Source organism: Primulina eburnea, chromosome 8 (genome assembly GCF_022965805.1).
Source record: "Primulina eburnea isolate SZY01 chromosome 8, ASM2296580v1, whole genome shotgun sequence".
Lineage (NCBI taxonomy): Eukaryota > Viridiplantae > Streptophyta > Magnoliopsida > Lamiales > Gesneriaceae > Primulina > Primulina eburnea.
Window position 1 is genome coordinate 242,446 of NC_133108.1, and position 72,089 is coordinate 314,534.

General features: G+C 36.6%; 3 protein-coding genes and 1 long non-coding RNA gene across 4 annotated transcripts in view; 3 read left to right on the plus strand and 1 right to left on the minus strand.

Annotated features, from left to right (window-relative positions):
• Positions 1-29,019: 29,019 nt before the first annotated feature.
• LOC140837861 (uncharacterized) lies at positions 29,020-31,994 on the minus strand. The gene is made up of 3 exons (XM_073203951.1): positions 31,941-31,994; positions 29,940-30,633; positions 29,020-29,849 (listed from the first exon to the last, which is right to left on the minus strand). Exons 1-3 carry the CDS (start codon positions 31,992-31,994, stop codon positions 29,020-29,022), a joined length of 1,578 nt encoding a protein of 525 aa, XP_073060052.1.
• A 25,161-nt stretch (positions 31,995-57,155) lies between these two features.
• Positions 57,156-60,125, plus strand: LOC140838126 (uncharacterized). Its single transcript, XM_073204206.1, has 7 exons — positions 57,156-57,346; positions 57,422-57,462; positions 57,941-57,998; positions 58,224-58,317; positions 58,779-58,863; positions 58,933-58,998; positions 59,814-60,125. Exons 1-7 carry the CDS (start codon positions 57,262-57,264, stop codon positions 59,925-59,927), a joined length of 543 nt encoding a protein of 180 aa, XP_073060307.1. The 5' UTR covers positions 57,156-57,261; the 3' UTR covers positions 59,928-60,125.
• A 5,491-nt stretch (positions 60,126-65,616) lies between these two features.
• The window catches only part of LOC140838128 (protein TPLATE), a 16,734-nt gene continuing 10,261 nt past the window's right edge, over positions 65,617-72,089 (plus strand). The window contains exons 1-5 of the mRNA XM_073204207.1: positions 65,617-66,907; positions 67,340-67,936; positions 68,334-68,695; positions 69,310-69,613; positions 70,030-70,152. Of these exons, the coding sequence (XP_073060308.1) occupies positions 65,777-66,907; positions 67,340-67,936; positions 68,334-68,695; positions 69,310-69,613; positions 70,030-70,152 (2,517 nt within the window). The 5' untranslated portion in view covers positions 65,617-65,776. The remainder of the gene's footprint in view (positions 66,908-67,339; positions 67,937-68,333; positions 68,696-69,309; positions 69,614-70,029; positions 70,153-72,089) is intronic.
• The window catches only part of LOC140838129 (uncharacterized), a 4,155-nt gene continuing 2,421 nt past the window's right edge, over positions 70,356-72,089 (plus strand). Inside the window, exon 1 of the long non-coding RNA XR_012119540.1 lies at positions 70,356-72,089. This exon is cut by the window's right edge and continues 375 nt beyond it. This is a non-coding gene — a long non-coding RNA (uncharacterized lncRNA).

The following is a 72,089-nucleotide window of genomic DNA, read 5'->3' on the forward strand; positions in this document are numbered from 1 at the left end:
ATCATGGGGCGATGCTACTAGACGCTCTTACCATGATCCGATGGGTGCAATCAGAAATGAGTTCTGACATTCTTGATCAAGGTGTTGATGAAAAGAATGAGGCTAACTAGGGTAAGCCCGAATAAAGGATTATGTCCTGAATCACAAAGAGTTGTGAACCCACGGCTAGCTGTATCCCTGAACCATTGAGGGTCACACAAGTACTGGATTGTTTGTTCCCGTTGAGAGAATAAATTCAAGGAGTTGAATTTATATTATAATATAGTAAATTCAAGGAGTTGAATTTATGATAATTACATTTTGAGAAAATAAATTCAAGGAGTTGAATTTATTGATATAGTAAATTCAAGAAGTTGAATTATGAAATTTTGAGAGAATAAATTCAAGGAGTTGAATTTATAAAATTGATAATTTAATTTATTAAACTCAAAAGTTGGGTTTATTAAATATTAAATTTTGGAGGTGATAAATTCAAGGAGTTGAATTTATAATTTAAATATTAAATTCAAATGTTGAATTTATAATTGATTTAATTTATTAAAGCTCAAATGTTGAGTTTATTAAATATTAAATTAAATATAGTGGAAAGTATGTTTAATGGGCTTGTAGGAGTACAAGTCCAACATACTAAATAATTAAAGTTCTTAATGGATTTTGATTAATTAATTAAATTAGTTGGACTAGCCCAATTAATTAATCAAGCCCATTAATGTTAATTATGGTAATTAGGTTATTGAGTTTTCTTTGACCTAAAATGAGAGCCTCCACAAATTTGGATTGTGAGATTTTGAGAATCACAACCATAATCCTCCAAATATTTAGTTTACTTAATTAATTTAATTAATTAAGTAAATGATGATTAAAAAAAAGAAATAATGGGATTTCTTTATTATAATGGGATATGATTTTCGAGACTTGGAATTCCCAAGATTTGAAAAAGACTCTCGGCTCTTCCCATGGACCTCTCGAAAATCTCTTCACAAAACAAGAAAAATTTGGCTTAGGAGATTGAGTCGAATTTTTCGTGTTCTATCTCAACGCAAAATCTCTTTCAATTTTCTAGTGCAAATTGGAAGAGGAACAAATCATCCAGTCGTGGACCTGATTAGAAGAAAGGAGTCTTTGAAGAAAGTTCGTAGGGATTCATCAAGAGCCAGATCTGTTATACCGGATCGGTTGGTGTCCAGTGATTCATTCACAAAGGTATAATTTCTGACGCCCTATGAATGTTTTGTTAAAATCATACGAGCGCCCAAAGAAAATTATTTTGTTTTCAAAATAAATAAAATTTTTAAACTTCCGCTACTTTTGGGCGCGTAGAAAACCGAGATCCAACAGTGGTATTAGAGCCAGGTTTTCTCTAAATCGTATGGTTTTGATATATTGAATAATTTATTTCTAACCACACAAGAAAATTTTTCAGAAAATTTAGCACCACGAAAATTTATTTTTTCCAGATTTTCGAAATAAAAAAAAAATAAAAAATAAATAAAAAATAAATCTGCCCGGAACTGTTCCGGGCAGTCCGTGCGCGCCGGGCCGCGCACGGCAGCGCGCAGCGTGCGCGCAGGCGTGGGACGCCTGCGCGCACCGCGCGCGCGCAGGCGCCGGACGCCTGCGCGCCCGTGCTAGCGCAGGCGCCGGACGCCTGCGCGCACAGCGCTAGCGCAGGCGTGCGACGCCTGCGCGCACCGCGCTAGCGCAGGCGTGCGACGCCTGCGCGCGGCGTCGGCGCGCCTGTGCGCGTTCTGCACGCACAGGGCCGCTGCCGCTGCCCGGAGCGTTCGGGCAGCGGGCGGGCAGTGGGCGAACGCTGCCCGGGAGCGTCTCGGGAAGCGCGCTGAATAATGGGCTTGAATTGTTTGGGCCCGGGGTGCGATTTTCTGATTTTTCAAATTTTTGGGCAAAATTGATATTTTTGAAAATTGGTTCAATTTTTATTTTAGAAAATTGATATTTGAAAAATTAAAAATTTTCTTGTAAAATAAATAATTAGAATATGATTTTAATTATTTATGGTAAAAATGAGTTTTTACAAGAAATCAATTATTATTGATTTAATTGGAAATTAAATAAAGGAGTTTATTTAATTTATTAAATCTTTTAATAATTGTGGTGGTTAGTGATAAAATTATTAGATATATTATTTATCAATTAATTAAATTGTTTAATTAAATTGATGTTAATATTTGATATTAAATGCATGAAAGATGATCGAAAGCCTTGACCAATGTGTTAGGTGTATGTTAGGATATTTTACTGTTTTATTCGTTTTTGATATTTGATTTTATTAAAGTGGGCCTGGTTTATGGCCCGTTCCCACCCCATGAGATGTATCCCTTATGTGTCATGGCTATTTAAATGTAATTATTAGAAATAGTGGGAGATCAAGACTGGAAGATGGTGGGCCCGATGAACGATATGAAGACATGTAAAATATTGGAAGCTCATGTAATAGTTGCATTTGCATCCCTGCATTCACCTAGGTTTGGACCTGGATCCATGTATGGCTCACATGGATCTAATAGTGTTGGCAATCGATCATCTTTAGTTATTGTTGAATGTCATATTATGATATATGCGATATATAGTAGTATGCATGTATGTATATTATTAGATAATATAGTTGCATGAATCCGGCAAACATACAACTCGTGGCACACGATTTTTAAATTAAAATGATGAGACAATTTTAAAATTAAAATCCCTCATTTTGAATAAGATTCAAAATTTATATCAAACCGAAGAAGTAAAAATTAAAAGAGTTTAATTTTTCCTTGCCTTCCATCAACCGTGGTTGCATGTTGATCGCTACCCGCGGACAGTGTCTGGCTCATATTATTGGGGAGGCCTGTACGCCGGAAAGCTGTGACTTCCAACGGACATATGATGTGAATTGAGTGGAACTCCCATGACTTCGGCTCATATTATTGGGGGAACTCATGGCGACCGTCTACTACAATTCAATATTGATGGGTTGGTTTGACACGTGAAAATAAACGGCGTCATATTATTGGGCCCTTATTAAACGTGAGGCAAAACACGCGGAGGTTGCATAGGGATGCAATTGAACTCTACCTTTTGGAAATTATAATTGGCTGATATTATTCGGGATTATAATTGGCTAATTGGACTCTACGTGCCCACTAAGGAAATACGATTTCCCTTTTTCATCAGAGGGTGGTGGAAATGTCAAAATAGTGGGAGGGAGATTTATAAAATAAAATCCATATTTTATATCTTAAAATTATTTTAAAATAATCAGCAACCATTATTCTGTTTCCGTATCAGTATATTTTCGATTTCGTCACGTAATACATTTCTGTTATTAACTAGCTAACCGAATCTAATTTTCAAGACTGGTTGGGAAATTGTTCTGAATTCAGAGAAAATGACACACACACTAATGTCAGTCTTGTTGAACTGACAAAGCATGCAAGATGGTAGGACCATAGTGTGCAAGCTAAAGTGTGATGTGCTCGCTTCTATATCAAATGAACTGTAGGGACAGTTTGAGGAAATGTTGAATGCTGCTGACATTCGAATGCATATGCAAGAGTTGCATGGTGCATGAAACTCGTACGATGATGCACACCACTTTCAAGGAGCTCATGACTACACGTATGCAAGATGGGGCTTTGGCCCATGAGCGTAGTGTACGTATGACTGGGCTTATTGAGAAGGTGGTGGGCCTGGAATATGTGATTCCTAACGAGTTACTAGATAACATCAATTTGTTGTCTTTCTCTTCCTCATTTGACGGGGTTATGGTGAATTGAATAAGATAGATGATAGCCTTGAAGAGCTAGTCAATACGCTTATAACTTATTAGATCACCATAAAACAGGGAATTGTTGTTTTTCTAATGGACCTCTCGTCAGACGAAAAATAGCCCATAAGGTAAGGGAAAGAAATGTTCTGCCCCTCACAAGAAAAACAATCCCAATAAGAGGCAAACTCTGAAGGACACTTAAAGGGCCTACAAAGCTCGATAAGTCGGAACATATTTATTACACTGCAAGAAGTCTGGACATAAGAAATTGTATGCGCCAGAAATGTTCTGGAAATGATAAGTGAATGTCCAAGTAAACATGATTTCAACAGCTAAAGAATGTTAGATGATCCAAATCCCACACAAATATGGCACGCTAGACTAGGTCATATTTCCCAATGAAGGATGCACAAACTAGTGGGAGAAGACATGTTTGACTCGTCAGACATAAATTCTCTACCTGCTTGTAAGTCCTGTCTAAAAGGAAAAATGACTAAGAATCCATTCGATGGAAACGTGGAACGTGCGCATGGTCTATTGGATTTGATCCACACAGACATTTGTGGCCCGCTAAGTGTTAGCACCAAATATGGGCAATCCTACTTCATTACCCTTACTGATGACAATTCGAGGTATGGATATGTTTATGAAACACAAATCTGAAGCATTTGAAAGGTTCAAAGAATTCAGATCTGAAGTAGAAAACCAGCTAGAAAAAGGTATTAAGGCATTTCGATCTGATCGAAGTGGAGAATACTTGAGTGCTGAATTTTTGGGTTATCTAAAAGAGAATGTGATTCTCACAGTGGACTCCACCAGCAACACCACAATTGAACGGTGTTTCTGAACATTGTAAGCGAACCTTGTTGGACATGGTTCGATCAATGATGAGATTCACTAAATTGCCTACATCGTTTTGGGGCTTTGCGCTTGAAACTGCGGCAATGTTGTTGAATAATGTCTATACTAAAGCAGTGGATAAAACACCATATGAGATATGGATGGGAAAAACTCCCAAATATTCTTACATGAGAATATGAGGATGTCCTGCTTACGTGAAGCAGACAGTGGGAGACAAATTGGATAGTAGATCCACTTTGTACTACTTTGTAGGATATCCAAAGAATTCTATTGGATACTATTGCTATCATCCCAATGAAGCAAAAGTGTTTGTTTCAAGAAATGCCACCTTTATGGAAAGGGAATTTCTATTAGACAGAAAAGGCAAGATGATAGAACTTGAAGAAATTCAAGATACTCCCTCAACTATAGTAGTTGAACCTAATCTCCAACAACCAGTAGTTGAAGTACAAGCTCCTAGAAGGTCTGATAGGGTTATTAGACCACCTGCTAGATATACACTTCTTCATGAACAAGACCATGATGAGTCTTGTGTTGGATGTGATCCAATGAACTTTAAGGAAGCAATATCTGATACTGATTCAACCAAATGGCTTGAAGCCATGCAGTCAGAGATGAACTCTATGTATTCAAACCAAGTCTGGAGATTAGTGGATCCACCTGAGGGAATCGTTCCCATAGGATGCAAATGGATCTACAAAAGAAAGCTTGGGGCGGATGGGAAGGTATTTTCAGTAGGAAGTGAGCATAAGGTATGCAAACTTCAGAGATTAATATATGGTCTCAAGCAGGCGTCAAGGAGTTGGAACCTCATATTTGATAGCACTAACAAAGAGTTTGGTTTTGCTAAGAATCCTGAGGAACCGTTAATGTACAAGAAAGTTAGTGGGAGTGCAGTGACATTCCTAGTACTTTATGTTGATGATATCCTGCTCATTGGGAATGATGTAGGATTACTGCAATCAACTAAAGTATGGTTAGCCAGCAAATTCTCCATGAAAGACATGGGTGAAGCATCCTACGTATTGGGAATACAAATCTATAGAGATAAATCAAAGAGGATGCTAGGACTCACCCAAGTCACTTATATCGATACCATTTAGAAACAATTCTCTATGGAAGAGTCCAAGAGAGGATACTTACCAATGTGTCATGGTGTTACTCTATCTAAAGCTATGTGTCCTAAAACTGATGAAGAGATAGAGATGATGACACGTATTTCATATGCGTCAGCTATTGGTAGTATCATGTATGGTATGATATCGACACGTCCTGATGTTGCTTGCGCTCTGAGTGTTACAAGCAGATATCAGGCAAACCCTGGTCCAATGTATTGGAAGGCCGTGAAAGATATTCTTAAGTACTTGAGAAGAACTAAGAACTTGTTCATGGTCTATGGGGTGGAGAATTAAAATTGGAAGGCTACACTGATTCTAGCTTCCAATGTGACGTAGATGATTCAAAATCGACCTCTGGCTTTGTATTCATGCTATATGGTGCGGCTGTCATTTGGAAAGGTTCCAAGCAAGACACCGTTGCGGATTCCACCACTGAAGCTGAATACATTGTTGCATCTGATGGAGCAAAAAAGGTAGTTTGGATGAGGAATTTTGTCCAAGAGTTGGGCGTTATTCCTAATGGAGTTGATCCAGTCCCGTTGTACTGGGACAACACCGGTGCCATTGCGCAAGCAAAGGAACCAAGGTCTCATCAGCGATCCAAACATGTACTGATGAAGTTCCACATCATACGGGAGATAGTGGGAAGAGGAGACATATCAGTTGAAAGAGTCCCCTCTGCAGATAATGTAGCTGATCCACTTACAAAGCCCTTGCCAGGACCATTGTTTGAAAAAAGCATCGCGAAGCAATGGAGTTAAGGGTAGTTGGCTCTAGGGCAAGTGGGAGATTGTTAGAGTAGATGCCCTGCAAGCCAACGGTTGGCTAGAGAATTTATTGACTCAAGTGAAATAGACAGTCTTTATTTTAATATAATTTAACTTTTAATGGTTTCGTAATACTTTATCTGTATACCCATGCAAGCAGCATAGATAAAGTCCTTGATTATGCTTTAATACAAATGAATCGTAATTCGATGTTGAAACTCATTTGTAAACACTGCATATTCTAAATTCGTTCCTAGTCGATTCAGCCGCCTAAAACATGGATAAAGGTCGCTTGATCTCGAGACTAGCATCTGTGATGTTGTGTACTGCGTTTCTTGGTAAGGGCATAGAGATGTCCAAACATACAGATGGGTAGTCATATGATGATTATACCGAACAACCCTCCCTCGGAATTTTCAAGTGGTTATCATTCATCGAGAGGATAAGTCCGTGGTTATGATTGTACAACATTAGTCCTTACGACCCGGGACAACACTGAGGCTCTATATGCTAGGGCTGTGCTTTGACTCGTTTACCGGCTCCAGGAGAGTCATCAGGTGGCGAGGTTGGGTACAATTGCGACACATATAGGAGCCAGTGCATTGTAGTCGGGGATTCACCGCTCACCTACGGGTGTGGATATCCTATGTGATCTAATGAAATAATAGTGCATGGAATCTCTGGCCAGAGTACGAGATGTACGTTAGAGAAGGAGTTCTCAAATAGTACACGCGATGCCACTATTATAGTTATCACATAGTTATCGAATTATTATGCAACCCTCGATGAACCAATGGTTGCAGATTCGATCGGGATATATGAGATGAAAGGACCGTACTGTACGCTAATCATAATCGACTGGTTCTTGCAGGCACTATCAGTGATACCTAGGGGATCATGGGGCGATGCTACTAGACGCTCTTACCATGATCCGATGGGTGCAATCAGAAATGAGTTCTGACATTCTTGATCAAGGTGTTGATGAAAAGAATGGGGCTAACTAGGGTAAGCCCGAATAAAGGATTATGTCCTGAATCACAAAGAGTTGTGAACCCACGGCTAGCTGTATCCCTGAACCATTGAGGGTCACACAAGTACTGGATTGTTTGTTCCCGTTGAGAGAATAAATTCAAGGAGTTGAATTTATATTATAATATAGTAAATTCAAGGAGTTGAATTTATGATAATTACATTTTGAGAAAATAAATTCAAGGAGTTGAATTTATTGATATAGTAAATTCAAGAAGTTGAATTATGAAATTTTGAGAGAATAAATTCAAGGAGTTGAATTTATAAAATTGATAATTTAATTTATTAAACTCAAAAGTTGGGTTTATTAAATATTAAATTTTGGAGGTGATAAATTCAAGGAGTTGAATTTATAATTTAAATATTAAATTCAAATGTTGAATTTATAATTGATTTAATTTATTAAAGCTCAAATGTTGAGTTTATTAAATATTAAATTAAATATAGTGGAAAGTATGTTTAATGGGCTTGTAGGAGTACAAGTCCAACATACTAAATAATTAAAGTTCTTAATGGATTTTGATTAATTAATTAAATTAGTTGGACTAGCCCAATTAATTAATCAAGCCCATTAATGTTAATTATGGTAATTAGGTTATTGAGTTTTCTTTGACCTAAAATGAGAGCCTCCACAAATTTGGATTGTGAGATTTTGAGAATCACAACCATAATCCTCCAAATATTTAGTTTACTTAATTAATTTAATTAATTAAGTAAATGATGATTAAAAAAAAGAAATAATGGGATTTCTTTATTATAATGGGATATGATTTTCGAGACTTGGAATTCCCAAGATTTGAAAAAGACTCTCGGCTCTTCCCATGGACCTCTCGAAAATCTCTTCACAAAACAAGAAAAATTTGGCTTAGGAGATTGAGTCGAATTTTTCGTGTTCTATCTCAACGCAAAATCTCTTTCAATTTTCTAGTGCAAATTGGAAGAGGAACAAATCATCCAGTCGTGGACCTGATTAGAAGAAAGGAGTCTTTGAAGAAAGTTCGTAGGGATTCATCAAGAGCCAGATCTGTTATACCGGATCGGTTGGTGTCCAGTGATTCATTCACAAAGGTATAATTTCTGACGCCCTATGAATGTTTTGTTAAAATCATACGAGCGCCCAAAGAAAATTATTTTGTTTTCAAAATAAATAAAATTTTTAAACTTCCGCTGCTTTTGGGCGCGTAGAAAATCGAGATCCAACAAAAACCCCATATGTTTAACAGAAGGGTTGGTGAAGCTCTCGCAGTTAACTCTGTCAATTGGCTTCAACGAGTCCCAGGAAATTGTCTTGGAAACCTTATAACTATGATTAGAGATCAAGCAGCAAACATAGTGACAATAGTTGAACAAGAAGCAAGCCACAATGGACCTTATTTCCTGGGCCGATTTCTGGAGGCGTTGTTGGGACATCGTATTCTCGCACCCAAGACGCAGCGGAAGTTTAAAAATTTTGTTCTTGGGCGTCGTGTGTTTAAAATAATTCATAGGGTGTTCTAAGAATTATACCTTCACGTATTAAACGTTGGACACCAAACTATTCCGATTTTTAAACGGAGATAGCCCTTCTTCTAGATCCATACAAACGGCTCTCTTCTTTGATCGTCTAATCAGGTCCACGATCAGAAGCTTTGTTCCTCGCTTGGATTGCACTAGAAATCACAAACGATTTTGCGTTGAGACTGTATCCTCCGAATTTCCAAAATCCGGAGACGAAACGGCGCGATGGTGGAAGGCACCAAAAGTGGCCGAAATTTTCCTTTTTTTTTTCACAAAGTGACCGTGACATTCTAAGGAGAAAATTGGAGAGGATTTTGAATAAATCTTATTTATTCTTAATCCATAATTAGCCCTAATAATTATTGATTCTTAATCAATAATTTAAGCAAACTAATTTGCTTGTTTTGGGCAAAATTTTCTTCCCAAATTTTGGTATGTTGGCCGTGGGTGTCTAGGAGGATGGAGAGAAATTTTTGATTTGTTTTGTGTGCAATTTTCCATCACCTATTAATAAGCCCTAATTGTGTATTTATAGAATGAGATTTCTAATCTAATTAGGAGTCCATCTTCCACAAGGACTCTAACAATTTCATTATATTTAAACTTCCATATAATTAATATATAATGTATTTATTAACTTTTAATAATACATTATATAATAATATTATATACACATATTTTATATCACCATATAAAATATATACATGTATATGTATATTAAATTAAATAACAATTATTTAATTTATAAATTAATTCCTTAGTTAATTTAATTCTAGACTCCTCTAGAATATTTATGGGAATTTATGCATGTTAGTAGTCACAACTACTAGCACAATCATTTAATTAGTAAATTCCAAATTCACCAAAAAAAATGATTCCGAACTCATTATAATCCCGATCGACGATCCGAGAGCGCCGATGTATCAAGGATACAAATCTTGTTCATATAATGAAAATTGAAAATTTCGAAGATCAAAATTTTCATTTGCCATATTGGGCAGCTGCCAGTTTTAGTGAACTCCTTCACAGAACAGGCAGTTCCACTCTTCTTCCTTATTTAGCAATCTTGCTAACTTCCACTTCTTCCATCCTATGGAATCAGCTCATAAACTCCTTTATAAGCTTCTTGTTTGATCTCCATCAAACTATAGTCGCCAAATTCCAACTCCTTGAAATTTGACTATCTCAACGGGAACACAGAATCCGATACTTGTGTGACCCTCAATGGTTCAGGGATACAGCTAGCCGTGGGTTCACATCTCCATGTGATTCAGAATAACATTTATTCTTATTCGGGCTTACCCTAGTTAGCCTCATTCTTTTCATCAACACCTTGATCAAGAATGTCAGAAATCATTTCTGATTGCACCCATCGGATCATGGTAAGAGCGTCTAGTAGCATCGCCCCATGATCCCCTAGGTATCACTGATAATGCCTACAAGAACCTTTAGTCATGTTTAGCGTACAATACGGTCCCTTCAACACATATATCCCGATCGAATCTGCAACCATTGGTATATCGAGAGTTGCATATGAGTTCGATAACAATGCGATTTATCTTTGAGTACAAATAGTGGCATGGTATGTGCAACTAGGAAAACACTTTTTCCCTAAAGTACATTTCTTGCTCTGGCCAGAGACTCCTTGCACTATTAACTCATCAGATCACATAGGATATCTTGACCCGTAGGTGAACGGTGAATCCCCGACTACAATGCATTTGCTCCTACGTATTTCGAAACTACACCCAACCTCGCCACCTGATGACCCTCAATGGAGTCGGTAAACGGATCAAAGTGCATGCTAGTACGTATAGCCCCTACATTGTCCCGGGTTAAAGGACTAATGGTGTACAACCATAACTGCGGACTATTCCACTCGATAATTGAGAACCACTTGGATAGTCCGAGGGATGGTTGTTCAGTGCATCATCATATGATCACCCATCTGTGTGAATGGACATCTGCATGCCCTTGATCATGAAACATGGCGTTTACATCACATATGCTAGTCTCGAGCTCGAGCGACCTTTATCCTTGTTTTAGGCGGTTGATTCGACTAGGAACCTGTTTAAAATATACGGTACACTTCCTAATGAGTTTCATGATCTTACGTGGAGTCGCAGACCTCATGGTACCTATTGTATATTCAAGGACTTTATCTATGCAGCTTGCATGGGTATACAGATAAAGTATAATGTCATAATCGAATGAAATCGTAAAATATTATTAAAATAAAGATTGTTTTACATTAGAGTCAATAAAATCCCTAGTCACATGTTGGCTTGCCGAGCACCTACTCTAACAGGCGTTGCACTATTATTAAGCAATTTTCGACTCATTGGATGCAACATTTCCACCGGATTCTGCACAGAGAGCAAAGGTGGAGCAACACATTTTTGCGCCAGAGATTAGGAACATCGTGGAACATGAGGGGCCAGAGAGAGTTACGAGGCACGAAAGATTGGAGAAGTGGAGGAAAATTATGGAAGGGAAAGGATTCCAAGGGGTTCCCTTGAGTGCGAATGCAGTGACTCAATCGAAAATATTGCTTGGATTGTACTCTTGTGATGGGTATAGGTTGATAGAAGACAGTGGTTGCTTGCTCCTGGGGTGGCAGGATAGAGCCATTCTAGCTGCCTCTGCTTGGAGATGTTAGTCAGGCCAATGTAGTATTTCGCGATTACATTAACTAAAACATACTATTTTAAAAAAGCATAATAGTTCTAAATTAGTCCTATAATACTCCTATAAATTGGCCTAATTTTTATTTTTGATAATCTAATAAGTTCAATTTTAGCACATTGAACATGCAATTCATTGTCGCCTACATGTTGATGTGACAACAATTATACCACAGGAGCTAATCATCGCTGACATGATGCCAAAAATTATTGAAGTTGCATAGTATCGGTACTCAATGGTGAAAAAAAGACTAATTTTATAGGAGGAAAAATTGTTGTTTCAGCATATAACTTGTCAAAATTTGATTTTCATTAAGCTGAATTTTTTTTGTTCTTTTTTTTTTTGTTGAAGTCATTAAATCTATATAATTTTGTTTATTTCGTACTATGCTCTCCTACATAGATAACGTGGTGAAAATAAAGTCTATATTACATACATTAAAATCTATGTAAGCAAAAATCAAGGAAACGACAAGATTTTCTTCCATTTTAAATATTGAGAGTTGTTTTGCTTTATTATTATTCTTTGCTTAATATATTTTAATATATGTAACATATGTTTTAATTTTGACGCAAGATCTAAGTAAGAGAGCATCAAAGCGAAAAGAGAAATATTAAAAAATACCAAAAAAAAAAATTATAAGTTAGTAAATGAAGTCAAATTTTAAACAAATTACAAGATTGAAATCCAAAACATATTAACTTAAATTAAAATTGCAATTTTCTATTTATAGGAGAAACAAAATGATTGTACCAACACCTAAATTTGACCTAGTTTCTGTCGGCAGAGGAATGTAGCAGACAAACAGACAAAGATATTAATAAGGCAGATGTATTCATTTGACAAATGAAATTTGAAAAGGAAGACGTGTTTTTTTTTACGCGGTTTCACACCTCGAAATTCGACTATAAATAGGTGTCTCATTCCTTCATTTCAAAGTATCATTTCTTCGAGTTTTCTCTCATCTTATAGAATTTGACTGCTTAGTTCTATAATATTTTTGAGGTGTTTTGTTATCCTGCATTAAGAGAGCGTGTGTTCTCTTTGGAAACACAGTGAGTGAGTTGTACACCATAGAATATTATAGTGGAATTCTTTTCATCTTATCCAAGGTTTTTACCCTAATAATTTTTAAAGATTTTCCATGTAAATCTCTGTGTCCAGTTTTATACTTTAATTTCATATTATTATATCAAGTTTCCGAACGTGAAACCAACAAGTGTATCAGAGCCTTGGTTTAAAATTTCTTAAGATTCTGAGTTTGTTTTGTGGTTGCAGCCTAGACTAATCTTCCACATCAGAAATTTTTTTTAAGATTTTTTATTAAGGTGGGATTATTTTTTCCAGTCTATTAAAATTGTTGTAGACATAATGACGGGCAGGTACGAGATAACAAAGTTCAATAGAAGCAATTTTATGCTGTGGAAAATAAAGATACAACCAATTTTAAGAAATAAGAATTGTTTGGCGGCTATTGGAGATAGACCGGTGGAAATTACGGACGATGGAAAGTGAAATTAGATGAATGATAATGTTGTTGCCAATCTGCACTTGGCAATAGCAGACAAAGTATTTTCAAGTATCTCTGAGATAAAATAGCAAAAGTTATCTGGGATACTCTGACAAAGATGTACGAGGTTAAGTCGCTACACAACATGATTTTCCTAAAGAGAAGGCTTTATACTCTTCAGATGGCAGAATCCTCATCGATGACTGACCATATCAACACACTAAATATTTTATTTGCCCAACTCACTTCCATGGAGAATAAAATAGAGGAAAATGAACGTGCAAAACTTCTACTTCAAAATCTACCAGATTCATGTGACCAACTTATCATCAACATAACCAACAATATTCTTATAGGTTTTCTAAATGTAATGCCCGAAGTAAATATCACAATTTGTTGATTTAGTAATGTGAGATTACTAAATAATTAATGATTTTTAAAGAATGAAATATGACATATTTTTGTCATATGAAGTCCAAATGATTTGAAATTTGGATATAACGTAAAAAACTGAAACATATAGATGTTTCATGCTTTGAGTTTTGGAAAATTTGATCGTTTGACTGGTGCAAAAGGATATACCGGTGTTAAAAATGTTAAATATTATATTATATATTATATTATTTTATTAATATAATATTAAAAAAAAGAAGAAAGATAAATTTGAAAGTGACGTACATGAATTCTATAGAATTCAATTGACAGAGAGGAACGAGAGATGTGGGAGAAAATAGAGTTTTCGATTTTTTTTTCGATCTTGCGACTTATCGGTTTATCCAATCGACGAATCGACTTCAGTTCTGGAATTGTTGACACGAGGTCTTCGATTTGAGATATAAATTTTCTATTTTTGGTGATGTTTGAAATTCGTCGATTTCTGGAATAAATTCGATAAATTGTTAAATCATACAGAAATTGAATATTGTTGAGTAGTGTATGATTTTAACGAAGTAGAGAAGATTATAGTGATGTTGTTTTGAATTATTCGTAATTTTTTATAAGTAGGGATTTTAATCGTCGAATTGAAACTGGAGAGTTGTTTGTCAGTTGTCATTAATTCTGATTATATATTCAGAGTCTATGAATTATAGGCTACATGTTGATATAAATTTTCCGTAGTTTAACGGATGTTGTAAAATAGCTTATTATTTGAAGTTAATTGATTATGGTGTATTTGATGGTAGTATTGTGAATTAAATACACTGTAATATTGAATTGCTGAACGATTAGAATTTATAATCGAGTTTTATATTTTGTTGAATTAACTGTTGTTGAGCTATTTGATGTTACATATTGAGGCTGTTATGATTGTGTTGATACGATGACATTGATCTGATAATTGTTATTGAATTATTTAGATACGTCACAATCCTCGATATCAAAGAAATAGCCAGATTTTATATATATACTCGATTATCAGGTACGTGTTGACGTACGAGCATATGTTGTCATTGTTTATTATCGATAAATATTATTGTGTTGAACGATGGTAAATCACCGGAATTGAGTGATTTGATATTGTATTTGTTGTTGTTTATTATTGTTGATGTTGTTGGCCGTCGTTGTTGGGAGACGTATCGTTGCGGTTGTTCGATCGATGATATTGTTGTTGCCGGAGTAGAGGTGCGACGTATCGTTGATGTTGCTGGATCGAAGATATTGTTGTCGTCGGAGTAGGGGTGTGATGTATCGTTGATGTTGCTCGATCGACGATATTGTTGTCGCCAGAGTAGGGGTGCGACGATCGTTGATGTTGTTGTTGTTGTAGTATAGGAGTGATGTCGTTGATAACGTTGGTGGTTTGATTGTCCAGAAATAGCAAAGTGAGTATTTCTGTTATGATTTCAGTTATATTTTATGTTGTTGTTGTTAATATAACAGTTATGTATTACGATGATGATTGTTGTGTATGCTCACCCTTCGGGGGCTGTTTCTATTGGACAGGTTACAGGACTATTCCGTGAGATATGATAGAGGTGAAAGACTAAGTGTGTCTAGTAAAACAGTCTTGTAGTTGATAATGTATAGTGACAATATAGCTTATTGTCTTATTTGAGTTATGCGTATATTTATTATGCTGTTTTTGCTACATTAATGTAGATAGTGCAATGATTGCACTATTTGTCGTATATGTATTATATTATTACGTTGTTGAAACGAAAATTTTTATGCATATGATGTCACACGTTGTATGATTACGTGGCGAAGTTTGGGGTGCCACACTAAAATTCGACGATGTCTTAACTGCGGTTCTCGGAGAACCATTAGCCTATGAAGAGTGAGACGGAGATGTTCTTTGTGGTCTTCTTCACTTGGTGAGTAAATGAGGATCTTTTCGATGAATACCGCTAAAAAGTTTGTCAATGAGTGACTTGAACACCATGTTCATTAGATCCATGAGGGCTGATGGTGCGTTCGTAAAAAAAAAAGGCATTAGGTGAACTCATAATGCATTTACCTTTTTCGGAAGGCTGTTTTGAGAATATCTTCAGCCCTGACCTTCAATTGGTTGTAGCATCTTCTCAGATCGAGCTTGGAAAATATTGTAGCTTTTTTAATTTGATCGAAAAGATCGTCTATCATTGGAAGAAGATATTGATTCTCGATTTTGATCTTATTCAGTTCTCTATAATATATACACAATCTCATGCTTCCATCTTTCTTATTTACTAATAGGACCAGAGCTCTGCTGTTTGTCTATCAACTCTTGGAGTTATTCTTTTAGCATCTAGAGTTCAGCTGGCGTTATTCGGCATGATGCTTTGTAATTGGTGCAGCACTGAGAACTAGATAGATTTCGAACTCAACCTCGTGATCCGAGACTATACCAGGTAATTCTTCCGGAAAACGTCCGTTCCCGAACTATTGGGGTATCGTCCAACTTGAGCTCAATTTCTTCCTGCACTTTGTTCACCATTGCTAGGTAAATTCTTTCCCGATTTTATGGATTTCCAAGTCTGGGAAGCAGAAAGAATGTATTTCTATCTCTTGGCATTGACATGGTACATGATTTCTTCTTGATTTGCGGTTTGGAGTTTGAAATTCTGACTCCAGCAATCTGTTATTGCACTGCTCTTAGCTAACCAATTCATCCATAGGATGGAGTCGAAATCTACCAAAGTGAGTTGAATCAAGTCGGCATTGAATATATGCGAACTGATACTGATTTTATTCTATCTTGAAATTATCAAGATTACTATCTTAAAACTTAAAACTCATATAAAATCTTGGAATTTAACTCAATATCAATCTATAGCCTATTGATTTAAATCCCAAAATTATAACTCAATCGTCATAAAATAAAATCTTTTTCAATCTTATACGAATGAAATTAATCCTCAATTAATTCTTGTGATAAATCTTACTTGCACTAAATATTACTTTCCTTAAGACCGTGAGCTTAGAGAGCTCTAACACATACTATTTTCATTGAATATCTTTCTCCTTGAATCATTCTTAGTACTGTAACAAAAGTCAAAACTTATTATGTTATATTTTCCTCAATATCCAGCAATATCTCATAACTTATTTTATTCACATAAGGTCGTATCTAATAGTTATCCCAAAATAATGTAAATTTCTAAACCTAAAGATATTGTTTCCCAAACTCATTTAAACAAGATAACCCAAAATCATACATATTTAAAATTAACGCTTAGAATTCTTAAGAATCCAAATTAGTGTTCAAACATTTAACTATTACCCAAAATCAACTTCAATATTGGAATATTCAAGACTTATTATAACTCTTATATCATATTTTCACATACTATTTTTTTTCCATAAATAATTTATTGTCCCCAAATCAAATATTTCATCTTAAGTCAGAAGCTTAAGTCAACTTATCTCAGATAGGTACAATCCCAACAATATAGGTCAATACTAATTGTTTCTTTAATAAAATTCATAAAAATCCAACAAGCACTGTAAGAAACATGTTGAACGAGATTTTTCGAGAAATTTTGCAAAAATATAAAGATTAGATAAAAACATATAGATTTAAAGCATATGTCGAGAGGAGTTTAGAACAACTGACGGAATCGAATTTGGAATTTCCTACATAAAGTTATAGGATATACGAAACTTTCCTAAAACGGCAAAACGCGATTTCGAAGGCCTAAATGAAAGAATTTTGTGTTATCGGACCATCTATCTCAACTTAGTTATGGATATTACTCGTTGGGTCCGGAGGAGACCGCATCGGCTCTTTGCATAATCTTGTCGATTTTTTTTTCCTTTTTGGTAAAATCTTCCCAACTGGATTATGAACTTGGCGGCTCTAATACCACTTAAATATCACGTCCCGAGACCAGGATTAGTCGACATTGGCGTTATTCAACAATCATATAATTGTTAAACAACAAGGCTCGTAGTACAGTATAAACCAAAACTAGTTTATATCATAAATACAATAAAAATGGAATCGTCTTTACAATAGTAACTCTGAAAATGATAAAAATCTGCGGAAGCGTTTATAACTTGAATTAAAAACTCACAAGAACATATTCTTAATTAAAATTTTTCATGCGTCCACTATTAGCCCCAAAACTAGTGTCTGATTCTTTTTTCTCTATTTCTTCATCTGATTTATCTTGGGGGTAGAGTAACGGGTGAGTATTTTGAGAAATACTCAGCAATTGGGGGCCGTTCGAGCACAACAAACAACATGCAAGAAAAATTCGAAATACACACCTTTCATAACATGACTTAAACCACATGTATACTGTCGACCAGACACTGAGATTCCTCTACTTTTAATGATTTACTGATATCAGTCCCTAATTTTTACTCCTCTAAGAGGACGAGGTCATATGGAGGTTACATCCCCACCGCATAAGGGTCATATTATGATTGGGATTCCCTCCCATATCAAGTTGATTCCTTACAGTGCCAACATATAACTCATGCAACAATCATAACCAGAAAGGATAGAAGAAGAATTTGCACTCGACCGAATTTTAAAACACACGAAATGCATAACGAAATTTACACATTTAAAACAAGATCACTTACCTTAGACCTGGAAGAAAACATGAAGAATTCAAAAACCATAAAAGAATCATGTAATTGACACTTCAAAAACGCAGCAGCACATCGTCGGGAAAATTAACCGTCTTGAAAAATTCATTGTGCCTTATTGAACCGTTGGATTGGGCACAAAATTTTACAGTACTTTCAAAAATATGTCAAATAAATTATTAACGGTGGAGATCGGATTTGGAAGCCGTTTTAACCTGATTATGGATGAAAAACCGTAGGTATGTTGTTCCAGCCTAAAATATGAGCAGTTTTCTTGCGAAAGCTATAAACAAAAAATAACCGTTGGATTTGACTGAAATGTGAATATGGTATTTGAAACATATGGACGCACATTCTGAACGGTGAAGATCGGATTCCGACTACCTGAGCGAGAGAAACAAATTTCTGAACATGGACAGAATTTTGATAACTCGTGCAGAATTTTTGGAGAGAAATTTCAAAATTTTGGAGAGAAATTTCAAAAATTTCAAAGAACGGGTTGAACTTGATTCTGAAAGAAAATCAAGTGTTTGAGGACTGAAAAATGAAGGAGAATATATCAGTGACGATTTTGATGCATTTTGTCAACATGAGGGCATCAAAAGACAATTTACGAGAGCTTATACACCTCAATAAAATGGAGCGGCGGAACGGATTAACAGAAACTTGTTGGACATAACAATAGTTATGTTGAGTACTGAGGGTCTAAACAAGTCATTTTGGGAGGAAGCAGTCAAAACCGCTTGTTATATTATCAATCGTTCTCCATTAGTGGTGATTGATCTGAAGACTCCGATGTAGATGTGGATCAGGAAGTCGACAGATTATTCTCATTTGCATACATTTGGAAGTCTTGTGAATATGTATGTTCTATACAATGAGCAAGAAAGATCAAAGTTGTATTCAAAATCCAGAAAATGTATTTTCTTGGGTTATGTTGATGGAGTAAAGGGGTTTCGCTTGTGGGATTCGATCTACTGTCTGCAAACTTGTCATCAGCAGGGATGTTATCTTCGAGGAAGATAAAGTAAAGGGAGACAAAGACACATTGAATTCAGAAACAACTATATTTTAGGTGGAAAATAAGTCAGACGAATGTCAAATTTCTTGTGAAGTAGTACCAGAGCACGAATAACAAGAACATGTTAAGTCTGAGGTCTCCAATGTGAGACAGTCAACCCGAGATAGAAGACCACCAGGTTGACTTTTGGATTATGCCACTGAAAGCAATATTACATATTGTCTATTATCAGAAGATAGTGAGTCATCGAGTTTCAATGATGCTACTCAAAGCGCGGATGTATCCTTGTGGATTATAGCGATACAAGAAGAGTTGGAGGAATTAGACAAAAATAACACTTGGGATCTTGTTACACTACCACCAGAGAGGAAAGCCATTGGAAACAGATGAGTCTATAAGATCAGGCGTGATGGCAATAACCAAGTGGAGTGGTATCGTGCTAGATTGGTGGTAAAAGGGTATGCTCAGAAAGAAGGCATTGACTTCAATGAGATATTTTCTCCAGTGGTTCGACTTACAACAGTTAGAGTATGTTGCATTGTGTGTTGTGTTTGACCTACATCTAGAACAGCTAGATGTGAAAACGGCATTTTTTCATGGAAATCTTGAAGAAGAAATTTATATGATTCGGCCAGAAGGTTTTGCAGAAAAAGACAAAGAGAACTTGGTTTGCAGGTTGAACAAATCTCTGTACGGTCTTAAACAGGCGTCGAGGTGTTGGTACAAGAGATTTGATTCTTATATTATGAGCCTTGGGTACAACAGACTGAGTGCAGATCATTGTACGTATTTCAAGAGGTATGGTGATGATTATATCATTTTTCTGTTGTATGTGGACGACATGTTCGTAGCAGGCCCCAACAAAAATCAGGTCCAAGAATTGAAGGCATAGTTGACTAAGGAATTTCATATGAAAGACTTGGGACCATCAAACAAGATTCTATGGATGCAAGTTCACTGAGACAGAAGTAACAGAAAGATTTGACTTTCTCATAAAAATTATTTGAAGAAAGTCTTGCAACGCTTCAACATGCAAGATAAAAAGCCAATATCGACCTCTTTTCTTGTTAACTTCAAGTTATCCTCCGAGATGTGTCCTAGAAATGAAGCAGAGAGGATGGAGATGTCTCGAGTACCATATGCATCAGCAATGGGAAGTTTGATGTTCGCCATGATCTGTACAAGACCGAACATTGCTCAAATCTCGGTGTCCAGTTTTATACTTTATTTTCATATTATTATCTCAAATTACCGAACGTGATACCAACAGTTTCAACTAAAATAAAAAGATTAAGCTAAGTTACCACACCAATTGTGAGAATTTTAGAAATGAAGGTAAGGTTTTGCACTATCGAGAGGGGAAATAGACTCCCTATCATCAAAATAAATGACCAAAGGGGATAGTGATGGTGAATTCGATATATCAATATCCTTTCTACTGTCAGTACAGTAGCCTTTATTCTGTTACCATGGTAAAAATGTTTGCCTAGAACAAATTTGTTGTGATACATACATTCCTGTTTCATTTACTGGGCAACAAGTAATTTTTTCGAGAGGAAACATTTGTTTGTAAAAATGGAAACATGTACGTATCACAACCAATATCCTTCAGTTGAGCATCTGCCCGAGCACGGACTAGCCATGAATCTGTGGTAGTATGTTTGAGCATGTAATTAGTCATAACAGATCCATTTATTATTTGTGGCATGTCCACATGTAGGACAATAGCTTCTAGAGTCCACGTAGACCCGTGTATAGAGTTATTTATTGAATTTAACTATAGACGGGCTTGTGCACAGACCTAACACGGATCCATGGTCGAATCAAACGATAAAATTTTGCAAACGGCCTTGATAATGCTTCAGATATATATAATATATATTCTATATATATGTATACAGACACACTCATACGAGTGGTTATCTTGTTCTCCAGCCATATTAAATTAGTAGACCAAAATTAGAACAGAAGCATCTCATTCTTCATATTTCTCTGTAAAGCGAAGCCTCAAAACCTCCATCAGTCCACAAGAACCTACTGCAAAACAGTGTTTTAATTCACGTCAAGAACTTCTTACTGATGTATGTCTCCCTCGGTTACTTGATTGTTCAAGTTGAAATTTGGCATATATATCCCAAAGCTCTTAAATTAAGTATTACAACCTTTAAAATTATGTATGGTATAATTTTGATAATGGTATTAGAGTTATTTGGTAAAACGTGACTTAGAAATCCCTTGTTTTGATTCTTTTATTTTTTTAAGATACCAGATTTCAGTGTTTCATAAAGCATATTTTTTATTTTGATTTCTCTGGAGGATAGTGACCGTGTAGAGCGATTGATCACATTTTGACAGTTTCACATCACTCGACCATTGTATGAAAGATTAAAGTATGTTATAACTAGGCAACATACAACAGATATTTCGTATTAGATTTATATGTTTATGTGCTCTAGCATCCTTACGTGGATCACCATGGCATCAGATTTGTCGACGGTGCATTGAATAAATTGTAGTTTGTTAGCGCACATGTAAGGACCTCGTATCGTATTATCGTAAATCATATTGTGATTATCGATAATTCATGAAATTTTCATGTCATTAAGTGTATGAAGTATGTCATTGGCAATGAAAATGAGAAACTAGGTGGTGATAATGAAACATTGTATTAGAACTTGATTTGTGTTTGAAAAGTATGCTGAACCGCAATAGAAAAGTGACACATGTTACGATTTTCAGCATAATTATCTGAGTATTAATCCAAATGAAATGAAACCAAATTCATTAGAAAGCTAATACATAGTACTAAAACTTTCATGTTTTGAGTTTTGTCCAAATCCATTTGGAAATAGGGACAAAATCATCCCGAATTGTATCGTATGCGTTGCAGTTCTTGCACAGACACATTTTGGGAGAATGAGCATAACTCTCGCTTCCGATATCCAAATTGAGTGAGGTTGGTGGCAAATGAAATCCAAGAATAGATTTACATCTTTCATGTTGACCACTTTTTCTAATTCGGAACCTAAAATAGTGTTTTGGACAGAAAAAAGCGTGCACCTGTGCAGGATCACACGCGCCTGCGTGCATTGGATGGAGATTTGCCGACGCTATCATACGAGTATCTCTTATACTTGATTGAGGTCGGTGTGCCAGCTCGAGCATTGATTTGACAGCGATTCGATTGATTTCGATATATGCTCAGTTGATGGGCATTTGACCTGATATCTCCATGACATACATGCATTGCATATCATATATCATTGTGTAGATATCTATTGTATATATGATGGTTGTTCCATACGGAGCTTTGCTCACCCCCAAGGGGGGGCTATTGTTGTCTTTGTGTGTCGACAATGGCAGGTACTCCAGGATATCAGGAGACCGGAGAGGGTACTTCTGGAGGGAGTCACATTTGAGTTGAAGTTTAGTAGTTTATCCCAGTATATATATGTATCTATATACTGGACATGTCTCGAGGATATGAGTTGTTGTATGTATTTGATTTGGATTATGTGTGGGCGTATTTTACGATGAGACATGATATATTATTTTGAGTATTATAATTATAGATGACATGTTTTTGGGCTCATTGTAAAAAAAAAAATTAACTCGTTTTTCACTATAATTAATTAACTATAATCCAATTATATTGTAATAACGATTAGGAGTTAAGGGCCCCACAACACATCTTATTATTGTTATACTAATACATGACTACATTGCTCATGTTGGGCCATGTTCCTTATTAGTCGTGTCATAAATATGTTGGATCGATTTTATTTATATGGGCTTATGTAATGCCTGGAGTAAATATCACAAGTTGTTGATTTAGTAATGTGAGATTACTAAATAATTAACGATTTTTAAAGAATGAAATATGACATATTTTGGTCATATGAAGTCTAAATGATTTGAAATTTGGGTATAACGTAGAAAACTCAAAGATATAGAAGTTTCATGTTTTGAGTTTTGATAAATTTGATCGTTTGTCTAGTCCAAAGAGATATACTAGTGTTAAAATGTTAAATATTATATATTATATTATATTATATTATATTAATATAATATAATATTTTAAAAAAAAGTGGATAAATTTGAAACTCACGTGAGTTTCATTCATTTTCGGCATAAGACATTTGAACAGAGAGAACGAGAGAGGGAAAATAATATTTCAATTTTCTTTTCGATTGTGCGATTTATCGGTTTATCAAATCGACGAACCGACTCCAGTTCTGGGATCGTTAACACGAGGTCTTCGATTTGATGTATAAATTTTATAGTTTTGGTGATATTTGAAATTCGTCGATTTCTGGAATAAATCCGATAAATTGTTAAATTATACAGAAATTGAAGATTGTTGAGTCGTGTATGATTTTAACGAAGAAGAGAATATTATAGTAGTGTTATTTTGAATTATTCTTAATTTATTATAATTAGGGATTTTAATTGTTGGATTGAGATTGGGGAGTTGTTTGTCGGTTGTTATTAATTCTGATTATGTATTCGGAGTCTACGGAGTATAGGCTACATGTTGATATAAAGTTTTCGTAGTTTCACGAATGTTGTAAAATAGCCTATTATTTGAAGTTAATTTTATTAGGGTGTATTTGATGTTAGTATTGTGAATTAAATACACCGGAATATTAAATTGTTGAACGATAAGAATTTATAATCGAGTTTTATATTTTTTTGAATTAATTGTTGTTGAGATATTTGATGTTATATATTGAGGCTGTTATGACTGTGCTGATACATTGATAATGATCTGATATTGTTGTTGAATTATTTAGATACGTCACAAGCCTCGGGATCAAAGAAATAGCCAGATTTTATATATACTCGATTATCAGGTACGTGTTGACGTACGATCATATGTTGTTATTGTTTAGTATTGATGAATACTATTGTGTTGAACGATGATAAATCGCCGGAAATGGGTAATTTGATATTATATTTGTTGTTGATTATTATTGTTGATGTTGTTGGCTATCGTTGTTGGGAGACGTTTCGTTGATGTGGTCTCGGTTTTGTTGTTGTTCGTTCAACGATATTGTTGTCGCCGGATTAGGGGTGCGACGTATCGTTGATGTTGTTGTTCGTTCAACGATATTGTTGTCACCGGTGTTGGGGTGCGACGTATCGTTGATGTTATTGTTCGTTCGACGATATTGCTGTCGCCGGTGTTGGGGTGCGACGTATCGTCGATGTTGTTGTTGCGTATTTTCACTACCGCAAGTGTACGGTATCAAGTTTTAGTACTGGTTTGAGTACAGATATCGATCCCACGAGGAGTAAATATTTAAAACTGTATATTAAGTACCGTAATTGACATAGTTCAACTTTATTTAGACAAATCAATGAAGTGGTTTAAAATCAATTCAAATAAAATAGAAATAAAATAAATCTTATGCACGCAGCCGAAATTTCAATGAGTAAATAAATCTAGAGATATGATTTCCTCGAGTCTCCCCTATGCCAAATTAAATTTGACTAACAAATTATTAATCGCACCATGTTTATTAACCAAGAACTCGCAAATGTTCTACTCCCTTTTTCAAGTGATAAATAAAACTGTATTATCTATTACTGATTTTAATATTTCTATTCAAAATCATGTAACACATAATAAATGCAAACAAGGTTCTTTTCATGGATTCGCAAGAGTTATACGTCTTTTGCACGTTATAAACAACTAACGATGTAATTTCCCCTGTCCTAATTTCGATCACCTCTCTCGAGTGTTAGATCTCAATTATTTTATCATTCGAATTATGGCCAGTAATCCAAAAGCATTAAATACAGGAAATCACAAATAAACACGATTAATTAATTCAATGAAAATTCAAAACATCAATAGCATAGGTTCGACTTCGACTACATCAATCTCTAGAAAATAAAATTAGTTCATACTCAAATGAAGATCACAACAAAACCTGTTTGTAATCATTAAAAACGTAAAAGCAAAGAACCGAATAAGAAACGTGTCAAGGAGAGTTGGAATTGTGTCTCCGTGTCCGAATTCAGCGTCTTCGATCTCCGTTCTTCGCGTCTCGTTCTTCGTTTTCTCTGACTTTTTCGTCCTCTCTTTTGCTTGTGACGGCTCCGTTTGAAAAATTCTCAACCCCTTCTAAAAGCCCACGTCGAAACCTTTTTAATTCGGGAAAAATGTGTCGCGCGCATATGCGCGCCTTGAACGGTGCATGTGCGCGAATGTCTCTGTTGGTGCATCCGAATTTCCTTCGCACGCGCATATGCGCGGCCTTGCTCCGCGCATATGCGCGGAGTCCTCTGCTCTGTTCAGCTGGAAATCATCTTTGCACGCATATGCGCATCCTATCCGGCGCACATGCGCGAGTCTTTCTGGTCTCGAATTGTGTCTCTCGCGCATATGCGCGCATAAACCTCGCGCATATGCACGACCTTCACTGCCTTCATATCTGTAGCTTTGCTCATGCTTCTTCTCACACGCGTCATTTTCATTCCTTTTCACGACCATGTAGTCGTCTCACCTAAATTCCTGCTAGCACACCAAAACAAGCAAAAGACGCATAATTCCGCCCAAGACACTAACAATCTATATGAATTATAAGGATAATTTAAGTGCAAAAATTACACTTATCAAATCCCACCAAACTTAAACTTTTGCTAGTCCCGAGCAAAACAAAATAAAATAGAAACATTAACTAGACTAGACCTAACACAATCTAAAGAAAGTAATTAACGAACGATAGTTGTGGAATAAAAGTACAACCACTAGCCTCAGAGATTACAGTTCCCATCATATTGAATCAAATGCATGCCACATTACTCAAAGTTCACGTGCGTGTGTGTTTAGCTATTCTCGTTTACCCTCTTCAAATGCCAAGATAAGTTCATAACTTTTTATCTGATAAAATTCTGGACTCTTTAACACACATGTAATTAACAAAATCATTGAGACACACATTTACCTTCACAAATCACCAGGACTTATAGGGTATCATTTGGCTAAACAGAATGGCAATAAAAAGCAATAATCAACCAAACAAAGTCCAATATCATGATATGCGCACAAGTACACAATCAAATTCCATGTCTATCAACGGCATTTTTCAAGTGTCCATAGGCTTAACTTTGACAACTCTTCTCCACTAGTATATTGGGTACATGCGACTCGGTTAATAGGTCTTTTCAGCTTATAACATTAGGCTACGGCTATTGGCTACAAATGAAGATAGGAGATCAAAAGCGAGAGAAACAAACAAATTTATTCTTCAACACACTTCTCCCATTTTCTTATATTTCACTCCCATTTGCTTCGTCACAACATCTTTACCATTGTTTCCTTTTTTCTTCCATACCAACACGTCATACCCCTTTCTCCTTTTTTTTTTTTTTTTGAAATACTAATACGCACACAAGGGAGAGAAGCTTTTGTAGATAAGAAAATTTGTTTTCTCTCAATTTTCGGTGGGTACCAGTGTATATGCTCAAAATTTGGTAGTTGACGTGGGAATTTAGAATTGATACGAATGGGGGCTCTTGTGTGCCTTGGCACACTCCGTTCGATTATCATTAAGCTCAAGCATGGGAAACTAGGGAATAATATGATGTTATGGGTAGGCTTGAAAGGCTCAATCGTTCCAAAAATCGCCTAAATCATCCCTAAGTCACACAATACCCGTATCTCGCCTCGAAGAGTGCCAAACCAAGTTCTAGACTACTTTCAATCCACCAATCAACAAACATAGAGTAGACCATGTTTTTGGGTATTCAAACAAAACAAATCACACATCTCATTCTCATTTAGGCTCAAAGGGCTCCTTCCAGTCAGGCACTATCATGATCGGTGCAGAAATGAGCGCTGTCTTGATCCTATTAAATGCCTGCAAACAATCATCGTCAAAAATAAATGTAGAGTCTTTCTCTAACAAATTACATAAAGGTTTAGTAATTTTAGAGAAATCTTTAATAAAACGACGATAGAACCCGGCATGTCCCAAGAAGCTTCTGATCCCCTTCACATTCTTTGGCGGTGGGAGGTTTTCAATTGCCACAGCTTTGGCTCTGTCCACTTTCATCCCTCTAGATTAAATTTTGTGCCCAAGCACAACACCTTCTTGCACCATGAAGTGACATTTCTCCCAATTCAACACTAAATTATTCTCCTGACATCTCTGCAAAACAAGCATCAAATTCTGCAAACAATGATCAAAGGATGACCCAAAAACAGATATGTCATCTATGAAAACCTCCATTATTTCCTCAACCATGTCAGAAAATATGGCCATCATACACCTCTGAAACGTAGCAGGTGCATTGCAAAGTCCAAATGGCATTCTCCTAAAGGCAAATGTACCGTAGGGACAAGTGAAAGTAGTCTTCTCTTGATCCTCCGGTGCTATGACAATTTTATTGTAGCCTGAATAACCATCTAGAAAGCAATAATAATGATAACCACCCACTCTATCAAGCATCTGGTCAATAAAAGGAAGAGGGAAGTGATCTTTCCTAGTAGCATCATTCAATCTCCTGTAATCTATGCACACTCGCCAACCAGTCACTGGACGAGTTGAAATCAATTCATTATTTTCATTTCTCACCACAGTTATACCCTCTTTCTTAGGAACCACTTGTACTGGTGAAACCCAAGAACTATCAGATATAGCATAAATAACACCAGCGTTTAACAATTTTAGTACCTCAACTCTAACAACCTCTTTCATGGCCGGGTTAAGCCTCCTCTGATGATCAACATAAGGGGAATAAGACTCCTGCATCAAGATTTTATGCATACACACAGTAGGGCTAATCCCCTTTATATCAGAAATGGTCCATCCCAACGCAGATTTAAATTCTCTCAACACTCTCAACAACCTATCTTTCTCATCAATTGTAAGAGCAGAAGATATAATTACCGGATAGGACGAACTCTCATCTAGAAATGCATAGCACAAGTGGCTCGGTAAATCCTTTAATTCAGGGGATGCTTTTGGTACCTCTTTACTTGTATCTTCAAGTAGCTCTTCATGCTGGACCTCAATCTTTTCTTTAGGCAGTGCATTGAGAGCTAGTAACTCCTCTCTCACATCCCAATCCTCTTCATCCACTGTAGAGGCTGATTCCAACAAGCATCTCTCTAAAGAGTCTTTCGTCATCCTACCTGCACCAACATGAGATACACAAGAATCAATAATATCAATACTATTACAAGTACTTACCTCATTTGGTGCTCTGATGGTGTTGTAGATGTTGAAAACAACTTCTTCTCCACCTACTCTCAGTGTGAGCTCGCCCTTGTGCACATCAATCAAGGCTTTTCCGGTGGCCAAGAACGGCCTTCCAAAGATAAGTGGAGTCTCCTGGTCTTCTTCCATATCTAAAATGACAAAATCAGCAGGAAATATGAATTTGTCTACCTTTACCAGCACATCCTCCACTATCCCTCGCGGATATGTAAGTGATCTGTCCGCCAGCTGCAAGGTAATAGTGCTAGGCTTCACCTCTCCAAGCTCCAATGTCCTATAAATAGAAAAAGGCATTAAATTAATACTTGCACCTAAATCACATAAAGCCCTATTTACTTTAGAACCACCAATAATACAAGGAATAGTAAAACTCCCTGGATCTTTGAGTTTTTGTGGTAGCTTCCTTTGGAGTATGGCACTGCACTCTTCAGTTAGTTTCACAGTCTCAAATTCTTGAAGTTTCCTCTTCTTGGACATCACATCCTTGATGAACTTAGCATAATTGGGCATTTACTCCAATGCATCGGCGAATGGGATGTTAATGTGTATTTTCTTGAAAATTTCTAGAAACTTCGCTAACTGATCGTCTAATCCTTTCTTCTTGAACCTCTGTGGATATGGAAGATTCGCCTTTGGTATAGGCTGCTGTTCAAGCACTTTCTTAGGTTCCTCTACTATCTCTTTTTCAACACTTGCACCCTTTCCGTCATCTTCCTCAACAAGAATCTCTACACTCTCTTCTTCAGCACGCTCTGGAATACCAATTTCCTTTCCACTCCTGAGTGTGACAGCTTTGCACTGCTCCCTAGGATTCACCTCTGTATTGCTGGGAAACTGTCCTCTATTCTGATCTTTTAAAGCAGTGGCTAGTTGCCCAATCTGTGTTTCCAAGGATTTCATAGTGGCACCCATATTACTCATGTGTGTCTCCATGTTATCAAGACGAGACTCGGTCCTAGCCATTCTTTTCTCAGATTCAGCAACAAACGTCCCAACTAGATCCTCAAAATACGGCTTCCCTTCACCATTCTGTGTATTGAACCCCGGTGGAGGATTCAACACGTTCTTATTGTTCAGATAGGAGAAATTCTCATGATTCCTCAAACCTGGATGATAAGTGTTAGGGAGAGGATTACCTCGATATCCTCCATAGCCACGATTGTTATTGATGTACTGAGCTTCCTCCACAACCGGCTCTTCCGCAGCAGTCACCAATGCTACATCAGACGTAGATTGGCCTGGCTTGTTCATCGATGCAATCTGTGCTGTCAATGCCGAAACCTGTGCAGTAAGAGATGTGATCGGGTCTACGGCATACACCCCAGCTGTTCTCTGTACTCCTGACCTCTCACTTGGCCACTGATAACTGTTAATGGTCATCTGTTCAAGTAATTCATAGGCTTCATCAGGTGTTTTAGAAAATATAGTACCTCCGGCGGCTGCATCCACATTCCCTCTAGTTGGCCCATCCAAACCATTGTAAAACAATTCGATCTGCACCCATTCTGCATATCCGTGATTTGGACACTTCCTGAGAAATTCTTTGTATCTCTCCCACGCCTCATATAACACCTCAAATTCCCTCTGCCTGAAGTTAGTGATGTCTATTTTCAGCTGAGCAGACTTGGCAGGAGGAAAATACTTTGATAGAAATTTCGTGACCAAATCTGCCCATGTAGTAACACTCCCCAAAGGTAGAGATTGGAGCCAGCTCCTTGCTTGATCCCTGAGAGAAAACGGAAACAAAGGCAATCGAATAATTTCATCAGAAACACCGTTAATTTTTACCATATCCGTGATCTCTAGAAAAGTTCTCAGATGAAGATGGGGATCTGCAGTGGCTGCTCCTCCAAATTGGTTCTGTTGAACCATGTTGATGAGTGCGGGCTTTAGCTCGAAGTTATTAGCAGCAATAGTTCCACGAGGTATTCCAAAATAGTGAGCGTTGATGACTGGGCGGAAATGTTCTCGGATTGGCACCTCTCTTGGGAGTTCATTCTGATTATCTCTGTTTTCAGCCATTGCTTTAATTTCGTCTCTCCTTGCTTTCCTTAATCTCCTAGCAGTTCTTTCGATTTCCGGATCAAAAATCAGCAAGTCGGGATTTGTATATTTTCGCATGCACTGCAAAACAGAGAGAATTATAAATTAACAAAGACAAAAATAAAATAAAATAAAAAATAAAGTCTAAATTAAAATCAAGACTACTTAGTAACGATATTAATATGAAATTAAATAATTTACTCCCCGGCAACGACGCCAAAAACTTGTTGCGTATTTTCACTACCGCAAGTGTACGATGTCAAGTTTTAGTACTGGTTTGAGTACAGATATCGATCCCACGAGGAGTAAATATTTAAAACTGTATATTAAGTACCGTAATTGACATAGTTCAACTTTATTTAGACAAATCAATGAAGTGGTTTAAAATCAATTCAAATAAAATAGAAATAAAATAAATCTTATGCACGCAGCCGAAATTTCAATGAGTAAATAAATCTAGAGATATGATTTCGTCGAGTCTCCCCTATGCCAAATTAAATTTGACTAACAAATTATTAATCGCACCATGTTTATTAACCAAGAACTCGCAAATGTTCTACTCCCTTTTTTAAGTGATAAATAAAAATGTATTATCTATTACTGATTTTAATATTTCTATTCAAAATCACGTAACACATAATAAATGCAAACAAGGTTCTTTTCATGGATTCGCAAGAGTTATACGTCTTTTGCACGTTATAAACAACTAACGATGTAATTTCTCCCTGTCCTAATTTCGATCACCTCTCTCGAGTGTTAGATCTCAATTATTTTATCATTCGAATTATGGCCAGTAATCCAAAAGCATTAAATACAGGAAATCACAAATAAACACGATTAATTAATTCAATGAAAATTCAAAACATCAATAGCATAGGTTCGACTTCGACTACATCAATCTCTAGAAAATAAAATTAGTTCATACTCAAATGCAGATCGCAACAAAACCTGTTTGTAATCATTAAAAACGTAAAAGCAAATAACCGAATAAGAAACGTGTTGAGGAGAGTTGGAATTTTGTCTCCGTGTCCGGATTCAGCGTCTTTGATCTCCGTTCTTCGCGTCTCGTTTTCGTTTTCTCTGACTTTTTTGTCCTCTCTTTTGCTTGTGACGGCTCCGTATGAAAAATTCTCAACCCCTTCTAAAATCCCACGTCGAAACCTTTTTAATTCGGGAAAAACTCGTCGGGCGCATATGCGCGCCTTGAACGGCGCATGTGCGCGAATGTCTCTGTTGGTGCGTCCGAATTTCCTTCGCGCGCGCATATGCGCTGAGTCCTCTGCTCTGATCAGCTGGAAATCATCTTTGCGCGCATATGCGCATCCTATCCGGCGCACATGCGCGAGTCTTTCTGGTCTCGAATTGTGTCTCTCACGCATATGCGCGACCTTCACTGCCTTCATAGCTGTAGCTTTGCTCATGCTTCTTCTCACACGCGTCATTTTCATTCCTTTTCACGACCATGTAGTCATCTCACCTAAATTCCTGCTAGCACACCAAAACAAGCAAAAGACGCATAATTCCGCCCAAGACACTAACAATCTATATGAATTATAAGGATAATTTAAGTGCGAAAATTGCACTTATCAGTTGTTGTTGCAGTAGTATGGGAGTGATGACATTGATGGTTTGGTTGTCCAGAAACAACAAAGAGGGTATTTCTGTTATCATTTCAGTTATATCTTATGTTGTTGTTAATATGACTGTTATGTATTGCGATGATGATTGTTGTGTATGCTCACCCTTTGGGGGCTGTTTCTGTCGGACATGTTACAAGACCATGCTGTGAGACAGGATAGTTGTGAAGGACTAGGTGTGTCTAGTCAAACAGTCCTGTAGATAATAGTAAATAGAGACAGTATAACTTATTATCTTATTTGAGTTGTATGTGTGTATTTATTATACTGTTTTTGCTACACTGACGTAGATAGTGTGGTGATTGCACTATTTTGTCGTATATGCATTATATTATTACGTCGTTGAAAAAAAATTTTTATGCATATGACGTCACATGTTGTATGATTACGTGGCGAGGTTTGGGACGCCACAGCTTATATATGAATAATTATGTTTATTGGGTTCTCTATTAAGTTAAGCTCAAAATTAAAGTGAACAGATAAAGTTTTGGCTATTGGGTTTTAATGTATCTGATAAGTTGTGAGCATTTATTGTGTAGAGATATAAGTGTAATTTTTGTTTTTGTGATGGACTAAAACAGAAATATCAGAAGATAATGATAAATATTATCTATAAATGGGTCATGATCCTCAGATTGTGAAGCATCACGTTCTCTATTATCTCTCCCATTAAGAAAATAGTTCAGAAGAGAAAACTAAAAGATTCTCTCAAGAAAAAGAGCGCGTAGATCTGGAAGTTTTCAGTCAAATTCTTAATGATTTAGTATGATGGATTATGTGGTTTATGGATTTCCTCGACAAATGGTATCAAAGTCACTCATGCTTGAATCATTGAGATTTGTTTAAAATTTTAGATATTAATTGGTTCCAGATTTGGAAAATAAATTTGTTTTAAAATTTTGATATGACTTCAGATCTGGAAAATATTTTAGTTGAAAACAAATCTTTTAAAATTTCAGTTTTTGTAAAGAGATTTTGGTTTTTTAAGGATTCGGTACAAGACCTCGATTTTCCGTCTAGTTTTTATTAACAAAAAAGTATTTTAGAAAAAATCGAAAATTTGGGTTAAATTTTTTCACTAAAATCGACATATGGTACGCCCAAACAGACGTAGACGCACAAAGACGACTTTTCGGAGCGCCCCTGCTCGCCCAAGACTGTCCATGCAGTCGCAAACGCATATGGGTGTGATTTTGGGGTCCCCCCGCGCACCCAGGATATCTGGGCCGAAGTAGACATGCGATTTCAGGCTGTACTGATTCGTGAAATTTTTTTTTACGGTTCAGGTTTATTCAGTTTTTGGTTAAATATTAAATTATTCAAATAATAATAAGGTTATATGTATTTAAAATTGGTTGATTGAAATAAAATGTCGCCAATGTTATCTTTTTTGTGGAAATTAATTTTATTTTGAAATACAAAAATATTTTTGTATATATGATTTATATGAATATTAATTGGCTCAAAAGAATGTTAATATTTAATATAATTATATATGCACTTGTGGTGGTAAACATGTGATAGTTGTTCGGTGTTTCATGTGAGTAATAAATCGGCTAAAAGAAAAGTTGTTATTTGACATTATAGTTACTATCAGTCTTTGATTGTTACGTCAGGATACCAATTATCAGTTAATTTTTTATCCAAATTAAGATAAAACATTAATGGAGTGATCCGTATCTTGTTTCTGGAGTTTAAATTATTTGAATTTATTGATTATTTTATCTGGATATTTGGTTGAGCATGTATATTTGGTTTTTTTGTTCTCTATTTAGATTTGGCTCCCGCAAATATTCATTTCAACATAAACTATATACCTATGTTAAATGGCTCGAATTTTAAATCGTGGCAAGAGAATTTATTGATAGTTCTCGGAGTCATAGATTTGGACCTTGCGATAAGGGTTGACTCTTCTCCAACCATTACGGATAAAAGTACCTCTGATGAAAAGTTGGAGTTTGAAAGATGGGAGAAGTTGAATCGCCTGTGTATGATGATTATGAAGAGGGATATTCCAGAAACATTCAGGTGCACAAAGTCGAGTGACATTGCTACGGCTAAGACTTTTCTTCAGAAACTCGAAAAGAGATTTGCTAAAAATGAAAAGTCTGAAATTGTTAAACTTTTAGCAAGCATCGTTTCAATGAGATACAAAGGTAAGGGAAACATCGAGAAGTAAATTATGGAAATGTCTCATCTTGCTTCAAGTTGAAAGCATTAAAGCCTGACCTTGACTTGCTGGTGCATTTGGTTTTAATATCTCTTCATCCTCAGTTTAACCAATTCAATGTGAGCTATAATTGCCAGAAAGAGACTTGGTCTCTGAATGAGCTCATATCACACTGTGTTCAGGAAGAGGAAAGGTTGAAGTAAGACAAGACAGAAAGTGCTCATTATGCCTCTAACTCGAAGGATAAAAAAAAGAAAAGGAATGATAAGAAAACTGCGTATACACAGCCTTCGAAAAAACAACAGAAAAATCCTAGTGATTCTCAAAGCTCTGGTTGTTTTTCTGTGGCAGTGATGACCATATGAAAAAGCAATGCACTAATTATCACGTTTGGCGTTCTAAGAAATGTGTGCTTCGGAATATGATTTGTTTTGATATTAATTTAACTTCAGTGCATAGACACATGTGGTTCCCCTTACTGATGTGGTGGTTGGAAGCTTAGTTTTTTGAGGTTGGGTGACAAACAAAGATATTGCAGTTTGGTGGATCTTAAGACCATTGAAATGGAAAGGTAGAATATCAACATGAGCATGAGCATGAACACTGATAAGTGCAAAATTTGCACTGAATTTATTTTAGAATCCATTTTGAATTATGCTTGTTTCGAACGGAATTATGCGTTTTTGGTTTGTTTTTGTTGTCATCTCAGGAATGGAGAAAAGAGTGAACACGAAGCCGAATGGATCGAGAAAACAGAAGCTACCGCGCACCCGCGCCACTTCACGCGCAACCGCGCACCAAGGAAACATGCTGACCGACAGAGCCTCGCGCGCGACCGCGCAAGATCACGCGCTACCGCGCGCGATGAGAAGGCACAACTGAACAGAGACATCCGCGCGGCCGCGCGACTTCTCGCGCACCCGCGCGCACATTACAGCATGAGGACCCGAGAGCCCCGCGCATCCGCGCAACTTCTCGCGCGGCCGCGCGCGCACACACACCAGCCATCAAGCAAAACTCTGCGCGCATCCGCGCTACATGTCGCGCCACCGCGCGTTCGGCGTCCAAATTCTGATATAAAAAGCCGAAAATCTTAGGTCACGAGGATCATTAAGCCGTCGTGGAGAAAAAGTACGGACACGAGACACGAAGCACACGTGTGAAACGATTCGGAACGCGAAGAACAAGCGCAAATACGAAGAACGACGGATCTGGGGACAGAGACGACACTTCGGATTTGTCTTCCATTCTTTCGCATCTTTAATTTCTATTGTTTCGATGTCTAAATATTCAACCATGTCTTGTTTTCTCGTGAAATTCGTGATGAACTAAATTTCCATTCTAGAGGTTGACGTAGCTTTGCGTATACGATGATTTGACGTTGATATTTTTATGATTGAATTCCGTTTTGTTTAATTGTGTTCTCTATATTTATTTCACTGCAATTTACTGGCCATAAATTGTGTGTTGTTTGATTAATTCTATAACTCGGGAGAGGGACTAGGATTATAGATCATTAGAGACGGATCGTTGAATGTTTATATCGTTCGGAAGGCGTATAACTTTAGCGAGGCTTAGGTAAGAACATTATTTGCCTTTACCAATTAAACGTAGATTTTATTAGGAATAATTGAATCGAAGTTTGATTGGTACAATTTATTCGTCACTTGGGAAAGGGGGAATAAAATACGTAAGTGTTCTTAGCCATTAATTAATAGGAATTCATGAATTTAAATCCAACCACGAAGAATTATCGTAGAAACTTAGTGAAATCAATCCTCTAGATATTTTCTCTCATTGATATTTCTCCATTCGGCGATTAGTTTGATTATTTTCTTGAAATCAATTCATTTATATAAACCAAACCATCTTCTGAATCTTCTAAATAAAGTTGAGACTATTTTAATTACAAGAATTGATATATAATTTAATTACACTCCTCGTGGGAACGACACTCGTACTCAAAAATACGCTTTATTATAACTTGACGTCGTGCGCTTGCGAGCAATCAATAAAACACGCAACAAGTTTTTGGCGCCGTTGCCGGGGAGTGTCAAAATTTAAATTTATATCAATATTGTTACCAATTGGTCTAGATTTTAATTTAGATCTATTTTTACTTTGTTTTTATTTACTGATTTATTCACTTTCTCTGTTTGGCAGTGCATGCTAAGATCGCACAGCCCTGAACTGCTTATTTTTTATCCGGAGATCGAAAGAACTGCACGGAGATTAAGGAAAGCAATAAGGGGAGAGCTCAAGGCAATGGCTGATAACAGAGAAAATAACGAACACATCCCGCCAGAGGCTAGACCCATCAGAGATCACTTCCGACCAGTGATCAATAATCACTATTCTGGCATTGCTCGGGGGACCATCAATGCCAACAATTTTGAATTGAAGCCTGCTCTAATCAATATGGTTCAGCAGAACCAATTTGCAGGAACTGCCACTGCTGATCCTCACGTTCATCTAAGGACCTTCCTGGAGATAACAGATACGGTAAAGATTAATAATGTTCCTGATGATATTATTAGACTGCGTTTGTTTCCATTTTCTCTCAGGGATCAAGCACGAGGATGGCTCCAATCGCTTCCCTTGGGAAGTATTACAACGTGGTAGGAGCTGGCAACGAAATTTCTTTCTAAATATTTTCCCCCTGCGAAGTCTGCGCAATTGAAGATTGAGATCAGCACTTTTAGGCAGACCGACTTTGAGCAGCTCTATGAGGCGTGGGAAAGGTACAAGGAGTTGTTGCGGAAGTGCCCGAATCATGGTTTTGAAGACTGGGTTCAGATTGAGCTTTTCTATAACGGGCTGAACGGTCAGACACGGACAACAGTGGATGCAGCAGCAGGTGGCACGATCTTTGCTAAATCTCCTGCTCAAGCATATGACTTGCTTGAGCATATGACTATTAACAGCTACCAGTGGCCGTCTGAAAGGTCAGGAGTAAAGAGGACAGCCGGAGTTTATGCAGTGGACCCGATTACGTCACTCACTGCTCAGGTATCTGCAATGACCACCCAATTAGCAGCTATGAAGAAGGTGAGTACAGCAGAGGGCGAAAGTGCGCCGGTTGTTGTTGAAGAATCACATTTTCCTGAAGAAGTCCATTACATCAACAACAACAAGAACTTTGGAGGCTACGGAGGATATCGAGGTAACCCTCCCCCTAATACTTATCATCCAGGACTGAGAAATCATGAGAATTTTTCTTATGCAAACAATAAGAATGTGTTGAATCCTCCACCAGGATTCAATACATCAAATGGGGAAGGGAAGCCGTCGTTTGAGGACCTAGTAGGGACGTTTGTTGCTGAATCTGGCAAAAGAATGGCGAGTACTGAGTCTAGACTTGACACCCTTGAGACCCACATGGCGAATATTGGTGCTTCTTTTAAGATCCTGGAGTCGCAAGTTGGGAAGATAACAAAACAACTAACGTCGCAACCATCTGGTGCAGTACAAAAGACTGCCGATCCAAATCTAAGGGAAGTGAATGTTGTCTTTATACGTCATGAGGAGATTGGGATGACAGAAGGAGAAGAGCAAAAGGTTGATTACAAACCTGGCCGGGAGAAAAAACCAACTCCAACCAACGGGAATCGAGGTAAGAAAGGTAAGAATTATGATTTAGATCAATGCTTTGATATTTCTTTACTTCCCTATCCCCAAAGATTTTTACAATTAAAGGCCGAATTTCAAAAGAAAAAAGGTCTTGAAGATCTCAAGACCTTAACCACTAACATTCAGTCTGCAGAACAAGAAGAGGTGGCATCTACTGGAGAAGGTGATAAGGGGAGGCAAGGAAGTCGTCCTCAGAAGCTGAAGGACCCCGGGGGATTTATAATACCATGTGAAATAGGGGGTAGATTGATGGAAGAAGCGATATGTGATTCAGGAGCGAGTGTGAATATCATGCCGAGTTCTCTCTACGAAAAACTTGGATTGAGCAGGATGAAGCCCACAGAGCTAAGCTTGCAGATGGCTGATAAATCGGTCAAGACACCGCTGGGCGTTGTGGAAGATGTTGAACTAAAAATTGATAAAATAAGACTTCTAACAGATTTTGTTGTGCTCGACATGGGAAACAGCCAGAATGTTCGCACTATTTTAGGACGACCATTTTTTGCCACTGCGGGAGCTGTCATTGATATAAAGCGAGGAAAGCTGACCATGGAAGTTGGAGGTCAAATTGTGGCAATAAAATCATCCACAAGCTCTCACGACCCACCTTGAACAGTCCAGTAACTGTCGAGCTGACGACATTAAACCAAGCGCTACGTGGGAGGCAACCCACGATTATTTTTCGCATTTTTTAGTTTATTTTATTTCATTTTAATTTTTTTTTATTTGTTAATTTTAATTATTCGTTTCGCGGAGTAATTTGAGTTGCTTTAATTTTTGCAGGTACGTTTTGTTAAAAAAAAATATAATAATAATAATAATAATTGGACAGACACAAGCGCGCCCCAGCGCGACATCTCGCGCAGCAGCGCGCCCAGCACCGTAGGCAGAACAGAAGCACGCACGCGGCCGCGCGACATCTCGCGCGATCGCGCGTACCTCATCATCGAAGGCAAACCAGAACCTTGCGCGCCATAGCGCGATATCTCGCGCTACCGCGCGCCTCATCATCTAAGGAAAGCAGAACCTCTCGCGCTGCAGCGCGACATTATGCGCGACCGCGCGCGACGCGTATCAGCACAAGATATACTAACCCTACACGCCTCTCTCTTCACCTTACTTCACAACTCCTCCTCTTATTTCTTTCAATCACCGCCTCCCTCACTACATCCTCTCCACAACACCACCAAATTCACCATCAATCCACCTCCTCCCTTTACAAAACATCTTTCCTTTACTCATCTCACCACAAAAAAGGGCTCCTCCCTCAACAACCACTCCCACCTCTCACCTTCCAGATCGGCCGCCGCCCCTCACGCCGCCGTCCAGATCTGCCGCCGCCCAGCCGCCGCCGTCCAGCGCCGCCGTCGCACAAGTCGCCACCGCCTCTACCATCAAGTGCCATCTCCGGTTTATTTTCTTTATTCAAGGGTACCACTTCTTTTACCTTGCATTTGTTGGGCATAATTTCTAGATATCAAGCAGTTGTTGGTGGCTATTGTTCTATATTTGTTGAGTACAAGTGTGGATATTGTTGTTCATTATGCCGCCAAGAAAGCGCTCCAAGGATGTGGCTTCCTCCTCTCGTTCTTACGATGCTAACAGATTTTGGAACGAGGAAGCCTCCCGGGTTTATGAGAGCACCCAGTCTCGCTCCGTTATTAGAGAAAGAGGATTCGATCTAACTAACCCAGATTGTGATATCATGGCTGAAGTTGAACAAAGGGGTTGGTTAGATATTGTTCAGACACCGCCTGACGCGGTTATATCCATAGTCCGGGAATTTTACGCAAATCTTCGAATTAAACAGGAGGACTATAGAGTGTTAGTGCGAGGAAAACTTGTCTCCTTCGACCCGGCAACTATTAATGATGTCTATAATCTACAGAGCTATGAAAACGACGGATATACAGAATACATCACTGGCACTGTCGATTATGGAGAGATCATTGGGGAACTATGCATCGAGGGGGCCGAATGGCGTTTGAATCAGGGCTCCCCAGTTACGCTTAAGAAATCTGAGCTACTACCGGACCCGCGCAGTTGGGCCTCGTTCATCCTCTCGCGCATCATGCCCTCATCCCATCAGACTGATATTACTAGGGACAAAGCAGCATTGATTTATGCAATCATCACCGGGAAGACTGTTGATCTTGGGCGAATCATCACTGGTTCTATATTGCGTGCTGGTGCGGGACTCATGACAGTCAGCCTCCCTTGCCCGCACACCATCACAGCCCTTTGTCTTCATGCCGGTGTCTCTTGGGATTCGGATGAACAGGTACTCAAGGCCAAAGTCCCAATCTCATGCAATGCTGCAGACCGCAGGGTCCGAATATGCGACGATGCCGAATTACATCAGCAAGCTTCTCGAGTAGCTTATAATCAGAGGGCCCGAGAACGTCAACCGCAACCACCACCAGCGCTACCTCGAGTTAGTATGGGGGACAGGATGTTCCGTGTTGAGCAAGACCTCGCAGCACTCCGACTGGACATTACTGCTCACATGTCTTATATGGTGGACTTTACATCGGCACTCGCCCAGCATTACCCACATGTTGGACCCGCGGGTATTCCTTTCCCACCGCCACACTATCCACAACCGTACCAACCACAGTATCCGCCACCTGATCTACCGCCGCAGCAGCCCATGGATGCGAATGATGACGATGCTGCGGACGAGGATTTGAGCAACGAGTTCTGACACTCGTGCTTGAGGTATGTGTTGTCTCGTTCTTTATCTTATACATTGAGGACAATGCATACTTCAAGTTTGGGGGGGTGCAATTGCTTGCTGAATTGCTTGTTGCTTAGTTGAGTTATCAAATTTTTTTTTAATAGTTTAATTGTTCTTTTTTCGTACTTTTGTTATCTTTATTGCTTATTAGAGTCGTTAGTAGTAGTCATGGATAAGTGAATGTGTGGCCAGTGATGAAAATTGAATTGTGATCCGGAAGTGTATATGTGTTCATGATAACTTGGGAGTCACAATATTTTGCACTGTCGTGTTTGTTGATACTAATTGTTGCTTAGAGACAAGTTGCATGCCTGTGATGCTAAATAGATGATGAAAATCTGATTCTTGGTAAATCTTGCATGACATTGATTGACACTTTTGCAAACATAGAAATGATCTAGGCAATTTTTCGCAATATCTTTGGGCCGGTGTTCTTTGTTTACTATCAATTGCAGCCCCTTGAGCTTTGAGTTAATTGGGATGCTTAAAAAATTCTTTGTGCACCTATCTCGTATATCATTGTGATTGAATAATGCATGTGATTAGTTTGTATGAGTTGACTAATGGATTGACGGTGATCTAGAACTTGCTTGAACACTTTTCGAGGCGAAATACGGATAATATATGACATAGGAATGATTTAGGCGATCTTTGGAACCGTTGAGCCTTCGAGCCTACCAACTCAACATTAAATATCCCTAGTGTCCCATTTTGAGCTTATTGAAAAATCAAGTGGTGTGTGTCATTGACACACACTTAGCCCCCACTTGTATCTCTTCTATATCCCACAACAACTACCAAATGAAGCTTATACACTTATTTTCCTACCTGATTTTGAGAGAAATAAATATTTGGTTTTGTAATGATTCAAATGCTCCTTGCAAAGAAAATGAAAAAATTGAATGTGTAAAAAGGAGTTGACAAAGAAAAGAAGAGGAAAAACAATGAAAATAATGAATCAAAAGTGGTGAAAAAGAAGAAATGGGATATGAAATATATGAATGAGGAGAAACAATAAGGAATGGTGAATGAAAAGAGCATGAAAATGAGCGAAAGTGATGAAAATTCAATTATTTCTCTCAAATTTTAATCTCCATACCTTTATTGTAGCCACGAGCCATAGCCTAACGTTACAAGCCTACAAGACCTATTAACCTTGTCACATTTATCCAATATACTACTGGAGAAAAGTTGTTCAAGTCAAGCTTATGGACGCCTGAAAAACATTGTCAACGAGTATAGACTTCAATCATTTGCATGCAAGCATCTCATGGTGTGATTTCATATTTGGTATATTTCTGTAGAATATCTCTTGAGCCAAATAAACACCGATAAAGTCCTATGTGATCTATGATTGTGAATTGGTATCTATATCTATATATATATAAAAGCAGAGTTTTTGCCAAAAATAGTAGTTTCCCGCCAAAATGTCATTTCTAAAAAAGGAGAGATATATCATCAATATTGAAATATGTGTATTGCAATAAATGATAACTTCAATTATTGCTTGCATTTATTATATCAATTCATTTAGTTCAAATTTGAATTTAATTCATTTTTATATTAATTCAAATGCAATTTAAGTATTATATGTTTTTATTTTTTTATTCAAATTGAAACTGACATCTATTGAAAATAAAAACTAAATTAAAATTTTTGCTTTGAATATATCAATCAATTTAATTTGTGATATGTTTTTGTGTTACTATTTTATATTTATTTTTTTTTACAAACTGTATAAATAAATATAAAATACAAATGATTGCAGAGCCCAAGAAAATTAAAAGAGAGAGATTCAAATGAGTTTCAAATAGACATTAAATTACTCTCAATAAAGATATATATTATCCTCAATAATCAGAAATGTTTGATACCCAATGTATGCAATTCGAGATTTCCATAATTTGAAAGAGCCAATGTATGATATAATTATGTCAAAAGCATCCATTGTATAATTTTTGTCCCTTAGGATGCCTTAATTGAATTTTAAATTATAAATAATGCAATGTTGCATATTATACTGAAAACAAATTTTATTCTATTTATATTACTAATTTTATCTACTCCAAAGTTAAATTATGAAATGACTTTTCTTTTTAGCACCATATGTAAGTTAAATCATTCAAAGATGTAATGTACGTTTAAACTTAGATTTGTTTGCTTTTATGAATATAGAAACAACGAGAACAATGAGACATTAAATTTAAAATCTTTCATGATTGAGAAGTAAAAAATATTATTCTTCTATTTGTACAAAATTTTAATTATTACGCATTTACTAATGTGATAATTTTCTTCTATATTATAAAGTTCACGGGTACATGATAGTATAAAATGTCCCGTAATGGAAATGATTAAACCAATTCTAAAGAAGTACGCATCTTATTAGAAGACACCTTATAAAATTTATTGGCATTGTTTTGGAATAGACATAATAAATGTTAATAAGATAACTTTTTTGGTTTATACATAATTTATTTATAATTACATATTTAATTTTTATTTAAGAATAATAAGTTGTTGTGTACATTATGAAGATTTTGTAGATAAAATCACAAACTATTTGGATAAAGATATTGATGAAGCAATTATTGTTATCATTCAAATGTGTAGAAAATGTGTCATGTCACAAAATTGTTTGTGAATATAGATTTAGATGAAATTATCGAATTTTTTTAAAAAAGTATTTCTCATTAATTTTATTGAAATTTATTTAAAAATATTTTATTTATCACATTTTAAAAAATAATAATATATAACTTCTCAGAAATTAAAGAATTAAACATGTATTAAGGTTGGTGGTGACATCTATACACTAAACACAATAAGCACCATGTCATTGTCTTAGGCTAACACAATCTAAAATTTTGATATATGATAGTGATTATCAGCCAAAAAATTAATCGACATACGCTGTATTTAAAAAAAATTCAAAATTAACGAAAAAATAGTTTTTATTTTTATTTTTTATAATTATATTATTTTTTTACAATTTAAATGTCTATTCATTTTTCATAATAATTAATTTTAATAATATCATCCCGTGCATCGCACGGGTTAAATACTAGTTTTAATGAAGTGTGAGTTGCACTGAGTTGATGATTTCTTGAGTTTGTAAGGCAAATGGGCATGACAACTCTATTTTAGCAGTCGATTGGGTAAATGAACATTGACATATCACACACGCACGTGACTCTTGGGAAATCGTGAATTGCATGACAAAATTGATGAGTCTGAGGCCAATAGCACTTTTATCATCTCCATGACTATGGTAGTTAGCATTTATTTCTCTTTGTTATTTGCTTTTATTTTTCTCGGGACTAGCAAAAGTTCAAGTTTGGGGGAATTTGATAGGACTCGTTTTTACGTGTTTTTAGTGTTAGTTTTGAGTCGCATTCATGCATCATATTAGTTTGTTTTAGTTTAATTTAGCATTCATTTAGCATTATTTAGCATTTGGCTGATCTCGTGTATTTTGTGGTTGTTTTGTAGGAAGTGGACCAAAAAGTGGGATTTTATTTGCATAGCATCGAAGAGGTCTCGCTAGGGCGGTCAAAAGTGACCGCCCCAGCGAGCCTTTTAACCCAGCCGAGGAGTTTCTGCGCGAGTCCTTCGCTAGGGCGGTCAAAAATGACCGCCCCAGCGAATCCATCGATGTGAACGAGAATATTTTGCGCGAAGCTCTCGCTAGGGCGGTCAAAAGTGACCGCCCCAGCGAGACCAAAGACACGGCCAGGAATTTTAATTCGAGAATCACTCGCCCCAGCGGACAATCTTGACCGCCCTAGCGAGCGACGAAATCCGAGAAGATTTGTTTCCAAATTTTATGGACTCTATAAAACCACCTAACCTAATACACGAGAAGAGGTGCCGCGATTTGAAAGGGAGAGCACTGTAGCAGGCGATAGCTCAACGGAACCGGAACAAGAATTCAACAGCGTTTTCTCTTTACTCTTTTATTGTAGTTAGGATTTAGGGGATCCGACCCCGAACCGTTGTTTGATTATTTAATTCTCGACTTTTGATTCATTCTTGATTGTGCTATTATTTTACATTGAATTGTTAAAGCCTAGCTAACTTTAATAATATCTAATATTGTGGGTGAGTTCGAGAGAATAACTTGCGATAGGAACAAGTAGCATAATCCGTGGATCTACAATTTACATAGAGATATGAAGTTGGATACACGTTGGTAGTCATAGTCCAGTAGAGCGAAAACTAAGGGATTTCATAGATCGACATGCAATTCACCGTTAGTAAATAATAAAAGAGATTTTATTATTCTTTCGTGTAGAATTAGTTTAGCATAACTCGAGAGAGTATGTTAATTGCTTAGGAAATCCTGTCAAAAGCGTAAATCAGTGTCGATATTAATCAATTAAATTAACGACGGGTAGGTGAACCGAGATCCTAACACTCGCTTATTTATTATTTTAGTTTATATTATTTTTAATGTGTTTGTTTCAATTTAGTGTTTTAGTATTAATTTAGTTAATAAGTAATTCAATTGTCGTTTTAATTAATTAAAGAATTTAATTTAAAGTAAATTTGTCTAATCAATCTCTGTGGGATCGATACTCGTACTCTTATACGTTTTACTATAACTTGACATCGTGCACTTGCGATTATTTCGAGCCTGAATTTTTATTTATTTTCATTGGAGATTTTACTGTGCAAGTTTTGCTCGATCAAGTTTTTGGCGCCGTTGCCGGGGATTGAAATTGACAAATTTTTCTTTTTGTTATTTTCTTTAGTTAATTTAATTTTTTTTTAGTTATTTATTTTATTTTATTTCTGCGTGATCTACCGTTTTCTATTTTCTTTTTGCAGGAAATTTTCTTGTGCAATACTTTGAGATGTTTCATCGAAAAGTATTCACAAGATTTGCCCAACAACGCGGAGAGCCTTTTTACGCAGCATGGGAGAGATTCGATTATTTAGCAAACAATTTCCTATATCATGATTTTTCTAACTATTCTCTTCTTAAATTTTTCCTTAATGGTTTGGATGCACTAACACGAAGATGGGTGATCGACGGAGCACTAACAACAGGCAGTCCACTATTTTGCCGAGATCATGAGAAAATGATACTTTTGTTGGGTGATATGGCGGACTTTGACTACCATAGATATTGGGATCTTTCACCACAGTGTTGGAGTCATCAATACACACAAGATCATTACCCAGAGTTTATAGACCAACCATTTGAGTTTCAAAATGATGAGAGAGATAGCCATGAACTGATCACGACTCAACTAGAAGATACCGTGGATAGGTATGTGGCACTGACTGAGGCAGCTATAGAAAATCAAATTAATTCTCTGCGCAACCTTGAGGAGCAAATAGAGAATATCAAGAAATCCATCTTTCAGAGTCGCCGAGAACATGAAGTGAAGCGAGATACTCAACCGGTGATCGATCCGGTTTGGTTTAATGATGATGACTCAAACAACCAAGATAGTGAGAATGAGTTGGATAAGACTGAAAATCTAGAGTTGTTTGATCCTTCGCTGGTAAATGAGCCTCAGTCGGAAGAGATTTTTGAAGAATTTTCTGATAAAGGAGTGCCGACACTATTTTTCTCATCTCACGCCGATTATTCAGAGTTGTGTGTTGTTGAGGTGACGAGCTTAATTTGTCTATATCTAGCCAGACTTGAGGGCATTTGGAATCCAGACCCAGATGTGGTGTCATATGACACTTACTTTGGGCATCAGCCGCTCTTTGATAAGGACTTCGGAGGGTCAAGCCGACGACTAGAAATCAGGCGCTACTTGGGAGGCAACCCAAGCGTTTTATATTTTAGTTATTTATTTTAATTTTAGTTGTTGCATTGAGTCTCGGGTTCGTGGTTATTTGATTTTGCTCAATTTCTTTTGTGCCAGGTGAGCATACCAGCTGACGAGGGAGTCCGACCACCTGAGCATGACGAGGAGGAGGACTTCTGATCAGGGGAGTTTACTGTTTCCCCTTTCTTTTTTTTTTTTTTTTATTTGTTTGCTTATTTCAGTCCTTGCATTTGCATTCATGCGTTTTTATGTTTGTTTTTAGTCTTTGTTTCGTTTTGTGCTATGAGGACATGGCACAACTCTAGTATGAGGGGGGTGGGTAGTTTGTTTTGGTTGTTTAGCTATTTGTTTTAGTTCATTGCATTTCTTTAAGTTTCGTTGCATTTCTTTTAGTTGGTGTCGTTTATGGTGAGAATACATAGTTTATAAGCCAATGATGATCTTGAATTGATAGTTTACAAAAATGTTGATTGGGTCACTTCGTGAACGGTACTCTTAATTGTTGAAGCATAAAGTTTGGTACAAAATTTGAACTTTTGAGCACATTTGCGTGGGGACTAGGATTTTGTAGGAATAATGGTGAAATTTGAAAATTTTGTTTCGTTAACTTGAAAGGCACCATTTATGAGTTGATTTAGCATGCAAACCCGTGAAAATAAGTCGCTAATACTGACCTCGATTGAGAAAAGTTGATTTGCCTTGAACTTTACTTGTACCTCCTCTCCAATGCACTAATTAAAAGATCAAACTCGCAACCGGCTATAATCCAAAGTGATATCATTCTTAGCCTAGGGAGTACATGTGTGAAAATTGTGCATTCAAAAAAAAAGGAAGAAAAGAAAATAAGGAGATGTAAGGTGAGGGGGAGCCTAAATAAAAGGAATGAAATTCTATTCCTAGGCTAAAAATTGGAGATGTAAGGAGACGAGGAAAGTCAGACGCAAAAGTCTTGACGATTGCACAATGAAAATGATCGGTGTACTCCCAACTTTTTAGCCACTTGAGCTTATTTCCCTTCCTTTCGACACCCCTATCTGCTCTTAAAAGTTGAATAAAGTTCACTTTATGGCTAGTGATAAATGGATACGGGAATGCATGCTAGTGAGACTTGTATTGAAGTGCTAATTAAGTGACTCGCATGATTTGATAATTGATCTATTTGACGTACGAATGACTAGACCCATCACGACACACACACACGTTCAAACTAGTGTTGATATTTATGTGTAGATGAGAAATGAGTATTCGTTTGCGATTTGACTTGACTATGATTGGTAGTGGGAAAGTAAACTGAGGCATGAACATAACCGTTGTCGACTCACCATTGACATTTACTTGTGTTGGTTTTTTCTTGTTTGAGTTTGTTTGTTTTTGTTGAGTTTGTTTAGTATCTCGTGCTTTAACCTATTTTACTCGAGGGCGAGCAAAAGGTTAGTATGAGGGGGTTGATAGGACTCGTTTTTACGTGTTTTTAGTGTTAGTTTTGAGTCGCATTCATGCATCATATTAGTTTGTTTTAGTTTAATTTAGCATTCATTTAACATTATTTAGCATTTGGCTGATCTCGTGTATTTTGTGGTTGTTTTGTAGGAAGTGGACCAAAAAGTGGGATTTTATTTGCATAGCATCGAAGAGGTCTCGCTAGGGCGGTCAAAAGTGACCGCCCCAGCGAGCCTTTTAACCCAGCCGAGGAGTTTCTGCGCGAGTCCTTCGCTAGGGCGGTCAAAAATGACCGCCCCAGCGAATCCATCGATGTGAACGAGAATATTTTGCGCGAAGCTCTCGCTAGGGCGGTCAAAAGTGACCGCCCCAGCGAGACCAAAGACACGGCCAGGAATTTTAATTCGAGAATCACTCGCCCCAGCGGACAATCTTGACCGCCCTAGCGAGCGACGAAATCCGAGAAGATTTGTTTCCAAATTTTATGGACTCTATAAAACCACCTAACCTAATACATGAGAAGAGGTGCCGCGATTTGAAAGGGAGAGCACTGTAGCAGGCGATAGCTCAACGGAACCGGAACAAGAATTCAACAGCGTTTTCTCTTTACTCTTTTATTGTAGTTAGGATTTAGGGGATCCGACCCCGAACCGTTGTTTGATTATTTAATTCTCGACTTTTGATTCATTCTTGATTGTGCTATTATTTTACATTGAATTGTTAAAGCCTAGCTAACTTTAATAATATCTAATATTGTGGGTGAGTTCGAGAGAATAACTTGCGATAGGAACAAGTAGCATAATCCGTGGATCTACAATTTACATAGAGATATGAAGTTGGATACACGTTGGTAGTCATAGTCCAGTAGAGCGAAAACTAAGGGATTTCATAGATCGACATGCAATTCACCGTTAGTAAATAATAAAAGAGATTTTATTATTCTTTCGTGTAGAATTAGTTTAGCATAGCTCGAGAGAGTATGTTAATTGCTTAGGAAATCCTGTCAAAAGCGTAAATCAGTGTCGATATTAATCAATTAAATTAACGACGTGTAGGTGAACCGAGATCCTAACACTCGCTTATTTATTATTTTAGTTTATATTATTTTTAATGTGTTTGTTTCAATTTAGTGTTTTAGTATTAATTTAGTTAATAAGTAATTCAATTGTCGTTTTAATTAATTAAAGAATTTAATTTAAAGTAAATTTGTCTAATCAATCTCTGTGGGATCGATACTCGTATTCTTATACGTTTTACTATAACTTGACATCGTGCACTTGCGATTATTTCGAGCCTGAATTTTTATTTATTTTCATTGGAGATTTTACTGTGCAAGTTTTGCTCGATCAGAATTTGATAAGTGCAAAATTTGCACTGAATTTATTTTAGAATCCATTTTGAATTATGCTTGTTTCGAACGGAATTATGCGTTTTTGGTTTGTTTTTGTTGTCGTCTCAGGAATGGAGAAAAGAGTGAACACGAAGCCGAATGGATCGAGAAAACAGAAGCTATCGCGCACCCGCGCCACTTCACGCGCAACCGCGCGCCAAGGAAACATGCTGACCGACAGAGCCTCGCGCGCGACCGCGCAAGATCACGCGCTACCGCGCGCGATGAGAAGGCACAACTGAACAGAGACATCCGCACGGCCGCGCGACTTCTCGCGCACCCGCGCGCACATTACAGCATGAGGACCCGAGAGCCCCGCGCATCCGCGCAACTTCTCGCGCGGCCGCGCGCGCACACACACCAGCCATCAAGCAAAACTCTGCGCGCATCCGCGCTACATGTCGCGCCACCGCGCGTTCGGCGTCCAAATTCTGATATAAAAAGCCGAAAATCTTAGGTCACGAGGATCATTAAGCCGCCGTGGAGAAAAAGTATGGACACGAGACACGAAGCACACGTGTGAAACGATTCGGAGCGCGAAGAACAAGCGCAAATACGAAGAACGACGGATCTGGAGACAGAGACGACACTTCGGATTTGTCTTCCATTCTTTCGCATCTTTAATTTCTATTGTTTTGATGTCTAAATATTCAACCATGTCTTGTTTTCTCGTGAAATTCGTGATGAACTAAATTTCCATTCTAGAGGTTGACGTAGCTTTGCGTATACGATGATTTGACGTTGATATTTTTATGATTGAATTCCGTTTTGTTTAATTGTGTTCTCTATATTTATTTCACTGCAATTTAGTGGCCATAAATTGTGTGTTGTTTGATTAATTCTATAACTCGGGAGAGGGACTTAGTCATTAATTAATAGGAATTCATGAATTTAAATCCAACCACGAAGAATTATCGTAGAAACTTAGTGAAATCAATCTTCTAGATATTTTCTCTCATTGATATTTCTCCATTCGGCGATTAGTTTGATTATTTTCTTGAAATCAATTCATTTATATAAACCAAACCATCTTCTGAATCTTCTAAATAAAGTTGAGACTATTTTAATTACAAGAATTGATATATAATTTAATTACACTCCTCGTGGGAACGACACTCGTACTCAAAAATACGCTTTATTATAACTTGACGTCGTGCGCTTGCGAGCAATCAATAAAACACGCAACAAACACGACACGACACGACACGACATAGCAGCTAGATAACGTGGCAGCGGTTCTTTATCTCATCACCTTCTTGAACTTGACGTGCAAATTAGGTTTCATGTTTTTCATACCACAGACGTTAATCTGGTTTGTTCGGTCAATTTTACAACAACCCGAGGCAACTTCAACCTTGGATATACTCTTTTTAAGAAAAAAAATTTTATTTAAAAATAGTATTCTAATGATAATTGTGGTGACAAGGAATTGACCTGAAAATTAATAATGAACATTGCATTTGTGGATACTAATTATAAAAAAGAAGTAATTGTTGAAAAATAATATTTAAAATGTGTGTATTGAATATTTGAATGTTGAATATTTGAATGTTGAAAATAAGAGTTGTAAATATTGAAAATTAGTGTGTGATGATGTAGGTAATGAGGTAATTTATTTTGGATTATTTGTATTTGAAAATCTATAAATAGAACACTCATTTGTGAAGAAAATCACAATTGAGATTGAGAGAAAAATATTATAAAGTGTGTAGTTTGATAATTTTGAGAGTTTGAGATTTTTACTTTTTACCATAAATTTTTACTTTTTCACAACACGTTATCAGCACGAAGCTCTAAAAGTCCTACATACTTTTCCAAGCTCCAAACAGAAGAAAAAGGTAACAAAAGTAATTATATTTATTTTACTGTTATTTATTTATTGTGTATTTATTTGATATACAATATAATGTTATTATTATAAATAATAAAATAAATTTTTCATAAACTTGTTATAAATCCTGGGAGGATGTTAAGACGACATCCCACACTCCCGGTAAGGGATACGACAAGTATAAAAGCCTATAAGGTTTTTAAACAAAATAAATTATGACAATCATTATAATATTATGATATGATATACATAATTATTTAAACATGTCTAATATTATATATACCATATTATTACCATAAAATTATACAAATACATACCTTTATTTTTTTGTACACCAACGGTCATAAATGGTAAAAAACGGCTAGTTTTTGCCCTATAAATATGATCTCACAAACACATTCAATCACTCCAACTTTCTCTTCTTCTCTAAAAATTATTCATCATCAAATTTTTCGAAGAAAAAAGAAGATGGCTTTCGCAAGGTTATTTTTAATTATTTTAGTTATCATACTCACGAGTCTTGTATTTATCGGAGAATATCCTCCTCGTGTGTTTTCTTTATTTTTACGAATACTTGTACTTGTTGTTTATCCATTACTTTGTATTGCAATATTCATTAACTAATAAAATGCATTGTGATTTTTAGTACCACCATGGCAAACTTGACAAAGCTCGAATTCATCGCTCTTGACATTACTGGAAAAAATTATATGCCATGGACTCTAGATGTAGAAATGCATCTTGAGTCATTAGGTCTAAATGAGACCATAAAAGAAAATGGCATATGCACATCACAAGAAAAGGCAAGAGCCATGATATTTTTGCGTCGACATCTCGACGAGGGATTAAAATGCGAATATATGACTGAAAAAGATCCCATGGCTTTATGGAAGGGATTAAAAGAACGATTCGAACATATAAGGGAAGTTATACTTCCGATCGCTAGGGATGAATGGAATACGTTGAGATTCCAAGACTTTAAAAAAGTCAGCGATTACAACTCGGCGATGTATAGAATAATCTCGCAGTTGAAATTTTGTGGGCACGAGATTACTGAATCGGAAATGCTCGAAAAAACATTTTCCACGTTTCACGCATCAAATATTACTCTACAGCAACAATACAGAGTACGTGGATTTGCGAGATATTCGGAACTCATCGCCTGTCTTCTTGTGGCAGAAAAAAACAACGAGCTATTAATGAGAAATCATCAGTCCCGACCCACTGGATCAACAGCATTTCCAGAAGTAAATGCTGTAAGAAAAAATGAATTTAAACCTGGAAACCAAAATCAATTTCAAAGACAAGGTTTTGGTCGAGGTCGAGGTCGTGGACGTGGACGAGGACGTGGACGTGGAATTGGTCGTGGTCGTGGACGCGGCCGTGGTTTTGAAAATAATAGAGATAGTTATTTTTATAACTCATCTCAAAAGAGCGTCCCAAACCATCCACTGAAAAGGCATCATGAGAATACAAGTGTTAATGAGAATCACTCAAAAAGATATGAAAGTTCTTGTTACAGATGTGGTACTCCAGGACATTGGTCCAAAGTTTGTCGAGCCCCTGAGCACCTTTGTAAACTTTATAAAGAATCATTAAAAGGGAAAGAAAAGGAGACCAACTTCAATGAACGCAGTGACCGTTTGAGAGATTCAACTCATTTTGATGCTGGTGATTTTATGAATGATTTCTCTGGAAATGATCAATATGCTGGTGGGATAGAAATGAACAATATTGATGCTGTAGATTTTCTTAACGACTTCGCTAATGAACAATATAATGGTAGAATATAAATGTACAATAATTTATTTTCATGTATTCATAGAATAATGTTTTATTGTATAATTATGATATGTGTTATATTTAAATATATATTGCCAGTAATTTATTTAATTGCATATTTTTTTGAAGTTCAAATATGGAAAATGCTATGAGCAAAGCTGAAGTTTGCATACCCGATAGTGGTACAACGCACACTATCTTCCGAGATAAAAGATATTTCTTGGAACTAAAACCAACAAAAACAACGGTGAATACAATATCAGGTCCTGTAGACTTGATTAAAGGATGTGGTAAAGCACAATTTTTGTTACCTAATGGTACAAAATTTTTGATCAATGATGCTTTATATTCACCACAATCGAAAAGAAATTTGTTGAGTTTTAATGATATATATTCCCATGGGTATGATACTCAAACAATGAATGAAGGGAATGAAAAATATATGTGTCTTATCACATATAAATCAGGAAAGAAATATGTGATTGAAAAACTATCAATGCTCCCTACTGGATTGCATTATACACATATAAGTCCCATTGAATCAAACATGGTAGTTGATAATTCTTCGATATTAACAAATTGGCATGATCGATTGGGACATCCTGGTTCAACAATGATGCGAAGAATTATAGAAAATACGCATGGTCATCCGCTGAAAGACCAGAAGATCTTTCAGAATAATAAGTTTCAATGTAAAGCATGTTCTCTTGGAAAACTTATTATAAGACCATCACCAGTCAAAATCCAAACTGAATCACCAATGTTTCTTGAACGTATTCAGGGTGATATTTGTGGACCAATCCATCCACCATGTGGACCATTCAGATACTTTATGGTATTGATTGATGCTTCCAGCAGATGGTCACATGTATGTTTATTGTCAACTCGAAATGTTGCATTTGCAAGATTACTTGCTCAAATAATAAAATTGAGGAATCAGTTTCCCGATTATACAATCAAGAAAATTAGACTTGATAATGCTGGTGAATTTACTTCCCAGACTTTCAATGATTATTGTATGTCTATGGGAATCATTGTTGAGCATCCTGTTGCTCATGTACATACACAGAATGGATTGGCTGAATCATTGATTAAACGTCTGCAAATGATTGCTAGACCAATGATTATGAAAACAAAGCTCCCTATTTCTATATGGGGACATGCAATTTTACATGCTGCTTCATTAATTCGCATCAGACCAAGTGCATATCATAAATACTCCCCATTACAGCTTGCATTTGGTAAAGAACCAGACATTTCTCATCTGAGAATTTTTGGATGTATGGTGTATGTGCCTATTGCACCACCACAACGAAAGAAAATGGGACCTCAAAGAAAGGTTGGAATTTATATCGGTTATGATAGTCCATCAATCATTCGATATCTTGAACCTCAGACAGGCGACGTGTTCACAGCACGTTTTGCTGATTGTCATTTTAATGAGGAAATCTTCCCAATGTTAGGAGGAGAACAGAAACATACCGAAAAGGAAATTACATGGTATGTATCATCATTGTTACATCTGGATCCGAGAACAAAACAATGTGAAATTGATGTACAGCAAATTGTGCACTTGCAAAGAATAGCAAATCAAATACTAGATGCATTTGCAGATACAAAAGGGGTAACTAAATCATATATACATGCTGCAAATGCCCCTGCTCGAATTGAAATTCCGAAGAAACAAATGGAAGATACTCATGATGTCATTAAACGCCTGAAGCGTGGAAGGCCAGTCGGTTCCAAGGATAAAAATCCTCGAAAAAGAAAATTCATAGAGAAACACGATGATCACAAAATAAAGAATGATGTTTCTGAAGAAACACATGATGATCATAAAATAGAGAATGGTGTTCCTGAAGAAACACATGATGATAAAAATGTTCTGTCAGAACCACAAACTGACGAGAATCATGAAATCTCTATCAATTACATTAATACTGGAAAAATATGGAACCGAAAAGATATAGATGAAATTGATGATATATTTTCTTATAATGTGGCAATCGACATCATAAATGATAACGAAGATCATGAACCAAAATCTTTTGGTGAATGTAAAAATCGGCAGGATTGGATAAAATGGAAAGATGCCATCCAGGTTGAATTAGATTCGCTAAATAAACGTAATGTTTTTGGACCTATAGTCCTTACACCTGAAGGTGTAAAACCTGTTGGATACAAATGAGTTTTTATTCGAAAGCGAAATGAGAAAAATGAAATAGTAAGATATAAAGCTCGACTTGTTGCACAAGGTTTTTCTCAAAGGCCTGGAATTGATTATGAAGAAACGTATTCTCCTGTGATGGATGCAATTACGTTTCGGTATTTGATTAGCTTGGCGGTATCTGAAAATTTAGAAATGCGTCTTATGGATGTTGTTACAGCTTACTTATATGAATCACTTGATAGTAATATATATATGAAAATCCCTGAAGGATTTAAGATGCCTGAAGCACAAAGTTCAAAACCCAGGGAATGTTATTCTGTGAAATTACAAAGATCATTATATGGGTTAAAGCAATCAGGTCGAATGTGGTATAATCGACTAAGTGATCACTTGATGAAAAAGGGATATGTAAATAATTCAATATGCCCTTGTGTTTTCATTAAGAAAACAACATCCGGATGCGTAATTATTGCTGTATATGTTGATGATTTAAACATCATTGGAACGAATAAAGAAATTCAAGAAGTTGTGTCATACTTGAAGGAAGAATTTGAAATGAAGGATCTTGGAAAAACCAAGTATTTTCTGGGTTTACAAATTGAACAAAAAGAATGTGGAATGTTTGTTCACCAGACAAATTATACAGAAAAGATCCTTAAACGTTTTAATATGGATAAAGCAAATCCTTTAAGTACTCCAATGGTTGTTAGATCATTAAACATAGAAAAGGATCCATTCCGTCCATGTGAAGATGATGAAGATATTCTTGGTCCAGAAGTACCATATCTAAGTGCCATAGGTGCCCTTATGTACCTTACAAATTGTACAAGGCCTGATATATCTTTTGCCGTGAATCTGTTGGCAAGATTTAGCACATATCCAACAAAGAGACACTGGAACGGAATTAAACATATATTCCGTTATCTACGAGGAACGACAGACTTGGGACTTTTGTATTCAAAAGATACTAATCCAAGTATGATTGGTTATGCTGATGCTGGATACTTATCTGATCCACACAAGGCACGTTCCCAAACCGGATATGTATTTACTCGTGGAGGCACTGCAATATCTTGGCGTTCACAGAAACAAACGCTCGTAACAACTTCATCAAATCATGCCGAGATTATTGCACTACATGAAGCAAGTCGTGAATGTGTGTGGTTAAAATCAATGACCCAACATATCCAAATTTCATGCGGATTATCATTCGATGAGAAGCCTGTGATACTATATGAAGATAATGCTGTATGTGTTGCTCAAATGAAAGAAGGATACATTAAAAGCGACAGAACTAAACATATTCCTCCTAAGTTCTTCGCATTCACCAAGGAGCTCGAGAAGAATAAATGTATTGATGTTCGTCACATTCAATCAAGTGAAAACTCATCAGATCTCTTCACAAAGGCACTTCCTACGTCAATATTCAGAAAACACATATATAATATTGGGATGCGCAATCTACGAAATTTGTGAAGAATTGTTCATGTCAACATCAGGGGGAGTTTACGTGACTGCACTCTTTTTCCCTTACTATGGTTTTTATCCCAATGGGTTTTTCCAAGTAAGGTTTTTAACGAGGCAGTACAAAAACACGTAATGAAGACATCATCATATTATGATCATCATCACAAGGGGGAGTGTTGAAAAATAATATTTAAAATGTGTGTATTGAATATTTGAATGTTGAAAATAAGAGTAGTAAATATTGAAAATTAGTGTGTGATGATGTAGGTAATGAGGTAATTTATTTTGGATTATTTGTATTTGAAAATCTATAAATAGAACACTCATTTGTGAAGAAAATCACAATTGAGATTGAGAGAAAAATATTATAAAGTGTGTAGTTTGATAATTTTGAGAGTTTGAGATTTTTACTTTTTACCATAAATTTTTACTTTTTCACAACAGTAATATCTAAATTATGGTTGGATTATAAATAATAATCCAAGATATTATCATCTTTTAAATAATTATTATTTAAATCAAATTCCTCATTGCACATAAATAATTCGATGTCAAATTACTGATCGTGAATAAGCGTCCCAGGTTATCCCACACTACAAAAGAGGTCGTCCCCCCACATCCAAAATACAATTTTTAGTTCTTGGACTATAATACTTCTGGTGGGCTATGGCGTATCAGGACTCTGGTATGCTATCACGAGATCAGTTGCTTTATCTCTTTGATCGGTTCTCCTTTCTCACCTCACAGCCCGGTACTTGTAGCAATTTCACTGTCTTTTCACATTTGTTTTCGATTCATTTAAATGGCTGAGATATTCCATTTTCAGAGGTCAAGAAGCGGATTGCTGATGCCGTCAGCGACAAGCAGGTGAATTTTATTTGTTCTTTTACTCGACGATAGAAGTTTAATCCTGTAAACTGAGTTGATTAATATGTGATTAGAATTATCCTCGTACCAAGATTGAGTGTGTTCTGGTTTTTCATTGCCAAGTTGTCAATTTTAGATTTACGTGACATGCCCTCACTGTTTTTGGGCACCGAGTCTTTAAGCTTTATGTGGGTTTTATGAGAAACAACGGTTGATTCAATTTCAGTAGTAACTTTTGTGGTGGCGTAGATGTTCGCTGCTTTTGAGCATGGGCTGTATATTCTTTAAAACTGTTTTAATAAAATTTCGACTTGATTGATACGAGATTTAATCTGTTTTCAGATCCGTTGGCTTTTCCATTTTTACTACTAGTTATCATTGTTGAAGCTCATATTCTAGCATTGGAAAGTAAAATTGATGAAAATTGCTTCAATTGTCCGTTTGGTTGTGATTGAATTCAAATTTCAAACCCATGCAGGAAGCTGTTGCTGTAACTACTGCTATCCAAGAGGAGATATTTTCGCAGATGGGAGTTGGTGAGTGATCTTGGTGAAAAATAAACGATTTTGCACATAATAATAGAGCTTTGTATTAAAATTATTTTCATGAAGCAGACATTCGACATTGTTTGGAAGTAGATGAACTGTAGTTCAAAAAAATAACTTGCAGTATCTCTTGAATGATAATGTGAAGTTCGTTATTTCTTGTCTTCTTTTCACAGACTTACTTGGTGATTGATTTACTTTACTTCTGGATTGCAGATCCACGGTTTGGTCTAGCTTTCTTGGGAAAAGTAAACATGGTTTATGAGAATGATCGAGATTTGATGATTCAGTTTTATGGTTTTGTAGCAAAGTAAGCACGACTAATTTATGTATCCATGTGGCATCCAAGCTAATTGGTTCTAACTATTCTTTAAAGACTAGCTATTCTTTAAAGATGTTTAAAATACAGAGTCAATCATCTCGACAGTTTGAATTTGTCAAATTTATGACTATCTGGTTAAGCACAGTTCACCAAGTATTCTTTTGGATAGTTGGTTCTTACTCTCATAGTCTTGCAACCCAAATTCACTTTTGGTTATGAAAATGGGTTCATTATTTCCTGCTCCTCCTTTATGAACTATATTATCCATACAGTGATTCAATTCTTCTGTATTCATGTGTGTGAATACTCTTACTCTCCAGTCTTCACTAGATCTATCCATCTTTAGTCTTTTAATCTGTTCTGGAATTTTATCCTTTTCCTTCTAAAAGTTGTGAGATCTCCCAGTTTTGGAAAAGTGATGTATTACCGGCTATTCTATTTATTGAAAGGGAGGAGATAGCTTGTGAGGAAGCAGAGCTTGGGCCAGAAAAGTTTGCCGGAAGGATGGAAATGCAACAGAAGTTACAAGAACAGGTATTTTATTTCCAATTGCAATTAACTTCTTTAAAAAGCTCTTGATTGGTTGGATTAACATTTTTACAGCAACTGGAGATGTTGACACACATGCATAAGTTTCACTTGAATGATCAGTCTGCAATTCTTGCAAAGGTGCGAGTTAGTCTTGTTTTTGGTTTCCTCTCTTTACATGATTACGCATACATATCTCGAGCAGTGTAAACAAGAATTCAGTGTATCATTACCTTTACCGTTTATCTTTATGTTAAGCCAGATATTGACCAAAATTTTCGTAAAATGCTTATATTATGGATTTATAGCATGCATCAAAACCATATGCTTTGTTATCCGTCTTCTTGTTTTGTTTTGTTTTTTTATCTTGAATTTTATCTAGTCCATGGGTAATTCCTTCTTTCTTCATCACACTTAAACTCTGTAAACCCATGCGTTTTCACATAGCCCGATTGCTTCATTTCGTCCAGGTCAGTGAGGTAGAGTATGGCAACCATCAGACCTAGTCTCTAAGTGCGGACCAAACTATGAATAGATTTTTAGTAGTGAAATGTAACTATAGTTTTAATGGATTGAATATATCGCACATGAACCCATTTATTTGGAAACATGGGACACCCCTCTCAAGTGAAGTCGTTGGAAAGAGCAGGGGACTAATTATATAAGGAGCCTAGTCTAGACTCTAGCCCCTTTACTTAGTTGGGTCTATATTGTTAAAATCTTGCTTTTCATTACATATTTGACTAATTATTTAATGTCTTGTCAATTGATTTACACGCCAACAGCCATATATATTTGGTTTTTCTTTTCTGTTTTATAAAAATGAATTTCCGCATTTCCAGTTCCTTGAAACCCAAGTTTTCATATTCTTTGTCCCTCATTCGTATCCTTAGAACTCCTGGATTCGTCAAAACTTATTACATTGCAGAAATCTCAGTTGACTTGTGCTATTGCAGATTCACCAACAGATGGAGGCGGCTAATTTTGAACTAGAGTCATCACTGTTGTCCGTTGAGCAGATCCAGGACATTGTTCAAAGGAAGGTGTCACCCGTATATCACCCAAGATAGCTAGCTAGCTAGCTTTCTGATTAGACAGACTTTTACTATTTCTTGCTAATGATACCATCCAATCTAATTCCAATCAAGTGTTGCACCATCCGCTATTGTTCGTGTCTTTGCTTTACTTCTGTAAAAATTATCTCAGTACTTCCGTCTTCAAATCCAACTAATATCTGTTTCTCATTTTTATAAAAAAAAATTGTTCAACCTCTTGGAGTTTTAGGGAAGCTAGATGGCTGAATTGGTCTAAGCCACCAGATTAAGGTTCTTGTCAGACAGAGCATGGCACGTCGAGAAAAATCATCAGGTGAAAATTGGTATTGATCTTTTTCAAACTCAAATGTTGACATTCTCATCTCAACTATTTAAATATTATGAATCTAAATTTAGAGAAGAAACGACTAGATATTGTGCGATTGAACAACTTTTTTTAGTTTTTATGATAAATTATCTTTTAAAAATTGGCTTTCAACAAGTGTAGAACCTTCTATTAAACGTATCTCACGAAATACATTAAAGCGCACACTTAAAAAATTAGTCGTTGAACAAATAAATTTAATTAAAGAATTTTCTAGTTAAATAATAAAGTTTCTTTGTGTTTGGATATTTGGAGTGAACATTGACAAAGTTGTTCATATGTGCATATTACTTGTTACTGGATTGATAGTTCGGAATACTAAAAAAATATTGTTTGCATGTAGATGTTTTAATGAATTACATACTACACAAAATATTTCTCAACTTATATTTGTTATTTTAAAAGAATATGATTTATCTTCTCAAATTTTTTCAGTTTCTTTTGATAATACTAGAACAAATACTTCTAATGTTAGTTATTTTATTAAAGTATGTAAATCATCATTAGGTGATGAATTTTTCCATATTAGGTGCATATGTCATATTTTAAATTTGTGTATTCAAGACGAACTAAAAATTTTGAATCACATATTAAACCAATTACGAAGTGGGGACCAGTGAGTTGACTCGGAATGTGCGGAGGCCTAACCCGAGGATCGCTTAACTTTTCAAGAATTTTATGCACGTTAAATTCAATTACTCTGATTTTAATGAAATTACTTCATATTGTTTAAATAAGTACTTTTTGCAAGCTAATTTTGATTGTGACATTGATGACACGGAAATAGTTTGTACTCGTTTATATTTCAAATATTTAGTCAAGCATTTTATTTATATTGCATTTTGAAAGATCATTACTTATTTAAAAAAAAATTTATTTTTCACAAATTTTAAGTAGTTTTAAAGTACGGTACGTTACACCTATTCTTCTTCCAAAATTTGGGTCATGAACTTTGGCAACAATAATCTTAAAACCTTTGGAATGTTCAAGCTCTAATCCCTTATTTTCTTCCTCTGAAATCTAATTTCAAAAGTCCCCCCCCCCCCCCCCCCTCCCTCATTCTTACTATCCCACTCATCTTCATAAACTCACTCTCGTCGCCTCAGCCACTGTCTATTTGTCTCCTGTCACTACCATCACTGTAACGCTCTGACCCGATTTCTTTTAAAATGACAGCGGAGTAAAAATTTATTTCTTTAACAGAAAGGAAGGGTTTACAATTTTCTTGACATAAAAGTATTTTCCATAAATAACATCGAAAGCATGTACATGATCCATAAAGTGCTGCAACAAAATACAAAATATCGTTTTTGATCATGTCCATAATGCTAACAAAATAAACTTTCTTCCTTCCATCTTCTATACATATGACCCCGGCTCCAATCAACGTCCTGACCCGTCACTCTTATCTGCATCACATGAATAACTGAAATGAGTATAAAACTCAGCGAGTGGAACTCTTACATAACAATATCATACTCTGTAAAACATGACTTTGAAATCATTAAATACCATCAACTCTTAAAACATAGCATAACATGGTATAGAAAAATCATAACAATGGTATTTCTCGTTGCTCTGGTTTGGATTGATATCTAAATTGTAACTCTGTTTTTGTACATATATCCCATCGATATAAATCGATACTCTGTTGGGATATAAGCCTATGGTCGTTGATCAACTAATTGCATGCAATCTCTGACTATCTATTTATCAATCCAATAAAACATTTGAACTCTCTCTTGGACATTAAAACAAACACTTTGGATACTCTTTTCTTTTGCATTCCCTTTTATACAATTGAGGCATATAAAAGCCTCTACTATACAACAAAGTGTATACATACATAACATGAATCAACTGAAAGGGAATAGCATGTTAAAACTCTTGAAATACAATACATATACTTTCATGTGAGCACAAAGAATGAATTCCACTTACAACCCTTGAAGCACTTGATATTCTAAACTTTGATGAAGATCCTACAAAAATAAACCAAGTGTTGAACCATCAACATCTTCAATAATCAAGTGACTATGCCATAAAACTCATAAAACCAACACAATCACACATGCCAATTCCCTCAACACCAAAATCCAACAATAACTAAAGCACAAGCTTACCTTAGCTCCTTGAACCCAAAAATACTTTTGTTCTCACTTCAATAATCCAACAAGAGGCTTGAATCAAAGGGACTAAAAGAAGAAAAGCAAGAACCCTAGCTTCCTTGGAGAGAAGAATCGAGAAGGGTGGAGAGGAAATGAGAAAAGAATGAGCCAACCCTTGTATTTAAGCACTTAAAATCCGAAAACGCGACTTTTCCACTGTACAGGGCGCTGGGGCGGTCGAGTTTTACCGCCCTAGCGCGGACCATGCTGCCAAAAACCCAAAATTTCAGATCCAGGGGCGCTGGGGCGGTCGAACTTTACCGCCCTAGTGCGGCACCTTCTGTCTCGACGCTCACTCTGCGCACAGCTTCCTCAAAGATCGCTTCCGAAACGCCTCTTCCCTTCATAATTTGGAAAAGTGGTAAACTGGAAATTGTAGCTCTATGTCTTGGCTTGCATCTCCAATTGGCCTCATGTCATTTGAAGGTCTGAGTAAAAAGTTATGCTCAATCTCCCAACATGTGTCACTGGAGGAACAACGAAACACACGACACACTTCGGGACACTTTTGGCTTACCTTCCACAACGATTTGAACAAAACTCAAAATAAGAAAGTTATAGCCTTATGTCTTATCTTTCTAATGGAAGTAGCCTCACCTCATTTGGATCAATATACAATTTATAATGAATTAAACCGCAACGACGCTACAACACAACTACGCATCAACTATGAACAACAATACTATAACTCATAAATCACCATTCTTAACATCAGAACTATACTTAAACTTAACCAAATAGTCCATAAACATACGAAATCTCAATCGTACCGTTCACCAGGCTTGGATATTACAATCACTGTCGCGACCAACATAAGAGGCGTGTTCGCTCCTTTGCGCGCCATCCAGCCACGATCAGCTCACTACTCGTTGTGCCATCAATGATCGCGAGCCACCCATGCTCTGTACCAATAGCACCGGCAAGCCCATCCATCAGCTTTCTTTGCGACTTCTCATTTGGTTCTGTCGTCGCTGATGGGCTGCTTCTTAGTTTCGCTTGCTTTAGCAACATCGAATGTAAAATCTCATTCTCAGGGTTGTGTCTGGGGAATCCATGTAGAGCGGGGAAGAAATGCTCATACAAATGGCCAAACTTAAATTCAGAATATGTCCTCAAAAGGAATTAATTACATCTCTATTCTATTTCTCATAAGTTCCATTGAGATTGTCATTTCCTTTCTGAAAACTTTATAGATAAGATGATGTTTTCTGTTTCTTAAGCTAAGATTTTCTAAGAACTTTTCTACCTGTCCTACAGAGAATCCTTGATATTTCTGTTGGCTATGATTTTCTATCATGAACTTTTGGACCATGTTATGGGATATTGTTGTCTGACTAAAGAAATCAGACAAATCTTCATGTGTTTTGTGTCGAAACACTTCGTCTTCAGTCAGATTCTTATTATGTTCCATTAGATTCTTCTTGAATCAAGACTTCTTCTTCATATATACTTTCATCTGAGACAATATCCTCAAACTAGTATACTTGAACAAGATCTTGATAATAAATCGTTTCTTCAATATCCGGGGTCCGATCGAAGCATTTTATTCCCCTTTTTTCATTTTATGAACAGTTGGTCGAGATGTCACTCATTGCTCCACATGTCAAGTAATTACAATCTTCAAAATTTTTATTAGCTCGGGTATGAGCTCTTCTGAAAGTTTATCTGTTTTTGAAATCTAGTACATCAAAGTTAAACATAACCCCATAAAGATGTATATGTTCTAAAACAGATTTTTCATAGAGTGTTTGATGCAAGAGAATTTGACTTCTCCTTGACATGGTTCACGCTGGGTGTGCTTATCCACTAACTTGAAAATATGTTTGGGTAATTCTCATATTTGTATTATGAGATGTCACATTTTTCCTTGGTTGTTAATGAGAAGATGACCAGGTTATTGCGAGTGGTTTACCTCCAGTTGTGTTCATCTTTAGATCTACGACCTTGAAATTTGTAAAAGATTATGCAAGGTCTTGGAGATCATCTAGACCTATCCTTTCTGAAATTTTCATCAGTTTAATTTCCTCTCTGTAACATTTTTAATTAGATTGATCATTTTTTCTTCGTCGGTTAAAGGTTTTGTCATCACCTTGGTTGTCCTTCTTTGATGTAATAAGGGTATAGTACCAAAAGATGATGGTAACCTACATATCAACATCATTTTACTAGAACTTGTTTATTGTTCTAGAGTTTGGATTCTTGTTTAAATAAATTTTAGTGTTACAAGAATTTCTTCATGTTTTCAAAGACTTTTTTTCACTTTTTGTGGTACATAATACAACATACTTCTATAATTCTGTACCGTCTTTTGGATTTATCTAAGATCTTCGGAGATATTAGATGAATCCGGTAATATTTCCAGGAACTTATTAAAATGAATCATAAATTTACTTTTGGATCCGGATACCTTGCTCATGATATTTAACATTAGTTAGATTTTCTATTTCAAATATTCCCAAGTATTGGAATAATTCGTGCAAATAATTAATATCGAGCCTGTGTTAAGATCCGTATTAGTTGAGAAAATTATTCTCATCAAACATTTAATTACACTGCAATAATAATTTTGTATGTTTGAAATAATTTTACATCGACTCTTATACAATTTACGGTCCAAATAAATCAATCAATTAAACTCAACAAACATAAAGGTATTTTTGTTATTTTTATTGCTTTAAGGAGTTTAAACAAAAAAATTTTGAATATAGAGGGTTAAAAAATTTATGTTTTGATTTGAAGATTTATTTTTAATTTATATATATAAAAAATCATTAAATTTAAATACTGAATTGAAGACATATCACTAGGATATGACAATGAGGCGAGACGGGGCGGATCGGATCTATGTCCCCTAATTTCATCCCTACACTCATACCCGCCATGATCCAGTTTTTTCTTGTTCGGGGAATCCTCGAACCCGAAACCGATTGGATCAAATCTTCATCCTAGCTCCCATCTCCGTTTCAAAAATATTAATGAAAGAAGATAGGAGGTCTCCGAACCAAAACTTATTATTATCTATTATTAATTATTATTATTAATAATAACTAATTAATAAAAAATATTATTATATTATCAATAGTAATAATATTATTATTTTTATTATTAATATTAATTTCGAGACGAAATCGAGATCACTCGAAACAGTTCAACTGTTTCGAGGATATTAAATTTCCCGAACCCAGACCCAAAACTGAAAAAATAAAGAATCTCCGTGTCTGTTTCGGAGAATTGGCAAACCAACACACCACGCCATTGTTAGAATAAACACCGGCTCAACATTGATATTCGCAGTTGGACAGAAGATGAGCTGTTGAAACTCATCTCTGCAAATGGACATTCTATTTGCTCAAATCCAAGCTGATATTCGCTCCAACGACGCCCTTCGCCAATCCGGTGCTTTACTCCAAGCGCTCCAACAATCAGCCGCTGGTCGCGACATCTCCGTTATTGCCAAATCCGCCGTCGAAGAGATTGTCGCCTCCCCCGCCTCCGCTGTCTCCAAGAAACTCGCCTTCGACCTTATCCGTTCTACGCGCCTCACTCCAGATTTATGGGAAATTGTTTGTACCGGTATTCGCAACGATCTCGATTTCCCCGATCCCGATGTTACAGCTGCCGCCGTCTCAATTCTCTCCGCCATTCCTTCCTACCGCCTTGGAAAGCTTATAACTGATTGTAACAAAGAGATCTCCTCTTGCTTTGATTCTCCCAGTGATAATCTCCGTTTCTCCATCACCGAAACCTTAGGCTGCATCCTCGCACGTGACGATCTCGTGACCTTGTGCGAGAACAATGTTAACTTACTCGATCGTGTCTCCAGTTGGTGGAACCGAGTCGCGCAGAACATGCTTGACAAAGCTGACTCTGTTTCCAAGGTCGCGTTTGAATCTGTTGGCAAGCTATTTCAGGAATTTGACTCAAAGAGAATGAGTAGACTTGCTGGAGATAAGCTAGTTGATACTGAAAAGTCCGTTGCAATTAGATCGAATTGGATTTCATCCATGGTTCATTTTGTGTGGAAGAAGAGGAATTCGTTGATGTCTCGATCTTTGATTCTTCCCGTCGAGAGTTTTCGAGCTACTGTCTATCCATTGGTTTATGCAGTGAAGGCAGTGGCTTCGGGAACAATCGAGGTGATCAGGAAGCTTTCGAGGTCATCAAAGAGTGAGAATGACAGTACGGCGTCCACCGTTGGAAATGCAGAGAGGTTTGTGGGAGTATCAGATGTGGTGTCACATTTGGCTCCTTTTTTGGCGTCTTCATTGGATCCTGCATTGATATTTGAAGTTGGCATCAATATGTTGTACTTGGCTGATATTCCTGGAGGGAAGCCGGAGTGGGCTTCTGCATCCATAATTGCAATTCTGACTCTTTGGGACAGGCAGGAGTACTCTTCTGCTCGCGAGAGCATTGTTAGAGCTGTTGTTACAAATTTGCATCTTCTTGATCTTAGCATGCAGGTTCGTGTGCTTGTCTTAGCCCATCAGTTCTTTATTCTATCTTTTTTAGCTTTATCTGGCTACTGATTAGTTTGTTCATCTGTATAAATTATCAAAACTAATAATGGATGTGATAAAAATTCCTTATGATGGCTGATGTCTGATATGCTTGACAAGTAACAAGGTCCAACTATTTGATTGAGCAAACACCCTCTCTAGCAGAACTTCTTTTCAAACTCGAATATCATTGATTTAGGCAACTTATATTAAGCTTTTCATATACGTTTCATGTTCTATGCAGTCTCAGTATTCTCTTGCATGCTAGATTCATTGTAATAGATGAAGTAAATGGTTCCCTATCTTATATGAGTGATCTCTATACCTTTGATTCTATCTCAATTAGAATTCTGGCCGTGACTGACAATTGCTGTTGCATCATTATTTTGAGTTTAGGTTTCATTGTTTAAAAAGCTGCTACTTATGGTTAGAAACTTGAGAGCTGAATCAGACCGTATGCATGCTTTAGCATGCATCTGTAGAACTGCTCTCTGTGTTGACCTTTTCGCAAAAGAAAGCGTTCGCCGAGGTCAAAAACCTCTAGCAGGAACGGATATAGCATCACTTTTTGAAGATGCAAGAATAAAGGATGACCTCAACAGTGTAGCTAGTAAGAGCTTGTTTAGAGAAGAACTGGTTTCCATGCTGGTAGAGAGTTGCTTCCAGTTATCTTTGCCATTGCCTGAACAAAAGCATTCACGTATGGAGAGTAGAGTGATTGGAGCCTTAGCTTATGGAACTGGTTATGGTGCATTAAATTGGACTGAACCAGCTTTGGAAGTGGTGGAAGTGTGTAGGCCATGTGTTAAATGGGATTGTGATGGTCGAACATATGCTGTTGATTGCTATCTTAAATTGCTTGTAAGACTTTGCCATATTTATGATACCAGAGGTGGTGTCAAAAGAGTCAAAGATGGGGCATCTCAGGATCAGATACTGAATGAAACACGCTTGCAAAATTTGCAGCGGGAACTTGTTAGAGATCTCCGAGAGGTTTGTAATGCTTTGTGAATTACGTTATTTCTAACTCCTTGGTTTTTAGGGAATAATTGTAGAGTTTGGAGCTTATGCTGATCTTGAGTTTAAAAGTATCCTAACAAAATTTTACAATACATTGTTCATGTCTTTTACCAACTACAAAGTTAAATATTTGAAAAAACATTTACATTTCCACAGTTTTAAAAATCTCAAGAGTGGCATTTGTAAAATATCCGTATTCATGACTTAAATAGTTTCAGTTCAAGGTTTAATATCAGTTAACATGGACTGAATAATTTATGCTTCTCTAGTACTGTTCGATGCAGATTGAGTCAATAGAGAACAGAGTTTATGTTTGCATTTGATAATTGTTGTCGAGTATGTTGTCGCATAATTGTATTAAACTTTTCAGGTTAACACCCCTCAAATCTGTGCTCGTCTTCTCTGGGCTATTTCTGAGCACATTGATTTGGAGGGATTGGACCCTCTACTTGCTGATGACCCTGAGGACCCATTAAACATTATCATATCAAATTGCCACAAGGTCCTATTCAACATAGACTCATCTGCAAGCTCGACAAATCGGCTTCAAGATGTTCAAGCAGTTCTGCTATGCGCACAACGTTTGGGATCCCGTAATGCTAGGGCTGGGCAGTTGCTGACTAAAGAGCTTGAAGAGTTTAGGAGCAATCCCTCAGCTGATTCAGTCAATAAGCATCAATGCCGTTTAATACTCCAGCGAATTAAATATGTTTCAAGTCACCCGGATGACAAGTGAGCGTTTTATCTTATGTTGATTGATTGATATGTCTAAAATAGTTTATACTCTGCCTTTTCAAAAGTGCATTTTGTACTTGTCATGTGCGTGGTGTAACAGTCCTCATGCATGCGAGTCAAATCTTTTCTTCCTTTATCTTTTTTTCAGTTAGTTGGGGTTTAATTGTATTGATTTTTTTCCTTCCTGATATACTACTGTATGAGTTTAAATGGAACCTAGACTAAATGTAAACAAGTTTCATATGTACTAGCTGGTCATGACACACACAATGTATGTGTTCCATAGAAAAATGGAGAATGAAGTATTTTTTTAAAAAAAATAAAATGAAAGTTATCAATTTTGAAATTAAAATGGTAGGAAAGAAGATATGATGTAAAAATAAAATGTGGAATATGAAATTGGGTGGATAAAATGTAATTTTGAAATTATAAAAAACTTCAACAACAGACCAAAAGTTAGATACTCTATGGGGTTTAACATTAATTAGTAGTATTGGTAATGTTAAAGTATTGAAAATCTGAACTGTTGCCCGTTTGTTCTGGAGTTTGTGGCTTCTACTTTAGTGTGATCACTTGCTTTGGTTGCCCTGATTTTTCTTTTAATTTTTCAGGTGGACAGGGGTAAGTGAAACCCGTGGAGACTATCCATTTAGCCACCACAAGCTAACTGTCCAGTTCTATGTTGCTTCCACTGCTCAGGACCGTAAATTAGAGGGTTTGATTCATAAGGCTATTTTAGAATTATGGAGACCAGATCCCAATGAATTAGCTCAATTGTTGGCAAAAGGGATCGACTCAAGTATGACTAAGGTACCTCCAAGCGCATACACTTTGTCAGGTAGTAGTGATCCTTGCTATGTTGAAGGATATCACTTGACAGATCCAAATGATGGAAGGATTACTCTTCACTTGAAGGTTAGACTACCCATTGTTAGCAACTTCTGATGATTCTCTAATTAGGTTTGCTTCTCAATGTACGTTTTGGATTTTATCTAGTGAAATAATTGTTTTCCTTTGCATAATACATCAAATGACCTGGACAATTGGCGTTGAACTTTCTAATCATATAAACCGCCTTCCAAATATCCTTATTTTGTTAACTATTTAATGATTTAGTGTATGCTGTTTCTTCTGGTATCAATGTACTTTTCAATTGCACCTCTTTATGACGTTTGCATCCATTTAGTATGCAGAAATTGAGTTCTTAACACAGATAGCTCTATCTTTTGTATTTCAGACTAACTGTTCTTGAAGTTCACTCTATATTGTACATTTCGCACTGCATTGGATTCGACTAGATCTTATTCAGTTAATAATGCAAGTAATTGCAGGTTTTGAATCTCACAGAGATAGAATTAAATCGGGTGGATATTCGAGTTGGCCTTTCTGGTGGATTATACTTCATGGATGGAGCTCCACAAGCTGTGCGACAATTGCGTGATCTTAATTCACAGGTTAAGTTAGATTATCCTGCTTCATTGTTGCATCATGTGCATTTTACCTTTTCTATTTGAATATTTCCAGGCCCATACTATCGTATTTTATGATTTTAATGTCTTATTTACGAGCACAATTTATGAGGATGGCAAGGTTCTTCCTTGAACGTGTGCTGAACATTGTGAGGCTCGCGGATCCTGTCCAATATTATCGTGTAAGATGATATATTTTATTTAATTACAACAGAAAAACATTTTAAATTTCATTTTACTTGGGCCTAAAACGACAAGTATATATGGCAAACAATCTGAGGAGAAATAAGTTCTCTTATTTTTCCTATCTTAAAGTCATGAATTAGTACACTTTATATTGATCAAGGGAATAAAATCAAATCCCAATAAATTTGGGAAATATCCTATCATACCAATAAAATAGGATCCTAGTTTAAAATTAAGTCTATCAAATCCTAACTACTCGACACTCCCCCTAAAGTTGGTGCGAAAATATCTATCACCCCCAAGTTTCTCACTTGTTCTTCAAAGGTTTGTTTGGATAAGCACTTAGTTAGGATATCTGCAACTTGTAATAGGCTAGGAACAAATGGAATAACTCCGTCTTCAAGTTTCTCTTTTATGAAATGCTTAGTTCTCTCATGAAGAACTAGATTGTGAATAATGCTAATGACTGCTTTGTTTGTCACAGTACAGCTTGATGGGAAACTTTATAATCATTTTTAGATCCTCCATGACTCGTTGAAGCCACAATGCTTCACATACTCTTTGTGCCATTGTTCTGAATTCTGCCTCTGCACTACTTCTTGCAACCACTCCTTGGTTTTTGCTTCTCCATGTTACCAAGTTGCCCACACACAAATGTGCAATAACCAGAGGTTGATCTTCGATCAACAACTGATCTTGTCCAATCAGTATCTATATATATTTCAACTTCTCGTTTCTCAGTTTTATCAAAGAGCAATCCCTTCCCTGGAGTTCCCTTTAGATATCTCAGAATTCGATATACAGCTTCAAGGTGTTCTACACACGGCCACTGATAAATTGGGTCACCATACTTACTGCGAAGGCAATGTCCTGGCGTGTGTGAGACAGATAAATTAATCTCCCGACCAATGTTTGATATCTTCCTGTATCCACCGCAGCGTCATTATTGATATCTCATAGCTTCTTGTTGGAATCTATAGGAGTATCTGATGGTTTGCATCCACTCATCCTTGTGTCCTTCAGGATATCGAGAATATATTTTCTTTGGGACACCGTGATTCCCTTTCTTGACCTTGCTACCTCCATTCCAAGGAAATACTTCAACTGCCCCAGGTCTTTCATTTCAATCTCTCTTGCCAAGCTCTTCTTTAACCTGTTTGTCTCTTCTATGTCATCACATGTCAATGTTATATCATCAACATAGACAATTAACACTGAAGTCTTTCCACTATTGGACTTTTTTGTCAAGAGAGTATGATCAGATTGTCCTTGACAGTAGCCTTGGCTTCTCACAAACTTTGTAAACCTTTCAAACCATGCTCTGAGAGATTGTTTCAGTCCATAAAGTATTTTTTTAGCATGCACACCTTTGGTCTAAGCTGATCAGTAAATCCAGGTGGTGGTTCCATGTAAACTATCTTCTAGATCACCATATAGAAAAGCGTTCTTCACATCTAGCTGATTTAGTGGCCAATCAAGATTAGTAGCAACAGAGAGAATAACTCGGACTGTATTGAGTTTGCCCACTGGAGAGAGTTTTTGTATAGTCAACTCCATATGTTTGGGTGAAGCCTTTGGCAACCAACCATGCTTTATACTGTTCCAGAGATCCATCAGAATTGTATTTTGGGGAAAATACCCACTTACACCCTATAACAGATTTCTCACTTGGTGTACCAGTCTTCTCCCTATTAGAGTTTTTCCAAAGCTCTCATCTCCTCATAAATCTCCTCTCT

What these genes read in the sequence shown, in the direction of transcription:
- LOC140838126 (XM_073204206.1), top strand. Translation starts at nt 57,262, where the DNA reads ATGGCGTATCAGGACTCTGGTATGCTATCACGAGATCAGTTGCTTTAT. An exon ending in CTTTCTCACCTCACAGCCCG is followed by an intron (nt 57,347 to 57,421) that starts GTACTTGTAGCA and finishes TTCCATTTTCAG; the next exon opens with AGGTCAAGAAGCGGATTGCT. An exon ending in TTTTATGGTTTTGTAGCAAA is followed by an intron (nt 58,318 to 58,778) that starts GTAAGCACGACT and finishes ATTTATTGAAAG; the next exon opens with GGAGGAGATAGCTTGTGAGG.
- LOC140837861 (XM_073203951.1), bottom strand. Translation starts at nt 31,994, where the DNA reads ATGACGCGTGTGAGAAGAAGCATGAGCAAAGCTACAGCTATGAAGGCA. An exon ending in CAGCTATGAAGGCAGTGAAG is followed by an intron (nt 30,634 to 31,940) that starts GTCGCGCATATG and finishes TCTGTTTTGCAG; the next exon opens with TGCATGCGAAAATATACAAA. An exon ending in TGTGGATGCAGCCGCCGGAG is followed by an intron (nt 29,850 to 29,939) that starts GTACTATATTTT and finishes GTGAGAGGTCAG; the next exon opens with GAGTACAGAGAACAGCTGGG.